At 38.7% G+C, this 72,089-nt stretch overlaps 1 protein-coding gene, 2 long non-coding RNA genes and 2 other non-coding genes across 9 annotated transcripts; 2 read left to right on the top strand and 3 right to left on the bottom strand.

Moving 5' to 3' along the window:
- Positions 1-3,517: 3,517 nt before the first annotated feature.
- Positions 3,518-6,577, bottom strand: LOC128629775 (uncharacterized). Its single transcript, XR_008394160.1, has 3 exons — positions 6,463-6,577; positions 6,302-6,385; positions 3,518-5,212 (listed from the first exon to the last, which is right to left on the bottom strand). It is a non-coding gene; the product is annotated as an uncharacterized LOC128629775 (long non-coding RNA).
- Positions 6,578-34,951: 28,374 nt separating this feature from the next.
- LOC128629773 (uncharacterized) lies at positions 34,952-41,881 on the bottom strand. Of its 2 annotated transcripts, XR_008394159.1 has the most exons (4): positions 40,846-41,881; positions 37,295-37,413; positions 37,044-37,192; positions 34,952-36,901 (listed from the first exon to the last, which is right to left on the bottom strand). It is a non-coding gene; the product is annotated as an uncharacterized LOC128629773 (long non-coding RNA). The 2 variants fall into 2 exon arrangements; XR_008394158.1 differs by lacking the exon at positions 40,846-41,881 and having other exon boundaries at positions 37,295-39,392.
- trnas-gcu (transfer RNA serine (anticodon GCU)) lies at positions 41,846-41,927 on the bottom strand. The gene has a single exon. It is a non-coding gene; the product is annotated as a tRNA-Ser (tRNA).
- A 7,950-nt stretch (positions 41,928-49,877) lies between these two features.
- LOC128629772 (uncharacterized) lies at positions 49,878-56,345 on the top strand. Of its 4 annotated transcripts, none has more exons than XR_008394157.1 (10): positions 49,878-50,565; positions 51,012-51,100; positions 51,537-51,629; positions 52,027-52,184; positions 52,352-52,488; positions 52,646-52,739; positions 53,011-53,341; positions 53,611-53,773; positions 53,866-53,994; positions 54,193-56,345. XR_008394157.1 is itself a non-coding variant. In XM_053678503.1 (10 exons), the coding sequence occupies exons 4-9, from the start codon at positions 52,161-52,163 to the stop codon at positions 53,991-53,993; spliced, it is 855 nt and encodes a 284-aa protein (XP_053534478.1). In that variant the 5' UTR covers positions 49,895-50,565; positions 51,012-51,100; positions 51,537-51,608; positions 52,027-52,160; the 3' UTR covers position 53,994; positions 54,193-56,345. The 4 variants fall into 4 exon arrangements, 3 of the variants coding, with proteins under 3 accessions (XP_053534478.1, XP_053534477.1, XP_053534479.1); XM_053678503.1 differs by having other exon boundaries at positions 49,895-50,565; positions 51,537-51,608; positions 53,033-53,341; XM_053678502.1 differs by having other exon boundaries at positions 49,895-50,565; positions 53,033-53,341.
- Positions 56,346-57,744: 1,399 nt separating this feature from the next.
- On the top strand, positions 57,745-57,826 carry trnas-gcu (transfer RNA serine (anticodon GCU)). The gene has a single exon. It is a non-coding gene; the product is annotated as a tRNA-Ser (tRNA).
- Positions 57,827-72,089: the final 14,263 nt, after the last annotated feature.

The following is a 72,089-nucleotide window of genomic DNA, read 5'->3' as shown; positions in this document are numbered from 1 at the left end:
GAGGTTACTTTTGGAGTTACACAGGGTTCTGTTTTAGGCCCACTGCTCTTTACTTTATATATGCTACCCCTAGGTCAAATTATTCGTAAACATGGAATTAGCTTCCACTGTTATGCTGATGATACACAGCTGTATGTTTCAGCGAAGCCAGAGGACAGACAGAAGCTTAGTAAAGTTGAGGATTGTGTAAAGGACATTAGACATTGGATGTTAATTAACTTCCTTCTACTTAATTCTGATAAAACAGAAATACTTTTATTAGGCCCACGTGTAGCTAGAAGTATTCTTTCTGATCACATGGTTACTCTGGATGGTCTTTCTGTTTCATCATGTGCAGCAGTTAAAGACCTTGGAGTGATTATTGACTCCAGCCTATCATTTGATGCTCATGTAGATAATATTACTAGGATAGCCTTCTTTCATCTCAGAAATATTTCTAAGATAAGAAACATATTGTCACTACATGATTCGGAAATACCAGTTCATGCATTCGTCACCTCTAGATTAGATTACTGTAATGCCATACTGTCTGGATGTTCCAGTAGGAATATAAATAAGCTCCAATTAGTCCAGAATGCAGCTGCTAGAGTCCTAACTAGAACTAGAAGATACGACCATATCACACCGATATTATCAATACTGCATTGGTTCCCAGTAAAATCTCGCATTAATTATAAAATACTATTATTAACCTATAAAGCACTGAACGGTCTCGCGCCACAATATCTAATCGACCTTTTGGTTTTATATGATCCGCCACGCCTACTTAGATCAAAAGATGCAGGCTATCTGACGGTACCTCGAATAGTGAAGGCTACAGCAGGGGGAAGAGCTTTCTCTTATAGAGCCCCACAGTTATGGAACAGTCTCCCTATTAGTGTTCGGGACTCAGACACAGTCTCAGTGTTTAAGTCTAAGCTTAAAACGTATTTGTTTACTAAAGCCTACCCTGACTAGATTCTGTTCTACTACTCCACAGTCATAATTATCTTTTTTCTCCCTCTCTCCTTTCGCCGAGCCCCACACGAATTTATGGAGATACTAGAGATCCTGATCCTTTCTGATCTCCGGATGGAGCTCAAATCTTCTTTAATTCCAGACTGCTGGGACTACGGCTGCTCTTAACGCCATACAGACTTCATATAAATCCATAATGAACTCTTTCACAATATCTGTTGTTACCCAGATGAGGATGGGTTCCCTTCTGAGTCGGGTTCCTCTCAAGGTTTCTTCCTCTTAAAACATCTTAGGGAGTTTTTCCTTGCCACCGTCGCCACTCAGTGGCTTGCTCAGTTGGGATAAATTCGCACCTTTAATATCTGTATACCATGTTGATATTTCTGTAAAGCTGCTTTGAGACAATGTCTATTGTAAAAAGCGCTATACAAATAAAATTGAATTGAATTGAATTGAAAAGTTTACATTAATACTACATGAATTGATCATGCTCACTTTATATAATTCAATCTTGTAATTAGAAACTTGTGTAAATTAAGCTTAGCATAAGCAGTGAAATCGTGTTTTGATGAGAAATTTAATATTTCTTTGTAAACTATAAATCATATTTTTTCTCAAATCTAGTCTACTGCATGTTCCATTTTTTGTTGAAACATTGTAATTGTAAAGCGACACTGGTTATGAGTAAGGAGCTATATAAATTACACATATTATTATTATTATTATTATTATTATTATTATTATTATTAATAATAATAATAATAATAATAATAATAATAATGTATTTATTTATTTATGATATATTTTAACTGTTGAAGCATATGTAATTAAACAGTGATTTCAGTGGTGGTAACACTGTATACAGTGCCTTGAATCCACTTTCAGGTGTTTTGGAGTTCTTAATGATCTGTTTTAGGAAAAATAGTATTTTGAATACATTTTGCATTAGGCTACTCAGAGCAGCTGGAGTGCTGATCTTATTTGCTTCTGCAGGATGTGTTTGAAAAAGAACTTAACTAATTCGTGTGGCAGCTGCGCAATGCATAAAATCATGCAGATACAGGTAAGTATTTCAGTAAGCTTCAGTTAATGTTCACAGCAAACATCAGAATCTCAGTGATCTCAGTGATGATGGTATGAATGTTGGTGCCAGACGAGCTGGTTTGAGAATTTTAGAGGCTGATCTGGGAGTTTCACAGACAGCAATCTCTTGAGTTTACACAGAATGGTGGAGAAAAACAAACACCTTGTTGATGACAGAGGACAGAGGAGAATGGACAGATTGGTTCGAGCTGACAGAAAGGCTATGGTAATGATAATTCTTTACCAGTGTGGAGAGCAGAAAACCCTCTTGCAACATACAATACGTCTAACCAAATGAGGTGGATAAGCTACAACCATATTAGGTTCCACTCCTGTCTGTGAGCCAAGAACAGGAACCTGAGGCTAGAGTGGGTGTGGACTCACTGGAACTGGACAGTTGAAGCATGGAAAAACATTGCCTGATTTGATGAATCTTGATTTCTGTTGTGACATGTAGATAATAGGGTCAGACATTGGCATCAGCAGCATGAACCTGCCTTGTGTCAACAGTCCAGACTGCTGCTGGTGGTATAACAGTGTGTAGAATGTTTTCTTTCTATTATGTGATCCTATGTGAACCTTTGCTTTCAGCATATGGTGTGAACCCCTTGGTCAGAAATAACCGAAACTAAACATTTTCCCTGTTTTTACTGTTGATCAGTCCTGCACATCGGCTTGTAAGAATTTTAGCTCGTTTCTCAGAACAGAACAGCTTCAACTCTGGAATGCTGGTGATTTTCCTGACATGAACTGCTTGCTTGAGGTCCTTCCACAACATTTCTATTGGATTAAGTTCAGGACATTGACTTGGCAAATTCTGAAACATGAATTTTATTCTCTTTTAACCATACTTTGGTGGACCCATATGTGCTTTTTGTGCCTAGGGTTGTTGGCCTGCTGCATGACCCCTGTCCAAGGACATGCATGGTAGGCTGATTGGCATGTCCAAAGTGTCTGTAGTGTATGAATGGGTGTGTGAATGTGTATGTGAGTGTGCCTTGCGATGGATTGGTACCCTGTCCAGTGTGTACCCTGTCCTGTGCCCTATGATCTCTGGGATAGGCTCAAGGTTCCGTGCGACCCTGTATGATAGGAGATATAGAAATCGAAAGGGTGGGTGGATGGAAACCAGAGCGAAATTTCATTATCCTGAGTATCCAGTTACACAAATGGAAAGGTGAGTTTAGAATTGGCTAAATAAATCATACAATCTAGAAACAAACAAGTGGGATATAATCAGTGGTTGATTTTAGACACAATCATTCCTGATATTATTAATAATTCTGCTGTTGGTTTGAGTTGAGCACTGACAATCAAATTAAAAGAAGAAGAATCCAGTATTTAGTGGTTTGTTGTTGTTTTTTTAAACAGTGGAGTGATAAGAAGAAATCCTCAGAGACTGCTACAGTGTCCTCTCAGGAATCCGTGGCTAATCATAGGCAGAAGTGTTTCAGAGACATTCTGGACACTGTGTAATCAGAATTTCTTTATTGAGTCTTAGTTACAGATTATTGAATATGTTGCATGTTAAATAAGATTCTGATACTAACAATGGGAAATGTTGATTTAAGAGAATGGAATGCTCTGAACCTTGATGAGCCATAATAATAAAAAAGTTCACATATTAAACAAATTAGAAAATCCCATAATTGTCACAAATAAATAAATAAATTTAAAGCCCATTAATATTTGGTAATGTGCTGTACTGAGAATCATCATTCTACAAACATTGGAAATTCTCAAGCAGGTAAGTGTTTAAGGGAAGGAACAAAGTTTAAAGTGAACACATTTATGCCAGTGAGTAAAACCTCATTCTTACATGATCTCGGCACTTTCTGTGTTTTAAACATGCTTCCAACCATACAAAAATTCATCATGACTGATTGGCTGGGAGGTGACAAGGATTCTGAGTATTGTTCAATAAAGCTGATGATATATCTGCAGTGAAAACTGTAAAGGTGTACAGATGAATGAGCAGTTCTTACAACCAGGATAATCTGAGTGTTTTGTTTTCTACTATATTAACCTAAATTCTCACTATCCCAGAAAAGCTACTGAATATACTTTATCTACTCAGTAATATTTGCGAGAGAAACTTAACTAGCATTATTCTACCAGAAAATATAGCTATTGTTTTAAACTCAAACCGAGGTATAACTATGCTAAACCCAGAAATCAAGAGGCATGTTTAATACATCAATCACATTGTACATATAACAGGGTCTGTACAGATGCTTCATAATGAAATTCCAGGATTTTCAAGGACTTTTCAAGCACTGTTTTGTTTTGTTTTGTTTTCAAGGACTATACAAGAGATGTCATTGAAACATATCCTTCATTTCCAAAAAAAATCTTAATAATAATATTTTTTTTTAAAACAACCATTTTTATATAGCTCCTTTTCCCAGCCATGATGGACAAATTTTGTATTTCCCAGTCATTGCTTCATTTTCACCATAATTTCACCATTGCATCGTATGTTCACTCTGCCTAGTGTCAGCCCTTTATTACATCCTACTCTCTGTGCTCACATGCTGAATTTTAATACAGCCGAATTCCCAATAAAGCTGTTCTCATTTACATATTTTTTCTGTTTCTGAAAGCAGGACCTCGCACTCGCCGGGCAGTACTGGCCATTATCTTCTACAGAAAGTAGCTAAGGTTTGTCCTAAGTCGATAGATATATTGCTAGATGCTTTAAAAAAAAAAAAAAAAAGTTGCTAAAGGGGTCTGAGAAGTGGACCGAAGCTGTCCCTGTTAAAATGAATGAGTGAACAGCAGGAGGAGGAGGGGCTGCAGCGGGGAGTCATATTTTGAGTGAAAGGATTGTATTCGTGTTCTTTTGAAAATTGTTATTTTTTATTTATTGACTTTTTATCATTCAAGCACTTTTTAACCACTGATACATAAAAAATGGCTATTTTCAAGGTTTTCCAGTACTTAAATTTCCAAATGCCAAATTCAAGCACCTTGTACAAACCCTGTGCTAATAATTTTTCATAGCTACATTTCTCTAGTACTTCTAATTAATAAACCTATAACATCAGTTAGCTAGTATTTTCAAGTGCTACACCCAAACCTCACACATTTGATGTTTTTTTTCTTTTTGTTCTTTGAACATTTCTTCTTCTTCCGCTTCTTCTTCTTCTTGTTTCAGATATATTTCTGCCACCTGTAAGTCAGAATGACAAAATTCTTGACTGTAATATCACTCAGGTAAAAGAAATAAATCAATGAATTAATAAATAAGTAACAGTAAACTGATTTTCTGCAAATTTCATGGAACTATCAATAAATTGATAGTTATATAAAGCCCATAAATTCAAAGTTACCTATTTTTTTCCTTTAAATGCTACATTTCCTCAGTTTACACATTTGATTTGTTTTTTTATGTTCTATCGTGAATAACATATGGGTTTATGAGACTGCAAATCATTGCATTCTGTTTTTATTTACATTTTTCACAACGTCCCAACTTTTTTGGAATTGGGGTTGTAGTACTCCCTTTCATTATCCAGGAAAGTGAGATGTTGCTGTTTACAAATGTCAACATGTTTTTGATAATTATTGAGCATCACACCAAAAATTAATTATTGAGGATTGTCACCAAATTTCTGAAATCTAGGCCAAACATCCTAGGACTAGTTGGCAAATGTTAAAAGCATTTTTTGCTATGTGCCAAATTTGGTCATACAAAGGGAGCAGAGCTAAGATCAGATAGCTGTTTATGAGGAACTATAAGTCTGATCAGAAAATCAGATAACTGAAAAGTTTCCCATTAAGCTATTGCCACAAAACTTGAATAGAAAGTTCAGGGATGGACCTCCTAGTATCCGATGCAATCTTGCTCAAATTGGCTACCTGGGGCTGCTGTTCATGTTCATAACGGTCAGCGTTAAGTTCAAATAGCTGTTTCTCAGGAACCAAAATTCTAATTGAGCAGAATTTGCAGTGAGCTTTCTGCTAATCTGTAACTGAATTACTTAAAAAAATGTCTGCCTTCTGCCAGTCGGCTTTCAGCAGGTAGGTTACACAACTAGCATTGAGTTATCATCACAAAATGTGATATGCATAAGAAAGTTCACATATGGTCTCTTTATTGTTCTATGAATCTTGACAAGAACTGGCCACTGGGGGTGCTATACGCAGGGAGTGTTTGGACCCCACAGATTGCCTCTTATGGCTATATTACTATTATTATTAGCAGTAGAAGTAGTTGTATTATTATTATTGCAGTAGTAGTAGTAGTGATATTTCCTACCGTTTTTTAAGTTTAATTTTCCACCTCTGGTTCCTTAGTCCAACAGATCTGACGCACTGAAGGCTGGACATTGGCAGATATCATCTATGATGAAAAAGTACTATTATTTATTTATTTATTTGTGTATGTATGTATCTACCATACATGTCATAAACACAAACCTTTTGAAGAATTTTGTCCCTCACAGAAGGGTTCATAAGATCCTCACTGCTGTTAAACTTCAATCTCAGAAATGCCCTCTTAGTAACAGGCACTAAAAAAAATTAACAGTATTGATATTTAGCGGCTGTTGTAAAACTTAATTTGACTTCAAATGTATATGAAATTGTGAACTGGATATAAAAGTGTAACTTGGAACCCCATAGACTTCCACTTCACAGAGCGTGAGAGCCTGGATAACATTGGGAATGATGATGTTCACATGACGACCCCTCATGTTGCAGGTGTAATTTGTAGAGGCACCAGCAGGGATGCTAGAGATAACGACACATCTGTGGGGAGAGAGAGAAGAAAGAGAGAGACTTTGACTTTTAAAATATAATTTATTGTACAATTTAAAAAACCTTAACATACAGAACACATTGTTTTAACGACCATTACCAATTGAAAAAGAGATTCTCGCCTCTTATAAGTCACCCCTTTGTTTACACACCATTTCTTCTCAAACATCGGAAGATCACCATTCATTTGGTAAAATTCATACTTTAATCTAATCCTAGACTCAACCAAGGCCTTAAATAATTTAACCATGTTTACTTCTTTCCCTTCCAATCCCATTTTGTAAGCCTTCCAAATGGCTAATTTTGCTTGACCGACCAAAAAATTTGAATAGGTACAGATTTCCTGCCTGTGGCGAGAATATCTACCCCCATAAATAAACCCTGTTTTCGAGAAAATGATCCCCAAACTATGAAACATTGTATCCAATAGATTTAAGAGCGGAGATAATTTACAACATTCACAAAAGACATGAATCACAGTATCGAGTTCATCACACAAAGTGCACAGTGGAGACGATGCATATTTACATTTAAACAAAAACACTTTTGTTGGTAATGCACAATGTAAAATCCGCCACTGTAAGTCACCAGACCTTTTTGGTAGAGGGTTTTTATACAATAACTGCCATGAAGGTTCATTATCTCCTGACGTCAAGAAATGAGTCCTCCATTCTGTATGCCTCCTCCCCCTTAGATGTCCGACAAAGTAGGACTTTACACAGGAAATATATGCATTTTGTTTGTTCACCATGGAAAACGGAAGACTTTGCAAGCCTTTAAAAGATAACAAAATGTTTACATTGTCTCCATTGTTAATTTGAGCTACCTCTGGAGTTAAGTACACTTCTGGAAAAAAGACCTTTGTGTTACCGCCGGACTTAAACTTGGTTATATAATCCCACAAAGATGTAGGAAAAGATGTTTTCAAATCCTTTAATATGTTCCCGACTATTCTCTCTGATCTACCAGTAATCTTTCTAGTTAGATTCTGTACTGAAAAACACTCTCTATTCGACAAGTCAAATAGGTTTCCAACTTTAGTTATCCCAGCTAAAACAAAGTTAGAAATTTCAGATTTCACCTTAGAGGCTAAATGAATTAATCCCTGACCGCCATCGATTGTAGGCAGACACAGTACCCCCGGGGGAAGCCAATGATGACCACCCCAAACGAAGTCTACAAAGGCTTTTTGAAGTTGTGACAAAAGCTCTTTCGGAGGGTCCAACACGGCTGGGACGATGCCACAGCATTGAGGTGGCTAGATTATTCAACACCAGCACCCTGCCTCTGTAGGAAAGCTGGGCTTGAATTCACTTCCATCTCTGGAGCTTGCCTGTCACTTTTTCTAAAAGTCCTTCCCAATTCTTGTTCATGTGTTGTTCAGTCCCAAAGAACAACCCCAGTATCTTAACCCCCTCTTTACTGCAAGGGCGCTGATGTGGAAGCTGAGGTGGATTTTGGTGTGACCAAGGCCTAACAATAAAGTGTCAGTTTTTCCCCAATTGATCCGTGCGGAAGAAGCACTCTGAAAGATGTTGAGGCATGAGGTAAGATGTTTAACATCATCTCCAGATCTAATGATCACTGGGATGTCATCTGTATACGAGGTGAGTTTCACCACTGGTGTGTTTGAAAGGTGAGATGTTGGAACAGTAAATCCTTGCAGCTTCTCTCTCAGCATCCTCAACATTGACTCAATGGAAATCGTGTACAAGAGACCAGACAAACTACACCCTTGTGTCACACCTCTACCTACAGAAAAAGGTCTGGTCAAAATTTCATTTATTTTCAGCATACTATAGACATCTTTATAAAGAAGCCTTATCCATGAAATAAACTGATTCCCAAAGCCAAAGCTTTCAAGTATTTTGAACAGGTATTCATGGTCAACTTTATCAAAGGCTTTTTCTTGGTCCAAACACACAAGACCAAGATTTAATTTATGCAGTTCCGTTAAGTACACCAAGTCCCGCACAAAAAAAAAAGATTGTCAAACATAGATCGCTAGGGTACACAGTAGGACTGATCTTCATGGATGATGGATGCTATAGATTTTTTAAGAGGATTTGTCAGAGTTTTAGACAATATGTTATAATCAGTTCCTAAAAGAGAGACCGGTCGCCAGTTCTTCAATAAACCAAGATCTCCTTTCTTGGGTAAAAGAGTCACTACAGCTCTTCTACAACGGAGGGGTAGGATATTTGACTCAAAGCTTTCGAGAAACACCTCATACAAATCCTGACCAATGAGGGACCAGAAGGCTTTATAAATTTCAGAAGTCAATCCTGGTGATTTTCCTGAAGATTGCTGCTGGACAGCTTCCGTTAACTCCTGAAAGGACAAAGGTTTCTCCAGCTCAGCTTTATCTTCATGTCCAAGATGCGGCAGTCGATCTGAAAGCTGATTAATTGCTCCAAGGTCACAGGGTTGTGCAATATATAATTCTTCATAAAACGATAGAGTTTGCGAAAACAGAGTGAAACAGAGCGAGAGAGGAAGAAAGAGAGAGAGCGATAGAGACAGAGAGAGCGAGAGAGAGACAGAGAGTGAAAGAGAGACTTTTTTGACTTTTTACAATCCTTTATTTTTCAAACGTCACACTATACACATTAAGGTCAAAGGTGACTCAATAAATAAATGTTTAAAGGAGCATTAAAAAGAAAAACCATAAATAAATAAAATAAATAAGTCAGCGCAACACCGGATAGTTGTTAAGAACATTATCAGCTAATGCTGGTGTAAAACAAAGTTCTCATAACACCATACTGCCTTGAACATCTCCAAGTCTCCCATACTTCTGTAAAAGTTCAAATCAATCAGAATTCTTCATTTATGTAATATTCTCGGGCTCTCGCGTGGCTTCATCCAAATCTTATGAGATTGCGATCCGATCCTTGAGATGAAATCTGAATTTAGAGCTGTCCGAGCTGCTGCTGCAGTAAATGATTCAACATCACACCGTGATCTTAACTTCCTGTTAGCTTCAGCTGGAATAAACACAGATACGCCATGTGCGTGCGGTCTGCAGCGAGTCTTGGCTTGTCTAGGCTCAGTACTTCTCATCGCGGTGCTCCTCCATCTCCATACCGGAGTGTATTTCTTTAAGTGGATGCCGTGGCCCCGTGGAACTCGTCCGGGCAGAGAGCAGGGCTAATTGCTCTCACATGCTTCCTGCTTTCTGCTTCCAGTGCCTCTGACTTTTGAGGTGAGACAATGTGGTCCATCCGGCACTGGAAAATCCTTCTTTTTTCACAAACTGAGTGAATTAGGAGTTTGAGAAACTCCTAATTCACTCAGTTTGTTTATAGCACCAGGTTTTCCACCATCTGGTGGCTTTCAGCCAATCAGAACATCTTATTCAGCAGGTGTACCAACCTGGCCAGTTGAGTAAAATGGTCAATTCTTGCTGCTGGACTCAGACATCATGACCCCCACTGTATCAACAAACACTAAGGCTACATTTTACTGCAGCTCATGGATGGTTTTCCTGCCCAAGTGAAGAGAAGAGAAGATTGCACACAAGACGTGTTCATTGACCATGTCGACAAACCGCTTTAATTAGCACGGCATCTATCACACATCAACCATCAGACCAAACAACTTAGTCAGGCTGAGTAATGAATGCACAGTGGCTCCTGCAAGACAGAAGATCAGAAAGTAGAAGAGACTGCTGACGGTACAGATGCTAGAGAGGAGGAAAAGCTGTGAAAGTGTGTTTGAGAGCCAGACTGAGACTCCACTGACATCAGCTCCCAGATTTCTACCTCTTTGGCTTTCTCTTGGTTCTCGGATATTGATTGAAATTCCTTGATTTCGAAAGCTTTTACTGAAGTTCCTCAGGCATCAGACATTCCTGCTTCATGTTGATGCTCCTCATTCATTTTATTTTTACTTATTTTTGCCATTCATTTCTGGATTTTTATTTTTTCTGCTTTTGTTTCCCCTTCAGACTTTCCCCAGGATATTCCTCAGGCTTGAAAAGATCTTCATCAACTTTCTACTCTTGAGAGGCTCTTCCTCAACTTCTTCAGACTTGTAGCAATCTTCCTCACCTTCCTTGGTCTTGAGAGACTCTTCCTTTTCTTCCCCAGGCTTGAAAGGTTCTTCTTGAACTTCCTCAGTTTTGAGAACCAGTTCCTCCAGTTCCTTATTTTTTAAACCTCTCCTTCAACTTCCTCAGACCTGAGACACTTCCTTTCAGTTCAACTTCTTAAGTCTTGAGAAACTCTTCCTCACCTTCTTTGTGTCACGTATTGTGACGGAGCAGAGATAGGACGGATGCAAGTGCAGGATGAACAGTTGTTTATTTGAAAGAGTGACAGGCAGACAAATCCAAAACGTGATCCAAAACGTAATCCGCAAACATGCAAGAGGTCAGGCAATTGGCAAACAGGCATACACTGGGCAAGGCTGGAATCTAGGTCATGGTCAAGGAAAACAGGGTCGATAAACAAAACGAGAAATGAACTATGACGAGGAACTGGAAGTGGATAATCCAGCGCGAACTAACTTTAAACATGGAACGTGACTATGCCTACGATACGAACTAAACTAACTCTATGATACTCTCTCGCGTTGTGTGCTGGGAGGCGCGCGGTATATATGTGGACATGATCAGCGTCTAAACCGCTAGCAACTGAGAGAAATACAGACCCATGTGAAATCCCAGCCAATGACAGAACAGGGAGGAGACATGACAGAAACATAAACAAAACACACGTGTCCAGATGTCACTACGGTCAACAACGGAAAAGCAGGTGCTCGCGCATTCGCGCTTAGAGCACGCTGCTTCAAGGGGGAATCATGACACTTTGGTCTTGAGAGACTCTTCTTAAACTTCTTCAGGCTTGAAAGGCTCTTCCTAAACTTCCTCAACTTCTTTATTTTTGAGAACCTCGTCCTCAACTTCAACAAGCGCTATCTTTTTATGAGGAACTGTACAATAGTCAACCATGTGATCCTGAAGCAACTGAAGAACTTCTGAATGGACTACCACAGCTGAGCGAGTGTGAGAGAAACGAACTTGAAAAATCACTGTTGTTAGAAGAGCTCAGTACAGCTGCTCAACAACTGTCAAACAGAAAGTCACCGGGGCTGGATGGATTGACCTCCGAATTTTATAAAACATTCTGGTCCTTGATTGGCCCAGACCTGCACTTTGTCATACTCAGATGTATGGAAACAAAAGTCTTACCCCTCAGCTGTAGGAGAGCTGTAATTACCCTGTTACCCAAAAAAGGAGACCTTGGTAGCTTAAAGAACTGGCGTCCTGTCTCCCTCCTTGGGACAGATTATAAAATCTTTTCAAAGGCATTAACAAACCACCTTAAAAGATTTTTAGCCACAATACTACATGATGACCAGTCATACTGCATCCCAGAACGCTCAATCTTCAGCAACCTTTTTCTGGTGCGAGACCTGTTGCACCTCACAGAGCTATATAAGGTAGAGATGGGACTAGTGTCACTAGGTCAAGAGAAGGCTTTTGACAGAGTGGATCATGGTTATCTTTTTAAGACCCTAACAGCTTCGGGCATTGGTGGACACTTCATCTCATGGATTAGGCTGCTGCACACTGATGTGTACAGTATGCTGAAAATAAACGGAACACTAACAAGAACTTTTCCGTGCACAGAGGTGTTCCACAAGGCTGTAGCCTGTCCAGTCTGCTGTACACTCATCCCATTGAGCCCCTGCTAAGACACCTGTGAGAAAATCTGCAAGGGTTTTCAGTGTTAAGCCCTGACTTATCTGATGTGACCACAGTCAAGCTCACAGCATATGCTGATGATCTGACGGTGATAATCAGGTCCGAGGATGACATCAGTCACGTGTTTTCTGGCCTGGATGTCTTTCAGAGTGCATCATCTGCACGTGTAAACTGGAACAAAACTGATGCCTTACTTCTAGGTCAATGACAGGAGGAAAATATACCTCACCTCCCATAGGAGTGTTCATGGAGGGACTGAGAATACTTGGGATCTTCTTTGGCACAGATCGATATATGCAGAAGAACTGGGATGGATTGACCAATAAGGTTCTAGAAAAGCTAAATAGATGGAGATGGATTCAATCACAGCTGTCCTATAGGAGCAGGGTCCTAGTGATAAACAACTTGGCTGCCTCGATGCTGTGGCACCGTCTGATAGTATTGGATCCACCTCAAGAACTCTTGCTAAATGCTGAACATTTGGATACGAAAATTGTCTTGAAAACACAACATGAAAATGGCCCAATTCCACCAGATTTTAATAAAGTTGAGCAGTTCCAGGAGGTTGTTCTAGGTAGCACTAGAGTTAATTCAATTCAATTTCAATTCAATTTTATTTGTATAGCGCTTTTTACAATAGACATTGTCTCAAAGCAGCTTTACAGAAATATCAACACGCTATACAGATATTAAAGGTGTGAATTTATCCCAACTGAGCAAGCCACTGAGTGGCGACGGTGGCAAGGAAAAACTCCCTAAGATGTTTTAAGAGGAAGAAACCTTGAGAGGAACCCGACTCAGAAGGGAACCCATCCTCATCTGGGTAACAACAGATATTGTGAAAAAGTTCATTATGGATCATAATCTCTCAACTATGGGAGATAACTGTGTCAGAATTGGAGGCTGCATTGGTGTAGTAATGAATATTCTTCAATGTCAGGAGAAGGTGTATGTAATCTACAGAGAATGTGAGCAAATGGAACCTTTCTTTCACTATCCCATAAACTCAATTCAGATGGGGGTCTATTTAGTAGATAATCTCTCATCTAGCCTGAAATGATTGAGTTGAATGGAAATGTGATGAAGTATGTGAGGCTACCATATCAAGGCCGATTTGTTGCAGTGCCTTTACTGCACATAAAGTGGTAATGTAATTGAGAATAACATACAGCACTGCCTCATCAAAATAATTCATTTTTCAGTTATTTAATTCATGCATTTTTAAAGTCATTTAGACATGAAATTAGACTAAGTGTCTTGGGACATTAGAGAGGTGTTCACCACTGGAATGTTGGATGTCTCTGATCCATGTATTCTTAGGAATGTTTATAGCAATTTAAGTTTTATTAATCTTTGTTTTTTTTTATTGAACAGGCAGCTATGAGTCAGATGCAGAAGAGCCAGCCCAAAAAATTTCCAGGCGCAAAATGTAGGTGTAAAATTTTTTGTAATATGTTTTCTGCTTTCTTGTAGTAAAGTGGCTTCAACATTGTATAATTTGCTAAGTGCATTGAAGTGTCACAAATGACTTCATTTAAAAAAGACTTTTAAAGGCCAAGCACTCGACATTTGAGCTCCTCTTTGATGGACTCTGAGGAAGATGATGCTTTACAGCAAGATTCCACAGGTCTTCCTGCTCCTCCACCAGTCTATCATTTTGATCAACCCACAGAGGGGACTTCAATATCCTTTACAGAAATGCTGACCAGTAACCACGCCATTTACAGAGTTGGGCCATGTTCAGCTGCAGTGTGATACAGAACAACACATTGAGAAACAGATAGTCTTTGAAGACCTTAAGTAGCTGGGTCGTGTGTGTGTTGTTCTGTATCACACTGCAGCTGAACATGGCCCAACTCTGTAAATGACTTCAGTGGCCTCCATGTTTACATGTGACAGCGTGCTGTGGTGACGTGTTTTTTTGTTTGTTTGTTTGTTTTTTGTGCGCATACGGGTCAGTTTAAGACCATGATCAGTTCATGCTGAAATCTGACATTGGCCACATTTTAAAAATTAGAATTGAGCAATGAGGCTTGCAGTGTGAATGTAGCCTTTGTGTCCTTGTGGACTCCTTTAACGTCATCATCCACTGCCGAAGTTCAAGTCCACTGCTCAAGAACGCAAATACAGAGGACATAAAAATTCCCAGATGTATTATTCTTGATATTGAGGATGCATTGGATAGTGAGCTGTGCACAAGTTTGAAAATCCCAGAAGTCTTTGTGGCACTATGACACTGGGCAATAGAAGCTGTCGATCAATGTTAGGATTGATTCAAAAGATTTGAAAAATTCATATTGTCAAAATTAGTGTGATATTTAATGTATTTGATGTGATATTTTAACGTCCAAACCCACAACAGCCTCAATAGAGTCTATTACACGGATACCAAAGGACTCCTCAGACCCCTACTCCTGAAGTTATTGTCAGTAAGTATGTCTCAGTTTGTCAGCAGTATCTGTGGTGCTTGAAAATTTGTGAACTCTTTTGGATTTTCTATAGTTTATGATTGTTGACAGGGAAAAACGTATAGAATAGTTGTAAAGGAAGGTAGTTGCATTTTGGGGCCGCTGGGCTACGGATTTCACAAATGCGGCTGAACGAGACTTTGGTGCATGCTGGTGTATAGTTGTGTTTAAAAGCTACAAGGCAAACTGATCGGTCGTACATCTAAGACATGTGACACGGACATGGATTTGGAACAAATGACACATATCATGTCCTAAAAACCTTAACTAGCTGGCTCGGGTGCCCTAACCTGAAAAACAATTTTAAAAAATTGCAATACACATTTATTTTAAAAACTATTTTATCACAAATAAATCAACATTCATTTTTTTTTTTTTTTAACCTCACCAGCTCCACAAGAGCCTTCAAGATCTGGGTTCCAAGAAACACCTTTCTGTGGAAAGACCTCTACAGCCACCTGTAGTCAGTGCCAGTAATTTGGTGTAGGCCAAAACTAGCAAGTATTTGGACGGTGACACTATTTGGATAATTTTGGCGCTGTATGCCACCACAATGGATTTGAAATGAAACAACTGAGATGCAATTGAACTGCAGACTTTGTTGTGGATAAAAATGACATGAAATAAACACGAGGGAGACCTAGTATGAGTAATATGTAATTTTATTGAAAATTCACAGGACTGGTTGGATTCACACTTTAAGATCTTTAAGAGTAACACACTATGGTTTATTAGTCACAGAGAAATATAAGAGATGAGGAGGGCAGGCTGAGAAACACACACACTCTCGTACAGTCAAGGGCGGGCGTGCAGACATAACACACACAAAGGCCCCAACGCACACACACATAACAACATGAGACTAAGGTCTCTCTAAAATTGTTTTCTCTCTCTCCCACTTTCAATCCTAATGGTAGTCAGAAAGTCCTCTTTCAAAACATCATGTTAAATTTGATAAACCTTTTTTTAAACATCATGGTAATGTAGCTCTTTTTAAAGCTCTTTTTAAACCTATTGGTATTGAAATCATAGTCTTTTTAAAATATATCGGTTATCTACTGTGTAAATACAGTATAAATACTGGAGCTTGAGCTCCAGGTGTCAGATCACTTCTGAGAATTCTCATCATTGTGGATCTCGTGAGGTGGAAATAAAATCTGGACCCTTGCTTCTTCTCACTTACGGCTGGTGTCTTTTTTTTTTCTATCTCCAACTGGGTTTAGAGGTGTGAGTATTTGCTTCTATGTTGAATTTTAAGTGTCTTTGGGTAATAGGCTAAATTTGGGCCAGCAACTTTCAGCTTTAATTCAAGGGGTTGAACAAAAATATCATATGAAACGTTTAGGAATTGCAACCATTTTTATACACAGTTCCCTTATTTAAGGGGCTCAAATGTAATTGGACAGATGAACATAATCATAAATAAAATGTTCATTTTTAATACTTTGTCAAGAATACTTTGCAGGCAATGACTGCTTGAAGTCTGGAACCCACAGACATCACCAAATGCTGGGTTTCCTCCTTTGTGATGCTCTGCTAGGCCTTTACTGCAGCTGACTTCAGGTGTTGTATGTTCGTGGTTCTTTCTGCCTTGAATTTTGTCTTCAGCGTGTGAAATGCATGCTCGATCGGGTTGAGATCAGGTGACTGACTTGTCAATTGCAGAATGTTCCACTTCTTTGTTTTAAAAAACTCCTGGGTTGCTTTTGCAGTATGTTTTGGGTCACTGTCCAACTGTAAAGTGAAGAGCCGTCCAATTAATTTCACTGAATTTGGCTGAATCTGAGCAGACAATATATTCACATACACTTGCTTTGATCTTCTGTCACATCACCAATAAATACTAGTGACCCAGTGCCATTGGAAGCCATGCATGCCCATGCCATCACACTACCTCCACCGTGTTTTACAGATGATGAGGTATGCTTTGGATCACGAGCTGTTCCAATCATTCTGGTACAGTTTGATCTTAGTTTCATCTGCCCAAAGAATGCTTGGTCTGGCTTGTTTAGATGTTTTTTTTGGCAAAATCTAATCTGGCCATTCTGTTCTTGAGGCTTATGAATGGTTTGCACCTTGTGGTGAACTCTGTATTTGTTCTTGTGAAGTCATCTCTTCATTGGAGACTTGGATAATGATACGCCTGCCTCCTGGAGAGTGTTCTTCACTTGGCTGGTGTTGTGGAGTTTTTCTTTACCATGGAAAGGATCCTACGATCATCCACCACTTTTGTCTTCCGTGGACATCCAGGCCTTTCTGTTGCAGAGCTCACCAGTGTGTTCTTTTTTTCTCAGACTGTACCAAACTGTTGATTTGGTCACTCCTAATGTTCCTGCTATCTCTCTGATGGATCTTTTTTTTTTTTTTTTAACAGCCTAAGGATGGCCTGTTTCACTTGCACTGAGAGCTCCTTTGACCGCATGCTGTGTGTTCACAACAACAGCTTCCAAATGTGAATGCCACACCTGGAATCAACTCCAGACCTTTTATCTACTTACAGGCTGCCTGCAGGTCCTTAAAGTCTTATCTCTCTAGATTTCTCCTTTCCTGGAAAGTCATGGAAAGGAAATACTGGATTTTTCTTTCACTGTTGGAGCAAATGGTAATGCAAACAGGATATTTGCTCTGGTCTCCCATCTACCTCTATAGAAGTTTACCCTGCTGTAGTTTACTTAAACCCAGGAATGGATGTATATGCATGAACACAATCCATTATAGCTGATGTATCGTGTAGCAAGACTGAAGTGATGTGCAGGTCTTCAAATCTAATACTTTTTAATATCATAGTCAAGAAATTTCCAAAAATGTAAGTGCTGATACCTGCAGCTACCCTGTGCTTAACTGATGAAACAGTGAAGGAACAGCCCACACCTGTCCATGAAACAGCTTTTGAGTAAAATGGCCAATTACTTTTGGTCCCTTGAAAAAGAGGGGGCTACATATTAAAGAGCTGTAATTCCTAAACCATTCCTCCAATGTGGATGTGAATACATTTAAATTAAAGATGAGGGACTGCACTTTAAGCCCATATTCATTATTTAACTGTAACTTGAATAAGTGTGTAATAAGCCTCAGCATTTTTATTATAAGCTACAAGCAATCTGCGTCATTACATTTATTCTCAGTGAATATGAAATTACTGCAGATATATTTATCATCCTGGGGAGGGTCTCTGTTTGCACAAAGGACCAATCACAACTGTTGTCTGCATACACAGACGTTATTACAGTTTTTTAGAGGTGCACATCAGGCAACGCAAAGGTCTGACGTAGAAGTATAAATAGCCTTTTTAGCGTGTCTCGAATTGCAGAAGTTGTCAACTGTTTTGCCTCATGTTCATTAGATGCTGTCCGAAAGAACCCGTTAACATCAAGGGCAACAAGTGCTGAGATTGTGACGCTGATGAAAAGGTGGCTGCAGCTGGCTTCAGACCGTGGAGGAGGATGGAAGAGGTGCAACAAACAGTAGCTTGCCCTGACTAGGAACGCATAAACCATTGAAATCAACGAGGAAAAAATTCAGCAGTGATCAGCCTGGAGCTCACGAGTCTGGACGCTCTCTTCGCCCTCTGCCCGGAGCTCCGTCCATGTACTTAAAAAAAAAAGAAAAAAAAAAAAGAGGAAATTTCGGCTGTGCGACATGCGCAGAAATCCTGGCCTGTGTGCCAGAAAAGAAAAGCCACCCCACAGAAGTCTCATATCCCGCCATATGCTTCCTCAGGCGGCAGAAAGCTTTCAGCCACTTCAGCTCCAGCTTGGTGACGGCCAGCTTAGCGAGTCCGAAAGCGGAGGCAGGTTTGTGCTGCTTCACCTGGGAGAAAGGGACAATGAAGGTGTAGAAACGCCGACAAACTGGACACGCTCTCCTCCGTGACATCTTGCTGTTCTGCAAGCAGCGCCGCTAGAGCGGGTGCCTTTATATTCAGCCAATCAGGAGGGCGGTCCCATTAGCAGACCTAGTAGGAACCAACTCTGCAGCAAAAAAACGGCATGCACTGCCTATTAGGGACGTTTAAACGCTTATAAATGTGCCCTTAATAGCTACTATGGTGGAATAAATTACATACTTAAATTACAATGTTTCAGCTGTGTTCTCTTGCTATTTAAGGACGTTCCGATACTTTCGCATGCTTACAAATGTGCTCTGAACAACTGCCACGGTGGAATAAATAACATGTTAAAATAGTACAGAATGTTTCAGCTATATGCACTTGCTATTAGGGACGTGCCGATGTTTCCGCACACTACCAAGTGTGCTCCGAAAAATTGCCACGTTGTCATAAACAGGGTTCCATTCTTTCCTCACACAGTTCTTTGGCTATCTGCACAGGCAAGTTACCAGACATCGCAGGCTTCGAACAGCCAGTGTGCAGGGAGTCAGAGTTTTTAATTAAGCACTTGAGCACCATTAGGCGGTTCATTTCAGGCTCTCCGTCACATTTTATGTGAATGTGGCCATGACATTCCTCACAGTTGCCTCTGATTTCTATGAATTTCTCTGTGGCTGATGGATAGACCTTGGCTCTTTTAAAGACAAATGTGCAGGGGCTTTTCACTTCTTCCCAAATGTGATGATTTATCACATGTGTCCAGATGCTACACTTCAGAATTGTGTATTCCCTTTTTTGTGTTTTCAGAGAACTTGTTTTTGTACTGAATTGTTTCGGGCATGAATTCAATCCATTTCTGAAATGAAACTTCAAGATAAAAAGTCCGGCAATCTTTTGGTCTTGGGGAAAGGGACCTGGCTCAAAATGAGTGTCATCACTACTGCCACTTGTTTCATGATCACTTTCATAAATAAACCCTAAAGCAGTCCAGATGTTGTGTCTAATAATAATGCACCTGTAGTAAATCTACACTAATCAGAATTGTGATAAGTGTTTTATTCATACAACCAACAGAAGTAGCTCAATTTACCTGAAAGGAGCTGTCTCGCGCTGTCTGATTCTCAACAGTCATCTCGCTCGGTTTGAATGACGCACCTGCGCACTCAGCCACGCCCACCAGATGACTAAACAGTAGAAATGAATGGAATAGGGATATAAATAAATAGATCAATAAAAAAGATTGCACTTTGCATTCCATATTTTCTCCATCACAGTGATTGCAAATTTTATATTATATTTAGAGCTGCAACAACTAATCGATAATAATCGATTATGAAAATCGTTGGAAACGAATCTCATTTTCGATTAGTTGCTCTGCACGGTGCGTTTACTCATTACATTACTTCTGTACTGAAAACACGCTTCGGAGAGTAAATATTAAAGTAGTGTCCTAAATGAAGTACTGTACACTTACACTATGTACTTACACTACGCACTACTCTCCCGTCTAGTGCAATAGGGGTCCCCTAGTGGTCAGTGGTGTAATTGCAGGGGGTCCTTGGGAAAGTTTGATATATATATATATATATATATATATATATATATATATATATATATATATATATATATATATATATATATATATATATATATATAAAAGGATCAAAACATTCAAATGAGATGTTTTACAATTAACCAATTTGTTTATTTGCGAGCAGTCACAAATATCACAATCGTTCATTGATGGAATTTACTTTAAATTTATTTACAAATGAAATGATAATTTGCAAAAACCTGAGTGGTAGAGAAGGTCAAGTGTTGCATTGATGGATAAACAAATAAATAAACAAAATATAATTCTAAGAGTCAAATTATATGTCACACCAACAATAAAATGTAAAAAATAAAACATCGAAATGTTTTGATTCAATTTTAAATGTCCAATGTTAACATTATTAATGTTGAATATTAATAAAATAAAGCAACATATATATAAATGACTATAATTGTTGTGGAGCGAGGGGGTCCTTGTGGATTGTTCAAAATAGGCTAGGGTTCCAGAGCGCACAAAATGTTGAGAATCACTGGTCAAGTGTATGAATTTTAGAAAGGTAATATCATCTCAAATGGAACGCAGTAGTGGAGCATGACATCATACACATGTAATGTAATGCCGCTAGCTTTAGCAGATACCCAGGGTCACCGACAATGACTTTCTTCAGTTTACTGTTTACGTCAACGTTACCTTTTATTCCCAAAAGGACTTCAGTCACCATCAGACATCAGACGGAGGAGTAATCATCAAGTGACAGAGGAAGAAAGTGTGCAACCTCCAAGTCCTCTAAGGCAGGGGCACATTTTATATTAAACCACGGAGAAGATTAAACTTTACAAACTGGGGTTTGTGGAGCAGGGAAGCACGACAGTGATGCACGAGCACAAAGTTATGTTTGTATCCAAAATTCTCCACAAAATGTAAGGGGTTGTAGAAACTGGTGCAAGTTGCTTAAAAGTAAAACTCTTCCCACACTTCATTTATCAAAGATAAATGAGATACAGGCTGATTCTGGGTGTGGCCCATTATGACTAATTGGGCTTCTAAACACAATATTCAAACGTCACAAAATGTGGTATACATGGACAACAAGACATAGAATAAGCATGTCATGTTTCATGGATTTCTGGTGCTCTGAGTGCCAACAACAATTTTTTAAAATATCAGCCATTTATATCAATGAGAATGAGAAAAGAAGGCCATAACACTAATGTTGTCCACCAGAGGGAGCCACATGATAACAAATCCTTTCAGGTAAACCTTTCATAGTTTAAAATCTCTGTATAAATAGTTCAATTGGTCCACTATGCATAAAATTCATTATAGTTTCATAACTTTAATAAAGTCTTAAACCATCTAAGCCTAATCCGTTTGCAAAAGAAATCATGATCTTCAAAATACCTTCATTTTTATATATCCTAAATACTGAAAACATTTGTTAAGTTTCTAGACATGACTGAATGCATTGTTGTCCAATTAAAATGAAGACAATATTATTTGTGCCTTTCCCATGTTGACTCCTGTCTCCTGTCACACTGCTGGTACTGGCAGTGTCCGGCTCTTTAAGAACTCACTTACACATGATGTGTCACTCATTACCATTCTGTTTCTTTCCAACAAAAAGAGCTTTTTAATGCATTAAAACTCGTGTTGTGTTTCGCTAAAAGGGAATGCTGTATCCATGGAATTGTCATTGCCATATCATGGCACATATGGAGAAATGAAGCATTTGTTTTAATTCTATGTTGCTTGTAGCATTTTAAGACGTATTAAGGCACAAGTGAGGTGTAAGACGCTGTGCTACACCTCGCACAGTCAGCAGAAGACAGCAGCAGTGCACAGCAAGAGTTGCCATGTGGGGGAACTCAGTTACCCAGAATACTCCAGGCTGATTAACTGGGATTGCCTGCACTTGCCAGGTCGGATGCTTAAAGCCAGACTTTGAGGCCACTCTTTGTCATACCTTTGTAGTGGGGAGAAAATTTGCCTCATGTGGGAACTACTGGGGAAGGGAAGTTGGGTCAGAGCCACTCAAATGCCAGGTGCCCCCTCAGGAAATTCTTTGAGGACGGGGCTCACAACCTAGGTAAAATCATCTCCCACCCTCCCTGCTCCACTTTGGTTGCTCTGCTTCCTTACTCAGCTGAGGTCATTACTCCACTGCGTGGTTCCACTGAGGATATCCCCTACCCCTCTGCTCTGCAAAAGATATCATTACAGCTCATGGCCTCACCACTCTGTCTCTCTGTTCTGCCTCCAATGCCACTACATCACCGTGTAAGGCCTGACATTCAGTGTATTCTACGTTACACCCATACTGTTCCTCATTATCTCAATATCATTCAAAAATGGACTGTTCTGTCTCAGATGAGTGATGAACTTGATTTTGAAGCTGCGTTTCCTGATGTTGGTGTTGCACTTCCACCAAAAAAGTGTTAGTGAACCTAGTAATCATTTCTACATTTGAATATGATCATGAGGCACATGGCACTCACTTCACTTATTCTACAGGGTTCGGCAGGGATTTGGTTCAACCTACTAAAGAGTGGAGAAGCGGATACCAGAACTTTGCATGCTGAATGCCCAGTTTTTGTGGGCAGTACGTGGGGTAAATTTCCAGTAAGCACCTCTGCAGAAAATGCTTGGCGTATTTGGTTATTTTTATTAATGTACTCAATTTTACTGAAAATTGGAAACAAAATCAGTGCTCACTGATATCCAAGCAACTTCATAAATCTTTTGTAAATATTTCTTTTAATCTTTGATTTAGTTGCCAATAAGTGGCTCTGCTGTCGGGGACAAGAGTTCAGGAGAAGGTGCACTCTGTACAGGTCCGACTGAGACTGAAAATTGAAACTCTACCTAAAGCAAGCTGAAAAGATTTTCAGAACTAAGATATTTGGCATTGATCAAAGGGGCTGATTAGATTTGTACTAATTTTTTGTAATGTGTATATGAAGAATAAAATACAGAATTGATATGAAAGATAAATATATTAGTTTACTATTTTACAATATTGTGTAATCTCTAGATAAAGGTGATTACTGCACTTCCCTGTTTACTGTTTTATCAAAGGCTTGACACAGTCGATCATGAAATATTGCTGCATAGATAAAATAGATTAAATTGGTCTATTAAATCATTTAAAAATTATTGAAGTAATCTCAGAGAGGCTATTCGGGTTAAATAAAGGCTAAATAAATAAATAAAGAAATAAAATGGCTCTTTCCACAGGTGATGGCTAATTCCCTGCTTTTCTTGTAATACTTGATTTAATCTCCCATCCCTTCAGTTCTCTCATCTTCGTGTAATCTCTAATCAAATATCATTTGTTGGAATACCCCCTCTCATAAAGGGGTCTTCTACTCTCATGTTTAGTTAATCTGTCAAAGAGTTCTAGTCTGTTGTCTGCAAAAATACAACAAAATACAACAAAGATTCATTCTTCTCCCTTCCTGAATTCCTTTCTTAATATCCTTCTGGTGAATGAAAAAACTAAATCCTTTAGTCTAAGACTATTTGTGATGTACACTAATCTAACCTGTTAATATCCCATCTGTGCTAACGAGTGATAATCCCAATAATACAGAACTAAAATAGAGTAAATGAGGTTGAGATCTAGACATGTATTTACAGTTCTCTAGTCTCTTTTATCCCACTCATTTTTATTCAAAACATCCTATTGAATTTGTTTTTACTGTCTACAACAATAGTGTTTAGTTTAAAGGGTAGACGTGCACGCACCCCTTTGTCCCTTATTAACTTACAACTGCACCACACTCAAAATATCACTCAGACCCTTCATACATGACATTTAAACTTCCTTCACTTTCTGTAAATATCTCTAATCATGAGTAATGCGTATGTGTATTTAACTAGTCTAACAAAATTGATCATCTATGAGCTTGGTTTCAATTTAATACAAATTTGTTTCCTTCGCTGAGCGCCATTTGTGAAAGGCGTAAAAAAGTTCCATTATAAATGTATCCATTTCATTTAAACTGTATTTGATCCTATAAAGTTGGTGTTAAGTCTACTCATGTCACGAACTACATTTCCCATCCTGCACTGCGGCCCACAAACATCTCTGCCATGCACTGCAAATCCCAGATCACACACCTGCATTAAATTCACAGCACAATCACAGCTACAGTATAAAGACTTTCAATTCACTCACAGATTGTGCAGTATACGCTCCATTCCTCGTGTTTGTGACCATTGCACTGTCTTATTTAAATATTGAGACTTGTGTTTCGTATACATTGTATTACATGTCCATAGCACACCGTATATAATATATATTTGTATATTCACACATTACTTTATTCTATTCAACAGTCTACGGTTCAGTAAAGAAACAAGTCACTCAAACTACACTGCTGCAAAGAGACTGTAACTGAACTAAACTAACAAACATGTCACTGCAGTGAGACCCACATCAGTACAACAACAGGTCACATCAGCAGCAAAAGAAACCACCACGTAACATGCAACACTGTTTGATCCAGACACATGTAATCAATGCAAATCCTAATTCAACATCAACTATTCATCTTATTCTAATGTGAAGGACTCCACACATCTGGAATAGACAGAAAATATGTTACAAAAAGTTTGAAAATAAGTGTAGACTAATATTACCATCAAATCTTACTAATTATTCATCACTGGACATAGGCACTGTTTAAAGAGAAATATACAGCAAATTATTCATCACTGTGCAACACAAATACCTCACGCCAAAAGAGCTTACACTTACACTGCTCAACTTAGAAAAACAGCAGTTACATTATTATTATTATTATTATTATTATGTATTTATTTATTTTTTTGCTTTGAGTTCCTTGCAATCGTGACGTGAGTGACCAGTTGGCATGGCAACATCAGGGCACGTAAAGATTTATAGACACATACAGGAATCAAAGATACACAAATTTAGTGATGGTTATTCCAGCTCTTTTCAGTGAGTCAGTTCATTTGGCTCAGCAATAAACTCCCAAACGACTCTTCATTCAGTACGACTAATGGCTTTTATAATTCAGCTAAATTTAGCAATATTTGGACCCATGATTAGTATGTGTGCACATATATCACTTAACTTGTTCAGTGTAGGCTAATTATACTAACCTTTAATTGTACATCATTTTGGATTATGTTTCGCGTAAAAACTTAAATAATATAAAAACAGACATTATTACCCATGTGTATTAAATGTTTTATTTAGCTTGATCTATCCAAAACTCAAACCATTCCAAACAAACCACACTCACTACACTGCTGGAGTACAGGTAACAGCAGCGCACCCCTCACTCACGTACTCCAGTTTTAATTGAAGGTTCACATTTCAAATTCCTGTTGGAATCTTTCTGACCATGTTCATGTACAGTTTGTATAAGATTTAGTTCCACTTATTCCTACTGATTATTGTGAAATGTTTAACAGAGGTACAGTATATTTTCAATTCAATTAAATTTTATTTGTATAGCACTTTTTACAATAGACATCGTCTCAAAGCAGCTTTACAGAAATATCAACATGGTATACAGATATTAAAGGTGTGAATTTATCCCAACTGAGCAAGCCACTGAGTGGCGACGGTGGCAAGGAAAAACTCCCTAAGATGTTTTAAGAGGAAGAAACCTTGAGAGGAACCCGACTCAGAAGGGAACCCATCCTCATCTGGGTAACAACAGATATTGTGAAAAAGTTCATTATGGATTTATATGAAGTCTGTATGGCGTTAGGAGCAGCCGTAGTCCCAGCAGTCTGGAATTAGAGAAGATTTGAGCTCCATCCAGAGGCAGAAAGGATCTGGATCTCTAGTATCTCCATAAATTCGTGTGGGGCTCGGCGAAAGGAGAGAGGGAGAAAAAAGATAATTATGACTGCCAAGTAGTAGAACAGAATCTAGTCAGGGTAGGCTTGAGTAAACAAATACGTTTTAAGCCTAGACTTAAACACTGAGACTGAGATTTTGAGATGTTTACATAACCTTTGAAAAGAAATTGTTGGTTTTAACTTTGCTTTCTGTTTCCATTGTAGAGTTTTAGCTTATTTATTAAATGATCTGGCAGACAGAAAATGGGAGTGAGAAACTTTTGGTAGGTTTAGTATTGAGCCATAAGTTTAAAAAAAATAATAATGTTGCAGTGGCACGAAGCTCAGTAGAATTTTCTGCCATAAGTTTAATTTCCCCAAAGTTCTATGATTTTGCTGTAGCAGTGACATTGATTTGGGACATCCATCCATCCATCCATCCATTTTCTGTACCGCGTATCCTACACAGGGTCATGGTGGAGCGTGGAGCCTATCCCAGGGGACTTGGGGCACAAGACAGGGGACAGCCCTGGATAGGGTGCCAACCTGTTGCAGGGCACAATTGCACACACACTCACACACATTCACACACTACGGATCATTTGGAAATGCCAATCATCCTACAACACGTCTTTGAATTGGGGAGGAAACCAGATCACCTGAAGGAAACCCCCGAAGCATGGGGAGAGCATGCAAACTCCATGCATATGATAGTTGTTGTTATTGTTGTTATTATTATTATTATTATTATTATTATTATTATTATTATTAGGATCCCGTTGTGTGCTGGAGAGGCTTTTCCAGCCTGTCTCTCTACCACACCTTAAAGCATCTTAACATCACAGGACAACAAATGAAAAGAACTATCAGGAACACCACAGAGGCTGCTGAGAGAGCTTCAAGAAGGCTCTGGAGGGTGATCAGCAATTTGGACACAGTCCAGGTCCAGGGAGTCTTAGGATTAAAGACCCGAAACACCCAGTGGCTCCAGGTTCCATCAATAATGTGTCCAAAAGCACATTGCAAGATGTATGAAAAAAAACATGAAAATATTAATAATAAAAATTCATTCATTAATTCCATAAAAATCAGAAAAGTTGGCTGGACTAGAAAAAACATGCACAATGACCATCCAAGCTGTTTTTTATTTTATTTTTATTTTATTAATTACATTATTTTTGCAGACCCAGCAGATACAGTCAGGTTCATAAATATTTGGAAATTGGCAAAGTTATTGTTTTTAAAAATATATATTTTTACCACAGTATATTGGATTGGAAATAAAATAATATCCATATTCATTCTTTCATTCCAACTCCAATATACTGTGTTCGACAGCTAAAATAATAACTTTGTCAAGTAACGAAGAGGAAACATTAGCATTGTCTGTACACCAAAAAAAAAAGAGCACCTCTATGTTATGTTAGTATCAGGGTACTGGTATTGCACCTCCCCATCGTCCACATCCTCTGTATTAAAGGTCATTTTAGATAGCAACTATAGAAAATATAGTAGTTTAAAAAAACAACACCCTACTACACACTCGTCTCCTCATGCTGCAAGTGCACACTGGTTTTGGCCTAGTAGGGCGAGTAAGGGAAATTGAACACAGGTTATTGGGGAAAAATAAAATGTAAAGCTAGGCAATGCTCCTAAGCATACCTCCAAAGTTGTAACAAAATGGCTTAAAGACAACAAAGTAAATCTACTCGAGTGGCCATCAGAAACACCCTGACCTGACTCCCAAAGAAAATTTGTGGACTGAAGTGAAAAAGCATGTCTGAGCAATGAGGCCCTCAAAACAGTTCTGTCCAGAGGAATGAGCACAAATTACAGCAAATCATGAGAAGCTTGTGGAAGGCTACCCCAAGTTCAATCAATGCACAGGCAATACCACTAAACACTAACAAAGTGTATGTAATTACTGTAAACATTAAGCATAAGGGTTAATAATCTGTCATGTACATATGTTTATAGTTGTATCATTTTCAGACATGGTTTGGTAATTCTAGACAACATGGTTCAGGTTAATTGGGAAAGACTGGAAATACAGTAAGTGAAGAAAGGAAAAGTGAAGGGATTTACAGGAAGAGATGCATGAAACACCTCACACCTATGGTTAAATGATGGGTTGGTGGTTAAATGATGGACTGATGGATTTTATCTGTATTAAATGGTGTTTTTATGAAATATCATAATAAGCAGGGAAGTGAGGTAGACTGGGAAATATAGAAGTTGCCTACTACTTATTTGTGGAGGCGGGGTTTGGTTGAACACCAGTTTGTGAATGGAGGGCAGAGCCGGGGAAAGGTGAGTGGTAAGGATCTACACCTGTGCAGGATTTTGTAACAGATGTTCTATGTTTCAATGAGCAGGATAAAAGGGGGAGAGAGAACAGACACAGGAGACCCATGTGTCTAGATATGTGCATAGTGAAATAAAATTCCTGAAAAGGGACAGAAATAGTGAAGGAAAATAAAGAAGTGATTTTGAGCCTGCTTCCCATCTCCTCATTTTCAGTCCACCCGTATGCAGAGATTTTTACTTAGTGTACTGTGTTCATGTAACCATAGAGATTAAAGCTGTTTATTTTTAAATCCACATTCATACCCAATCTTTTATAGAATTCACTGTAAACAGATTATGTTAAAACACACACACACACACACACACACACACACACACACACACACACAGAGAGAGAGAGAGAGAGAGTTAGAAAACATCATTAAAAGGTAAGTGGCATTTATAATTTATTTCTTGCCATACCTGCATACCATAGAATAAAAAAAGTAAAAAATGAGAAAACAAAACCAGCATGAAATCTTAAAATGTATGTACACTAAATAAAACTCTCTGCATATTCAGTATTAGGCCTATTAAGTAATGTTCTATATTTCTCAGTCCACCTTATTCCACTGCTTCTTACAATGCTTCATAAAAACACACACTGTAATGCACAGAAAATCCATCAATGCATCATTTAACCATGCAGCCATTATATCCTTTTACTTTTCCTCTCCACTTATTGTATTTTATGACTGACAATTAACCTGAGCCATGCTGTCTAGAATGATCAAACCCTCTGGTAATTTCCAAACCAAACTAATGTTCTGCCTCTTTTGTTACAGTAGCACACCTTATACAGTGGCTTGTACTGATATTATAACTAGAACACCACCATGAGAGAATTACTATTAACTTTATGACTTTAGCAACACTACAGTTCAAAAGTATGGAGTCACTCAGAAATTGAATGAATTTTGAATGAAAATCACAATTTTTAAAATAGCATTGATCAGAAATACAGTCATTATTATAGCTGGATTTTAAAGGGAATATCTACGTAGGCATTTTCACCAACCAGCAACTCCTGTGTTCCTGTGGCACATTGTGTTGCTAATCTGACATTATCATGGTAAAAAGTTCATTCATCATTAGAAAACCCTTGTGCAATGATGTTAGCACAGCTGAAAACCGTTGTGCTGTTTAAGAAAGCCTTACAAACTGGCCTTCTTTGGGCTACTTGAGAACCTGGAGCATCAGCATTTGTGGGTTTGATTACAGTCACAAAATGGCCAGAAAGAAACAGCTTTCTTCAGAAACTCATCAGTCTATTGTTGTTTTGAGAAATTAAGGCTGTTCCATGTCAGAAATAGACAAGAAACTGAATATATCTTACAAAGGTGTGTAGTAATCCCTTCACAGAACATGACATGAATGAAGTTGTTACTTCATTCATGCAGTTCCACTGCAGTGGCTTAGTAGGTGGCTTTGTACTCAACCTATTTGCATTAAAGGAATTAGATATCATTTTATGTTAACAATATTTTCCCCTTCACATATTGAAGCCATGGATTTCTAATAATCTGACAATTATATGAGTGTACGATATTGACCCATAGAGTAGATACAAGTAAAAAGCAGATGCAATTTTCAACTTTGCTCATTTATTTATCATCAGTAACCACTTCATCCTGCTCAGGGTCGAGGAGGATCCAGAGTTTATCCAGGATTAATGGGCAAGAGGCAAGAATATATCTTACATCAGTCCATCACAGGAGACCACGGACACACACACACACACACAGAATCACAGACTCATTCACACCCTGGGGCAAGATAGCATAGGAGATGCACCAACCAGTAGGTCTGTGTGGTGGGAGAAAACCTGGAGGAATCCTGCACAGACGCAGGGAGAAACTGCAGTTCCACATAAACAGTATCCTGAGCTCAGGATCGAATCAGGGAACATGGAGCTGTGAGGTAAACTGGTCTACATGAACCATACTCATACACAATATATGGTAAATCCACTTGGAGGAAGGAGTGGGGATGATTCATTCATTAATAATTATTAGGGCTGCAACTAACCATTATTTTCATAATCGATTAGTTGGCCGATAATTTTTTTCGATTAATAGGATGGGGCGGGGCAAACTTTCAGTACCATTTCTTCTTATTTGAAATAAAATCCACAAACTGAGTGTTACTTCAGACTAAAACTTTACAAAAGTGTTTGCCCAAAACAGAAAAGAACCCAATTCAAACACACACACACACAGACACACACACACACACACACACACACACACACACACACACACACGCACCAGAATATATATTATTAATTAGGACTGTAGTTTAATTCAGTGCTTTTTGTGCAGCCATGAAAATAATGCATAAATACTATAAAATAAATAATATAAAATTTTGTGTTTGAATTAGACATTACAGATCTTACTCACGCTACACTCTGTATCAGCGCGTCTACACCGCGCATGACCGCAACGCGGCCTCGTTACTAACACATCACTTCCATTATAATGAACAACAGAATTTACACTGCAAGTGCGCAGATACAGCATATAATGACAATAAACTTAAATTAAACTAAACCTTTTAAGCAGTGTGCACCAGTTTCCCTTGCCCCTTACACACAGTGGATATAAACATAACTTTGTGCTTCGCGGTGTTTAATATAAAATGCTCCCTGCATTTCTCATTTTCTTTCTCAGTCACGTGATGATTTCTCCTCCATCTGATGGAGACTGACGTCATGCTGGGAATAATAGGTAACGCTGACAGAGAGTAAACTGGAGAAAATCAGTGTCGGTGACTCTGAGTGTCTGCTAATGCTAGCGTGCGTATGACGTCATGCGTCATCGTGACTTATACTACCGGTTAGTAAAAAAATCGCTAGTGATACATTTCAGATGATATTACCTTTCTAAAATCCACACAGTAGAGTATACAGACAGTAGAGTATATAGTGCATAGTGTAAGTGTACAGTACTTCATTTGGGACAGAACTTTAGTATTTACTCTCCGAAGCATATTTTCTGAACAGAAGTAACGTAATGCAGACCATCTAATCCATAATGAGATTCATTACAACAATTTTCATCATCGATTGTTATCCATTTTATTGATTAGTTGTTGCAGCTCTAGTGCAAATATATAAGTATAAATGATTTGACTTTTTTTTTGACCCAGTGTAAAATGTTAAAGAGCTATCTCTATATCTCTAGATATAACCATGCGTTATGTTAGATGGTGGTATGCTGTGTTCAATAGGACTATGTGAGCACAAACAAACACTGAAATCTAAGAATGTTTTTTTTTTAACAGATAATTAATAAAAATGTGTCCGCACAGGTCTGTTAGATCTTTAACATAAAACAGGTAGTGCAATAATGGAAAAATGGTATAAATGTAAACATAACATGCTATGACTGAGTATTCAGCAAATTAGCTTATACCAAATATGATCATAGCAGTTATAGTGATAGCAGCCAGGTAAAGTGTATATAAAGTGTATATAGTGACAGTAAATTAGATCCTATGTTTTTTTAATAATACAGTACAGTATAATTCAGTTGTTCTATTAGTGCAATTTCAACCAAAATACAGTTGAGTGTAAAAGTTTGTACCCCCTTTTGGTTTCTTTTGGACAGAAGGGTGTTAAATGTCCTAAACACTACAAAATTTGACTGTAAGTAGAAGTTAATTTTATTATCAGACTCAGATATCCATGTTAATATTTTTAATACTGCTCATTACTGTTAAATGACTTGAAAGAATCAACACATCGGATGGTCATGGCAGGACCTTGATTTTGTGGTCAGTAAACCAATTGTGTGTTGATTTTGATGTATGTTTTGGATCACTGCCCTGCTGGAAGATCCAACCACGGCACATTTTAATCTTTCTGGCAGAGGCAGTCAGGTTTTTATTTAATATCTGTTGATATTTGATAGTCCATGATGCCATGTATCCTAACAATATGTCCAGGTCCTCTGGCAGAAAAACAGCCCCAAAACATTAAAGATCCACCACCATAGTTAACTGTGTACATGAGGTACTTTTCCATATGGCTAGGGTGAAGTCAGCTAACATGGGCCACTTTTTGGAAAATGATTTATAATGCCATCAAATAAGCTATCATGTCTCATCATCTCATCAAATCATGATCTCTAATGATATTTTTATAAATTAGCATGGGCCTCTTCAATATAAATTTATTTTAAAAATATGAAAAAGTATAATTGTTTTAAAATTATGAGGGTTAGAGTATCGGCAGGAACACTCCTGAGCCACAACACAATGTTCAGGCAAATTGGGCCGGCTGTTCAGTTAACATGGACCAATATAAAAAGATAACAGGTAATTTCGACTGAAACCATTTTAATTTTAACAGTAAATTGATAATATTGTGTTCAGTGTGCCATAGCAGCAACACCGTAAATATATTTAATAGAAAGCACATCTTCTCCACAGCTCTCGTGGTACAATGAGTTGCACTGACAGCAGCACACCCTAAATGTTCCCGCTGCATTGAATGCTGAAGGACTGTCGTGGTCTCTCCTTTCTCCCCAGCAGTAACCTCTACACAGGGTTTACCCATCTCCCCAACCACACGGGTAGAGTAAAACTGGTCTTGTAGGCCAAATACATCACAATTCCACAGATGTGATTGCATCTGATTGCATCTCTGATTGCAAGTTCCTCCAGCAGGACTTCATACCATTGAAACCACTTTCCTAACACACTACATTGCTGTATGGTTCAAGCTGCTTGGTTTGTTTCCTGCTCTCCAGGTCCTCCCTCAGTAGAGTAGAGGTTGATGGTAAACTAACTGGTTTCTCTTCCATTATTATTTGTAGTTCCTTAGTTAAATCTGTGACCATAGGCACTTCTACTGTTTGTTCTGCATGTTGTTTTAAGTTCCTTTCTCCCCTTTTTCCTTTAGGGCCAGCCTGTGTTGGGGTTAATGAAAGTCTGGCTTTCCCCTCTCTACCGAACCCCCTATTTTCCCTTACGGTCCCCACATAGGAACCTATAACAGGTTACGTACTCGGTTTAAGAGGTGGAAACGATTCAGGGTCATTGAAGGACTAAGCCAATGGGGCGAGTGACTTTTTTGGCATTTCTGTTTACATTGATTTCAGGGTCTGTGCTGAACTCGCTGTGAATTTCTTTCTATATCTTGTTTTGCTCCAGGTTACTGCTCTGTTGAAAGCCTGGATGTCCAATTCTCTTACTTCAGACAAAATGGTTGCTATTACTTCATCGTAGTGTTCTTTTAAGATCTCTATATTATTGTCCATCCACTGTGCTGTGTTTTGTTTGACCTTTTCCAGTGTTGACTGGTTTGGAGATGGTTTAATGAAAGATTTTGTGACCTGTCTGAACACACTTGGTGGATAAGGATTAGCCGGTGTTGTGGCCGCCAGAATTTCTGAAGGATGTAGAGCCTGTAAAAATTTGAAATATTTTGTCAAGGTTAAATCTACAGCAGTTTTTGATTTGAGACACCTTGAATTTGGTTTTCACTTACATTTGCAGGTTCCCTTATTGGTCCAGAGTCAGCGAAGACTTCAAATCTGTTGTGCAATACTACAGACATATTGTAAAAGTAAGTTCACTTTAAAAAGGAAGAAAGATGGAACAGCCTGTGCAAAGGGGAAGAATGAATAGGGGCAGAAAATCCTTTAAGATGAAATAGAATTCAGAAAGGAGAAACAGTCAAGGAAATTATTCAATCAACACAACACCAAATCAGAAACAAAACACATACCTGTGTACGTATAGGGAAAAATGTAGAAGTGATGCCATCTGGTGGATGAATTAAGGAATCATTCCTTTGATGGACATCTTGGAACATGTGCATAAAATACGCCTTGTCTTTCTTCACAGGACTGCAATTTTGAGGTCTGGGTGAGCTACTGGCATAAAATGGAGGAAGAACATCCCAACAGGAGAACAGGAAAACTTTCTTTGCAAAGTTGTATATATCCTTTTCTCTTCTTTGTTTTCAGTGTGCACACTCTTTGTAGACTTTACGTAGAAAAGGATTGTACTTACTCCTTTCAGCGTTTGGTCATCGTTGTTGTTTGAGGTTTAGTAGAGCTCCTTTCCTCTCTGGATCTCATTAAAAAAATTCATTTATTTATTTTATTAAACATATTCCAGGGCTCCAGGCAAAAAACAAAATCTTGGAGCCATTGGTTCCTAAACCGCAAATATTTATGTGCCAAATCAAATTTTCAGGAGCCAAAATAGTGATGTCATATGACATATGATGATATCATTGTTAAATGGCTACCTCACACTGCCTTTTCTTTCCCTTCTGTACTGTCTGCCTTTGTTTACTCTGCCTCCCATAGTTTACACAATGTATTCTTTACATACACAATATGTGCAATGTTCAGTACGTCATATAATAATAATAATAATAATAATAATAATAATAATAATAATAATAATAATAATAATAATGAGTCTTTATTGATCACATATGCATTACAACACAGTGAAATTCTTTTCTTTGCATATCCCAGGTTGTTAGGAAGTTGGGGTCAGAGCACAGGGTCAGCCATGATACAGCGCCCCTGGAGTAGAGAGGGTTAAGGGCCTTGCTCAAGGGCCCAACAGTGGCAGTGATGCCCCCATCTTGAATCATATTACCGTAAATACTTAAATGTGCAGTCATTTGTTTCTTTTTTTCACTTTTTTATTCATTTCCTGCTTATTCAGGCTCAGAGTCATGTAGGCTGCATTGAATTTTATTTTCAATTACCTCATCTCTTTTTCAGTGACTTTATCACTAGCACGTTGCACTGCTTTCACGATTGGGGTGGCACGAGGGGCAGAGCTAGCAATGACACAATCCCTGGCGGTCTCATGTTTTGTACTGTCTCCATGCTTCTTTACGGTTTCTTTTTTAAAATGACTCGAACTGGTAATGAACTCTGTTTTACCAGCAATATCTTGTCCTGCTTTAGCGCAAAATGTGCAGTACATTTTCCCTTTGTCATAACGTAACCAGGCGAACTCTTGTAGCCAAGCTGATTTAAACTGTCTTGTCGGGATGAGAGCCGCAGGGACGGGAGAAGACTCAACTCGCTGCGCTTGGCTGTCATCATCTATAAAAGATTGCACACCGATTGAAACGGGCTGGGATGACTCAAATGTCACTTGGGAACTTTCACTGGTCGAGTTGGTCTCAACATCGTCGGTATCTGATGTAGAGGAGGCAGGGTTTGGACAGGCAGGGAATGAGGAAAAAGTCTGATATTTTTCTTGTCAGCTGACTAACGTTAGTTAACTACGCAGTTAGCTAGCCTACATATAACGGATAAATTCACATTCTAACAAACTAAACCACATCAAACTAAATTAAATACCTTTAATAAAAAGGCTCAGGCAGGGTTAGGTTAGGGGATGACTCAACCCAACACTCATTGGTGTGGGAGGTGGCACAGGCACAAAACCTTGTCCTTCATTCTGCATATATTCCTCTATATGTATTTAACATTCTATGAGAAAATATCAGTTGTATAAAAAAAATGGAAAATAAATTATATAATTTTTTTAATCTACATATTGTGTTAAAAACGAATTCTGCCACTTTAAAAAAAAAATGAATTTTCATGAATCTCATGAAAATGAATCACATGTAAATGAATCAACGTAAATGAATCACATGTAAATGAACCATATGAAAATGAATAAATAAATTAAAGACTTTAAAAGAAAATCTGTCTAAATGTAAGACGTTTTAGGTGAGGTTAACTATTGGGGGTTGGAGGATCAGTTTAGAGAACATATTTGTTTCTGATGGTTAAGTTCAGGGTTAGGGTTGGCCCCTAAGTTTCAATATTGGAAAAAGGAGTTTTTATTGGTTAAAAATTAGGTGATTAGAGTTTATTGTTTGGGTAAGCCCCTAGATTTCAAGATAAAAAATGGTTTTAATGGTTGGAATAGAAGTTCTAATTGGATTTAAGGGTACTGGATCTATGTTCCCCATCCCTATTGTCCAACTTGTACAGATGAAATTTAATCTGGCCCAAATTTAGGGCCGAACCAGGAAAAAGTTCCATAAATTTTGTCCATGTTCCCTCTCAGATCCTTCTTCCTATTGATTACTCCCCTCCCCCTGTATAATTACAGCTTTTTAGGTGCAAAGAATTTGCAAATGTCAGTTAATTGTATTTCCTAATTTGTCCTGGAATTTCCTCCTAGTGCCTGATTCCAGTGATCCTGTGATAATGACCTTTGATACTCCATATGTAAGCTTTGGCGTTCTTTACTATTTATCAATTTATTTTATTTTAAGTTCTGCATCATCCTTGAGTAACTTGGGCAGGTTGGAGTATCGTAGCGCTCTAATCAACACCACGTTCTCACTCAGGTGTGGGTTCTCTCGCATCAGAGACCTGGAACACACACACACACGCTCGATTTATTCCAGCAAGACATCTGTTACATTTATAGATAGTTTTAATTAACAATTTAGAAAAAACAACGGATGAATCTAATCTAATCTAATATGTTCACCCTGTTTGTAGACGGACATACCCGGCCATGACGATAACAGAGGTGATGGCTCTCATGCTGAAGTCGTAGTGGTCCTGCCGGGAAAGCTGCTTGCTGCACAGCTTATACAGCTGAATCATCTTCTTCGCCAGAGTCTCACTGGACTTGAAGCCCTCAGCTCACAAGTCCACCTACAGCAAAAAAGACAACGTGAAACGGTTCTGTAACACGCCAGAATACATCCGTTATTGCGTTCATTACATAATGTAATGAATGACGGCACCCGAGCACACCTCTGCTATGACGGCGTGGTCGGGAACAATCATGGAGACGGATCTGAAGCGGCCTCCAGGTTGTCCTGGAGCTCGGTCCTGCCTGCGTAGCCTGGGTTCATCGTGATTAAGGCAGCTTCCTACAAATGGAAGCAGGGGAAATGATAACGATTCAAACCCTTGCTAATATTCTGAAATCGATTGCAACACTGAGTGAGTCTGTTCCAAGAATCGATTCAGCAAAAATCTCGAATTAAAGGTTAGGGGAACAACCCACAGTATTAAGTACATAGGATCATTATCATGATTAACAGGGCGATTCCTAATACCTGGTGTCAATTCGTAGATACCAGGTAATGGGAATAGAGTCGATTCAAAGGAATCAAGCTTTGGAGTCGACTCTATAGTTGTTGTGAATATGGAGTCAACTCCAAAGTTTGATTGTGGGGGAAGCATGACTGAAGAACCTTGATTTCTCAGTTTGGGAACAATCCCAAAGAAATAGTCGGGAGAGCGTTTGGCATCGTTGTGACAAACGCTGAATCTCACAGCTTTTTTTTTAGTTTTTAATTACTCAACTTTTAAGACACAACTTTTAAGACACAAACCCCCCGTTTATTCCTTCACTTTCATCTTTCACTACTTTTTTTATTTTACATTTTGTTCTGATTCTTTCCCCCTGAATGTCTGGCTAGAACTTTCTGAAACTGGGAGCTAATGCTAAATTTAATGTTCTGTTAGAAAAGACAGCTTGATGTGTGGTTTCATTAAATTCATTCGATTTAAATATCTTGTCTTTCTAAGAAAAACTGCTGATTAAGCAATGCACTATACCATATTCATGAGAAAGTAGAATTTTGTATTTGTTATTTGACGTTTGTGTAAATTCAATACGTCGTTTTCAGCTAGTGATTAAAGAATCGGTTCATGAGTCATCTTTGTCAGATATGCTGGTGGCGCTTTCTGATTTTAGTAATTTAACCATTCAAAAGAGTTATTTGTGTGTGGAACGGTGTTGCATTGCACCCGCGAATACCTGCAACCTGGAATGGAAAATAAGATTTATTTTGTTCCAACACTTTTTTGTTGTTATTGTTGTTGCTGTTGTTGCTGTTGTTGTTGCTCCAAAACTGAAAAGTGTTACAATGGAAGCAGAAGTAAGTGTAGCTTCTTAAATTGTGTAGTGTAACGCAGTGTTTTTCAATCTTTTTTGAGCCATGGCACATTTTTTACATTGGAAAAATCTTGTGGCACACCACCGACCAAAAATGTTACAGAATGACACTCTGTAGCCTAATACAGTATATGTAATTGCAATATAGTTTTACTCAGTGTGAAACCTGGGCATGTTTAGATGAACACAAAGCCGATATCCTGGCAGGAATTGAAGAAAGGCATACACGAAGCTCTTCAACAGCTTTCAGTCTCTCTCTGTTTTTAGTTTTTATAGCAGATAGGCTTGAAAAGCTCAGCTCACACACATATGTTGTGGAAAATGGGAGCAATGTCAAAACTTTGTTGGCCGCAATGGGGAATTCCTTGGTAGCAGTCAACCAAAAACTGTCCAAAGGAAGTTCAGCAAATCTTAGCTTTAAACCACGATCTTGTTTCAGTTCAGTTAGTTCCTCCTGCTCCTGTAAAGTTATGTCCTTTCCAACAGCAGGCAAGGCATTCAATGGAGGCTGAAGAGAAATAAAATGACAACTTCTCCTCAAGAGTTTTCAGATGTTTACCTATTACCTCGCACAGTGCAGCAGGGTGATCTTGCCGTTCCTCTGTGAGTGGGAACATCTCAAGGTTGGCACTTTGCACATGTTGTTGCCAGAGGTGCACCTTTAAATGGAATCCATTTATTTTATCCATGCTTGTAAGCAGGTTCTCATTTCGGCCTTGCATCCGTGTGTTTGGTTCATTCAGATGATGAAATATATCTGCCAGGTATGCCAGCTTTGCACACCACTCATCACTTGCAAACAGATTTGAGTAATCAGACCTCTCGTTTGTCAGAAACACTTTAAGTTCCTCCCGCAGCTCATACACACGGGCCAGCAACTTGTCACGCTACAACCATCGGACCTCCGTATGGAGCAATAAGGCTTTATGCTCCGCTCACATTTCCTCACGCAAAGATGCAAATATACCTTTTCAAAGGTCGTGTCTTTACAAAGTTCCCTATGTGCACAACATCATCCAACACAGGAACTAGTTCTGCTGGTAAAGTCTTTGCAACGAAGGCCTCACGGTGCAGAAAACAGTGTGTAACAATAAGATCTGGGTTTCTTTCCTTCACTCTGCTTAGGTGTGCCCGACCATGGCTGCAGCTCCATCAGTGCAAACACTTGTGCAATTTTCCCACGTAAGTCCTCCCTGGTCAAGATATTCCAATTTGACCCAAAAAATTTCCTCTCCTGTTGTTTTTTTCTGGCAGTGCCTTACAAAATAGGAAGTTTTCTCTAATGGCATCTCCATCCACAAAACGCACATTGGCCAAGAGCTGAGAATATCCGTAGACTCATCAAGTTGCAACACAAATTTCCTACTGATGCATATCTTTTCCAAAACATGGCTTTCGATGTCTGTAGACATGTCATCAGTATGTCTGGCGATTGTGTTATCTGAGAGCGGGAGTTTAGATATGTCTTTAACCGCGTCAGGGCCGAGCATCTCGTTGACAGTGTCTTTGCAGGCAGGTAGTATTAACGTCTCTGCCACAGTGTGGGACTTTTTTCATTTAGCTACAAGTTCAGCAACTAGTTTTGAGGGCTTTCTAATTTACCTTTGTGGTTTTTCTCATTAATGTTGCCTGTTTCGGTGTTTTCACGCAGGCAAACAAAATAGTCCATCGGCTTGTTTTGAAGCGACGGGTGTTTCACTTGGAGATAGCGTTTAAGCTTGCTTGGCACCATGGCGCTATTGGACAGCTTCTCGCCACACACCAAGCATAATGGACTCGGGGTCCTCTCATCACTGGTGAAAGTAAATCCTAACGAAAGATAACTTTCGCTGTATTGCCTCGAGCTCACTGTCTTTGCTTTCTTTTTACCACCACTCATACTAGGCCCTTCACCTGGGTCACAGTCTTGTCCAGGGCCCAGTTCGGAGTTTGCATGTTTCCTTTTTAAAAACTTCTCCATCAGTGCCACCACCACCTGTCGCATGCGTCACTAATTCTCTTGTCTCTAAGAAGGTAGGAGGCAATTACCTACTGCCACCTAGATGAATATTACATTACTCTGCCAGTCACTATATTACAGCACAGACACTCAACCATGGCTTATTATTTGCAGATAATAATGAATAAATAAGAATTTTAAGACTAAGTGAAATTGGACAATTTCTCAAGGCACGCCTGACGATCTCTCACGACACACTAGTGTGCCACGGCACAGTGGTTGAAAAACACTGCTCTATGGTATGTAGACTGTATTACATGCGTGTTGAGCAGAGAGGAGATATTATAATATTATACAGTATCTGGAAATATAGTGTGTGACTGCTGCTGAAATAAGGAAGAGACTTAGGATTCTCCTTTTCAAATCTGAAACCAAATTGCTGAACAGCACAATACTTACCTGAACAGCACACTCTGCGAAGTCTTTAGTTATTTAAACTAAGCATTGGTGGCTCAGTGGTAGAATTCTCGCTTGCCACGCGGGAGGCCCGGGTTCAATTCCTGGCCAACACAGAGGTGAGTTTTGAAAGTTAAGCCTTCACCAAAAGAACATTACAAGCCTTATCATTTCTGCCCAAACTAGACCAACTCCATAGGGAGGGTAACCATGCTCGTGAATTTCCTTCATTTGAACACAATCTGTCTGACTGTGGATTGGTGGAGTCCAAACACTTTAGAGATGTTTTTTTTTTTTTTTTTAACTTTTCCAGCCTGATGAGCATCAACAACTCTTTTTCTGAGATCCTCACAAATTTCCTTTTTTCATACCATGATACACTTCCACAAACATGTGTTGAGAAGATCAGACTTTGATATATCCCTGTTCTTCAAATAAGACAGGGTGCTCACTCACACCTGATTGTCATCCCGTTGATTGAAAACACCTGACCCTAATTTCCCCTTCAGACTAACTGCTCATGCAGACGCCAACAATGTCTGCACCATGCACACTTCCTTTACAGAATGCGCTTAAGCAAGGTCTTTACGAGAAAAATGGGGTCCAAACCCACATGGGCTGTGCACAGCGGATTGGCAGTTCATCACCTTAACCTCTTGCTGACATAGCTCACGCATTTGAAATTACATCCCGGTGTGTGGAGCAAAAAAGAGGTTTCGGTGCAGGTTCTTTGCCCCTGTCGTCTGCACTGTGGAATGCGTTCTGCGTTGACAAACCTCCAGAGACGCCAGAGCCTTACAGCAGCTGTGGCCAAAAAAGCATTGAAATACAGTTCACAGTTGCGAAACACGTAGCCAGAGTGCTAGCTTTTCACATTTCTCCACCCTCTCTAGTGCTAGCTCAGGGACCTGTACAAAGCTTCCCATTTGTAGGCCTTGTAGGTGTGAGACAGACTGCACAAAGCCAGATGTTGCTGGAAAGAGGAGGCAAAGTAACAAATTTGCGACGAGGATGGGATTCGAACCCACGCGTGCAGAGCACAACGGATTAGCAGTCCATCGCCTTAACCTCTCGGCCACCTCGTCCAAGGCCCGCTGCTTCTAGACTAGAACTTCTAGACTGTGCCGTCATATAAACTGAAGGGGGACGATGCGGCGAGACGGCCCAAAGGTCTCACAGAACGGGACAATTCCATAGTTGAGCCGTCGCAATGCAATCCAATCCTTGGTCGGCTAGGTACCGACTACCTATGGACTGCCCATCTCAGCGAGTTAAATTTCTTTGGAAAATTTAACTTTTACCCATGACCCTGAGAAGGATTATGTGGTATAGACGATGGATGGATGGAAATGTAACTTTTATCCTTACCTGGATATACACAACGACTGTGGAAAAGGGGGGCATGAATTGGGACGTTTGTGAGGCAGCATGCTGTGGCCAAAAAGCGTTGAAATACAGCTCATGGTTGCGAAACACGTAGCCACAGTGCTGGCTTTTCACATTTCTCCATCTCTCTCAAGGATATTCAGCTGGCCTGCCGTATTCGCGGAGAATGCACTTAAACGACAACTCCGTCTAATATACACAAAGGCTCTTTTAAGAGTCACTTCATCGTCTCAGAAAACAGCTAATTTTATTTCTTGGGCTGTTTGAATATTTAGATAAGAGAAGGGGACACACACACACACACACACACACATTATATATATATATATATATATATAAATGCTTTATATTTCTATCAACATATAGAAATGTTTATTATTCGTTATTAATGAGTGAACTTTATTATGATAAATATACTGCTATGTATATTACATAATGTTATTTGTTTTTTATAGATGATGATGAACAGTGCAGAAGAGCCGTGTATTGTCCTTAGGTGAAAACTAGACAATGCACAGTAATAACGCCGATGAGCTGTGTCTGTGTACAGTAGCCCAAATCTGCCTTCTGTTCCAGGCGGCGTTGTGTCTTGTGCTGGATGGAGCTTGACTGCCCTCGTGTGTCCAGTTTAAATATTAGAACGTGGTATGGAGAGAAAAGGATGTATATATATATATATATATATATATATATATATATATATATATATATATATATATATATATATATATATATATATATATATATATATCTGTGTGTGTAAATGATGTAAAAGGCTTTCTATCAACATTATAAAAAGGTTAGTTATTAATTTTGTATTTTTAGTATAAATATAGTGCTATGAATATTACATAGTTTGTTTTTAACATAAAGGCATTTAATCATGTTTATGAAATTTTCAGGGAATTGATACAGTTTTAAAATCTCCCACAAATAGTCTCTTGAGATATAGTCAAATGCTTTTCTTTGGTCCAAAGCCACAATGTAAAAACTGTCACCATTTTTATCAAAAACTAGTTCTCTTAATGTGTTCAAGTTGTCCCACATAAATCTTCCCTTTATTGCACATGTTTGTTGTTTAGCTATTATTACATCCAAATAGTCACTCATCCTGTTCATAATGGTCTTTGCAAAAATCTTATAATCGACATTCATTAGGGTGAGATGTCTCCAGTTGTTGATATCACACATTTCACCCTTTTTATACAACAAGGATAAAATGCCTTCATAGAACGAGTCATGCATGTAACCTCTAGCGATCCCATCATTGAAGGCTTGCGTTAATAATTTAGCCAAATCTATGGCGCATGCATGATAAAAATCAGACGGGAGACCATCTTTCCCTGGAGACTTTTTTAAATTTAATTGTTTAATGGCATCAACAACCTCGGCCTCTTTTATTTCCTCACCTAAGCTCTTGGAAGGCGGGTCAACACTATTTTTTACATTCAAAAAGGTTTTTAGAAGTTTATTATCTATTTCAATTGAGTTGTACATGTTTGAACAAAGGATCCGAACAGCATCTCTGACGTCTTTAGGATTTTTCACTATAGTTCCATTATCTGTTTTAATGGCTTCGATATATTGGGCTTCTTTCCTTTTATTAAATAGTGAAATTGCTTTTGTTTGATTTAGAAGTTCATCGGAAATTATTCCTGCTCGGACTTGAATGTTCAGTAAAAACTCACTATTTAAAGTTTCTATCTCTTTTTTCAAATCCTTTAAGTTGTTTTCCTCACTTTCATCTCTTGTATTTTTCAGTTTTAGGTTTATATATTGTGTCATAATTGTATTGTACTTCTCATTTTTTTCTTTATTAAAACATAGACATTTGTATTTAAGAAATTTTTTAATCTGGATCTTAAAAACTTCCCACAAATCACAATAATTGGTAGTGAGGATATCTAAAGTTTCAATCCTATTAATTTCTTCTTTTAATTCTATAATCAATAAAGAACTTTTCAAGATTTGTGGGTTTAATTTCCAATAGTTTCTTCTTTCTTCATTTTTAAATCTAATGCCACATATAACTGTCAAGTGGTCCGACTCAACCAAGAGTTTTGTTGTATAAAATTTTGCCTCAAAATTATTATTAATATATATCCTGTCAATTCTAGTTTTACATGTTTTATCAAACCTTGTAAAGTCCACTTTCTCTGGATATAATGTCCTAAATATGTCGGTGAAATGCTGTTCATTCATTATGGATTTAAGGACATCACCTTCTCTCCTAATTTTACATATTTTGGAAGAAATTTTGTCATTATAATCTGTGATTGTATTAAAATCACCGCATACAATGGTATAGAAACCGACACACAGGAGCATTTTAAGCTTTTTAAAAAGCCGGATTTTACCAACAGTATCCTGTGCTGTGTATACATTTATTACTCTAATTTTTTTTGTGCAATAAAACACATCTATAAACATTAATCGACCAGGAATTATTTCACGGCTCTTAATTATTTTAAATTTATTGTTATAAAATAAGGTCGCAATACCATCAGGTTTACTTTCGCCTATTGAAAAGATTGAAGGACCTTTGATCCATAAACTTTGAGCGTCCTGTACGTCTGCAAAACTGCTTAATCTGGTCTCTTGTATACATAAAATATCAACATGTTCTCCACTCAATATATTTAACTTTTTCACTTGATTCATTTTTGCCTGAATCCCTCTAACATTACATGTGGCAACAGTTAAATTTGAAAAAACCATAAAAATTAAGATAAGGATCTTCTCCGATAGATATTATTGCATGTCCATTAGTCCACATTTTCTCAACATTATCCACATCATTTAACCTTAATTCCTGCAGACATATATCACATTTCTTTTTAAGTAATATAGGAATTGAAGTTAAAATCAAAGACATTGTGTCAAAAAAAAGGGAAGAAAAGTAGGCGATATACATCATTCCTTAACCTTTTTTGCATTGTCAATATTTCCAGGAGAATTCCTCTTTCGCCTTTGGCGTTTATATGGATAGTCTAAAGTGTTTTTACCTTTCGCCAGCGTGGGAGTGTCCGCAGTGTCACCTGTGTTGTCGGCGATTGTCCGAGTTGTTCCACTTTCACCAGCTGGATGCGATGACTCCTCTCGGCCCTGTAGGCTTCCTGCAGGTGTAGAAATGATCTGGGTCGCTCCGGTCTCTCCCTCTGAGCACGTAGGCTCCTCTGGGGCTTGTAGACCTCCTTCAGGGGTTGAGCCGATCCGAGTCTCGCCGACTTCTACAGCTGATAGCGCAGGAAACTCCGATGCTTGCCGTCTCTCCACAGACGAAAGACTGGGCGGAGATGCTCCGCTGCTTCCAGCAGGTACTTCCGGTGTCTTCCGTCTCTCTTCCCGGGTCAGAGATTCGGCGCTGCTCTCAGAGTCGGTGAGTAGAATGTTTTCTTTCTATTATGTGATCCTATGTGAACCTTTGCTTTCAGCATATCGTGTGAACCCCTTGGTCAGAAATAACCGAAACTAAACATTTTCCCTGTTTTTACTGTTGATCAGTCCTGCACATCGGCTTGTAAGAATTTTAGCTCGTTTCTCAGTACAGAACAGCTTCAGCTCTGGAATGCTGGTGATTTTCCTCACATGAACTGCTTGCTTGAGGTCCTTCCACAACATTTCTATTGGATTAAGGTCAGGACATTGACTTGGCAAATTCTGAAACATGAATTTTATTCTCTTTTAACCATACTTTGGTAGACCCTTATGTGCTTTTTGTGCTTAGGGTTGTTGGCCTGCTGCATGACCCACTTTCTCTTGAGATTCAGTTCACAGACAGATGTCCTGAAACTTTCCTTTAGAATTCACTGTTATAATTCAGAATTCATTGTTCCATCCATTACTGAAAGGTTCTTATAAGTAAGGTTCTTATGCTGGAATGTAGTGTTTGCTTTCTCCAAACATAACACTTCTTATTTAAACCAAAAGGTTATATTTTTCCACACAAAACATTTTTCCAAAAGACTTTTCCACGTAATCATTAGCAAACTGCAGATGGACCGCGATGTTCTTTTTGGAGAGCAGTGGCTTTCTCCTTGTAACACTGTAATTCACTCCATTGTTGTTCAGTGTTCTCCTGATGGTGAACTCATGAACATTAACATTAGCCAATGTGAGAGAGGCCTTTGTTTGCTTAGAAGTTACCCTGGGTTCCTTTGTAACTTCAGGGACTTTTACATGTCTCACTATTGGAGTAATTTTGGTTGGTTTCTAATAAACATACTAGGTTCTCTTTTTTGATTAAATTATAGCTAATAGTAACTAGTGACCTAGACGTATTAGGTGTAATTTATGCACTAGTCAAATATTAACCCCACCCCATCCAGTTAATAGTTATAGTTGAAATGAAGCTATCTGGCAGCCCGATATTCAGGTCTCCCCCTCAGCACTTACTGTAGAACAGCGGTGCTACAGAGGCGCAGACCACATGCCGATTCTCTCTCTCTCTCTCTCTCTCTCTCTCTCTCTCTCTCTCTCTCTCTCTCTCTCTCTCTCTCTCTCTCTCTCTCTCTCTCTCTCTCTCTCTCTCTCTCTCTCTCTCTCTCTCTCTCTCTCTCTCTCTCTCTCTCTCTCTCTCTCTCTCTCTCTCTCTCTCTCTCTCTCTCTCTCTCTCAATGTTCCCTAGTTCATAACTTATAACCTTGGTACCCAAAGGTTCCCTCTTTTTAATGTAATTTAGTTCCTTTTAATTTTGTGCCAGATCAACAAAAAATCCTCCAGTATGTTTATCCCTGAAAAGAAAATGAAACAGAACACACACACGCTGCTTGTATAATAGAAAACAGTTGACCTGTGTTAAATGACTCAATGTTTTTAAGTCTGATTTTACATCTGTTACGCTTCCGCCGGTGGATGGCGCTGTGGCGTCGAAGCGCAAAGACTGCTGCAGAGCGCGCGTGCACGAGACTCTGACATATGGACACGCGCGGCTCGTTTGTTTTGATTTACTTCCTGTCCAGGTATTGGCTTATGTTCGAGGGTGTGTCTTTATTTCTCCAGGTGTCTATGCTTTAGTTTAATTATGTTGGTTATTTAAACCCCTCGTGTGGCTGCGCACTTGGCGCAGTATTATAGTTTGTAACGTTAGTAGTGTTTAGAGTAATGCCTAGACTGTAGTTCCATGGTTGATCCAGCTAGTCCTGTTCAGCATAGACCGCGTTTCTTGTGTTCTGTTTGTTTATCAATAAAGACGGCGCTCCTGCGCTTACTTCCTGCTAAATGTCCTGTGTCGTTACATCACATTCCTGTCCAGTGAAGTGATTATTTGATGATGATGATGATGATGATTACTATTGTTGCAACATAGTACATGCGGTCATACACATTAGGGTTAGTGTGCTACATGGGCTACACAGTGGTCATTACTAAAGCCATTAATGTACTTTTTGAGTTCTAAATGAATAGTTCAATTCATATCTTGCAGAAACTTTATTTATCTAATTCTAAAGCATCATTGTTATATTTTTTTCTGTCACAGTGAGATGGCAATATTTTGACGGGTGTGGAAGGCCTCACTGGGACATTTTGTATTAGTAGTGTAAAACTTATGCATTGGCTTACATATTGGTAGACATGCCAATTTAAAATATATACATGTAGGAAACACTTAAGAGACATCTATATGTAACAAGAAAATGAAGGAATGGGATAGGCTGACTTAAACATCTAATTATCTAGTTGGTGGCTGTGGCTCAGGTGGTAGAGCAGGTTGTCTAATTGTAGGGTTGGCGGTTTGAATCCTGGCCCACGTGACTCGAAATGTCCTTGGGCAAGACACTGAACCCCGAGTTGCTCCTGATGTCAAGTTAGCACCTTGCATGGTAGCTCTGCTACCATTGGTGTGAGAATGGGTGAATAGTTACGTCAATATTTGTGTAGGAAAGTTCCTCATATTCAGAGTTGGGCTAGGCAGGTGCTCAAGTTGCTATGATTTAATAAAGCAGCATGTCAGTTACATTTATGTTTTTAAATAAGAAGTCATTCACAGTGCATATACACTATAAAGAAAACAGTCACCCACTATTTATTTGATAGCACATTGTGCTATTCCGTGTGTCACATTTTTTATTAAATTAAAGAGACCAGAGTGGGGCGCACGGTGGCTTAGTGCTAAGCACGTTCACCTCCCACCTCCAGGGTTGGGGGTTTGATTCCCACCACAACCCTGTGTGTGCGTAGTTTGTGTGTTCTCCCTGTGCTGCTCCCCTGTCCAAGGATATGCATGGTAGGCTGATTGGCATGTCCAAAGTATCTGTAGTGTATGAATGGGTGTGTGAATGTGTATGTGAGTGTGCCTTGCAATGGACTGGTACCCTGTCCAGTGTGTACCCTGTCCTGTGCCCTATGATCTCTGGGATAGGTTCAAGGTTCCGTGCGACCCTGTATGATAGGAGATATAGAAAATGAAAGGGTGGGTGGATGGAAACCAGAGCGAAATTTCATTATCCTGAGTATCCAGTTACACAAATGGAGAGGTGAGTTTAGAATTGGCTAAATAAATCATACAATCTAGAAACAAACAAGTGGGATATAGTCAGTGGTTGATTTTAGACACAATCATTCCTGATATTATTAATAATACTGCTGTTGGTTTGAGTTGAGCACTGACAATCAAATTAAAAGAAGAAGAATCCAGTATTTAGTGGTTTGTTGTTTTTTTAAACAGTGGAGTGATAAGAAGAAATCCTCAGAGACTGCTACATTGTCCTCCCAGGAATCCATGGCTAATCATAGGCTGAAGTGTTTCAGAGACATTCTGGACACTGTGTAATGAGAATTGCTTTATTGAGTCTTAGTTACAGATTATTGAATATGTTGCATGTTAAATAAGATTCTGATACTAACAATGGGAAATGTTGATTTAAGAGAATGGAATGCTCTGAACCTTGATGAGCCATAATAAAAAAAAAGTTCACATATTAAACAAATTAGAAAATCCCATAATTGTCACAAATAAATAAATAAATTTAAAGCCCATTAATATTTGGTAATGTGCTGTACTGAGAATCATCATTCTACAAACATTGGAAATTCTCAAGCAGGTAAGTGTTTAAGGGAAGGAACAAAGTTTAAAGTGAACACATTTATGCCAGTGAGTAAAACCTCATTCTTACATGATCTCAGCACTTTCTGTGTTTTAAACATGCTTCCAACCATACAAAAATTCATCATGACTGATGACTGATTGGCTGGGAGGTGACAAGGATTCTGAGTATTGTTCAATAAAGCTGATGATATATCTGTAGTGAAAACTGTAAAGGTGTACAGATGAATGAGCAGTTCTTACAACCAGGATAATCTGAGTGTTTTGTTTTCTACTATATTAACCTAAATTCTCACTATCCCAGAAAAGCTACTGAATATACTTTATCTACTCAATAATATTTGTGAGAGAAACTTAACTAGCATTATTCTACCAGTAAATCTAGCTATTGTTTTAAACTCAAACCGAGGTATAACTATGCTAAACCCAGAAATCAAGAGGCATGTTTAATACATCAATCACATAGTACATATAACAGGGTCTGTACAGATGCTTCATAATGAAATTCCAGGACTTTCAAGCACTTTTCAAATACTGTGTATGCTTTTGTTTTCACGGACTATACAAGAGATGTCATTCAAACGTATTCTTTATTTCTTATTTTTAAATTCCAAAAAATATTATTATTAATAATAATAATAATAAAAACACAGCCAATTTTAATATAGCTCCTTTTCCCAGCCGTGATGGACTAAATTTGTATTTCCCAGGCACTGAATCATCTTCACTATAATGTTAAAATACTCCAAGTGAGTGACAGGAGCACTGTGTCCACACGTTTCTAGATGATGTCATGCACTAATTAGCATATTCATTACATCATTACATCGTATTTTCATTCTGCCTAAAGTCAGCCCTTTACAGCCAAATTCCCAATAAAGCTGTTTTCATTTACGTATTTTTTCTGTTTCTGTTGTCAGACAACAGGACGAGTATGAAATAGTGACTGAACCACGGCCCAATAAGAGACTACATGTTCACCAGCAGTCACTTTCAAACCTTTTCCAAGCTGCTGATCTACACTGCTAAAATTCTGATTTTATAACCGTGACGTCATCTGTCTAAACCACCACACACATAAGTTAAAGACAACGAGTGCACTGTGATTTCGTGCTATATTTCCATGTAAAATAATCTCTCAGAGAGAAAGTTAGAAGTGAATGAATGTGCTGCTCCTCTCTGCCCCTCACTGAACAGAGTAGCCGCAGAGAGAGGCGTGTCTCTGGGGGGAAAGCAGGACCTCACACTCACCGGGCAGTACTGGCCATTCTCTTCTACAGAAAGTAGCTAAGGTTTGTGTAAAAAGTCGCTAGATATGACGCTAGGAGCTTTTTTGAAAACGTTGGAGGAGGGTCTGCAGCGGGGAGTCCTATTTTGAGTGAAAGGATTGTATTCATGTTCTGTAGAAAATAAACCCTTTAAAGTTATTTAGTGATTTCGTATTTATTGACTTTTTATCATTCAAGCAATTTTAAGCCTTTATCTCTGTAATGTTCTTCCCTATTTGTGGATATTCTCGAGTGAAATAGACGAGGCCACCTAGGGAACACATGAAGTTATGTAGGAGCAGTGATGAGAATGAAATGACTAATAAGATTAGAAAGACATTAATAATGTTACTATTAGCAGTAAATTTGTGTACTTTATTACGATAACTATACTGCTATGTACATGATATAATGTTAATGTGTTAATATGTTTTAAATGTGTTTGTGTGCTGTCCTTATACCGTGTCTAGGTCAGTCTCCCCGGCGCGTGCACAGACATATATAGTCAAATCGGAGCAGCGAGCCATAAGATCCGTTATGACGTCACGTTCAGAGTTCTGTAAGTTTCCTGATGGTATGCTTGACGGTTGTTCCGTTTATGACGCCGCAAATGTCGAGGTTTTTAAACGTTGTGGTATCTGAGCTGGCCTCTGTATTCATTGAACGGAGTAGTATTTAATCATTGGTCTATCTAACCTTTTCATGTGCTTAGTTTCTTTGTTTGTTCATCTGTCGTGTTTAAGAATGGACACTGAAATACTATATCCAGATATCTGTACAGCTGCTGTGTGACAATGTAAACTTAAAAAACCCCAACATTTCCATGTCTAGAGAAGAGGGTGCGTTCTTTAAAAATTAAATCATAATGATGATGCTGTGAAACAGTTCAGAAGCTCCGTGTATTGTCCTTGATACGTGAAAACTAGACAATGCACAGTAATAACACTGATGAGCCGCGTCAGTGTAAAATAGCCCAAACCTACCTTCTGTTTCAGGCGGCGTTGTGCTGGATGGAGCTTGACTGCCCTCGTGTGTCCAAACTCAGGAACGGCAGTTTCCCTGAAGGGGTATTCTGTTCCAAGTTTGTGGTAGTTAGCCAAGAAATATTACATGATTACTATTACTCTCTCTCCCCTTTTTAAAACCTGTTCACGATAATTATTGTATACATTACCTTTATTTTTGTAATCTTCTCCCATATTTGTGGATATTCTTGAGTGAAATAGATGAGGCCACGTAGGGAACACATGAAGTTACCTAGGAGCAGAGTCTAAAATATCTTTTTGAGGGACCTCAAACTATTATCATTTGCTATACTATTGATCATTACGTTAAGTACATCTTATTCGTATATGGAAAGTACTTAATGAAGATAATATACTTTATATTTTTTTATGTAACCATTCAAGTATTTGTTGTAATGCTTTTGTTACTGATAAATACATGTACATTTAAATTGATTTTGTTCTGTCTGTGATTTTGTAGATCTGGATGTTCAGCTGGTCTCAGATCAAGCATCCTCCTCTGTACTGACTCCACTATCCCCAGCTTCATCCCATTCATCAGATTCCACAATTGTCCTGGAGTCCACAAGAAAGAAGAGGAACCCAACAGGGTTAATGGAGCAGAATGAAGCAAGACAGGTAAGCTTTGAATAAATGCATTTAAAATCCTCAATTACATAATTGTTTATTATTGATACTTATCTGTAGAAGTGTTTTGTAAATGTATTCTCGACATAAAGGAAAGGCATTAAAAATCCTCTTAAATTTCCATGAGCATGTCATAACAATGTAAGATGTTTTGGCAGAAAGTTGATTGTGTTCTGAGGGTCAATCCAAAGGGTGAGGAAATCTCCAAGGAGTATGAAAAGACCAAAACACTAGCAGATGTCACACATAAACAGATGGTGAACGCCCTGGTTGCAGACATGTTAGAGCTACATGGGTAAGAATTGGAGGTCACTTCCCTCCCTTTATCATCACAACAGATTCATGTGGCACAGATAAAGAATGCTATTCTGTGTTGCTATAAAAGGGGAATTTATCCTTTAACTTCTTGCAAAACATGCACACTTGCAAAGTAAACTGATTTATTTTGAAAGGAGGATTCCATCCTCAAGTGTGAGGACCAGTTATGCACTGGGAATTGTGACACTTTTTCCATACCTCCAAGATCCTTTCTCCAAACATGGATATGTAAGTTCTTGTATTCTGTCTGAAAACCCAAACCAGTGTGTGTTTATATTTTCTTCCCTTTTATAGTTTTAAAGTTAAAATGATCTTGTTTTAGATGAGTGTTTATAGGTTGCTCAGCTTTGTATTTTCCACTTGTTTTTGTAATGTTATATAGTCATTGTGTGAACTTATTGTGTTGAGTAATTCATTCTTGAAGCCAAGCATCTCGTGCTTGGCTTCAAGAATGAATTACTCAACACAATAAGAAAAGAAATAATAATTTCTTAAACAGGAACACTACTATGATCCTTTAGGGTAATACTGGCTTCATTGCATGGAGGATCAAGACAGTTCAACATAACACCTGTGCTGGCTCCCGGTGTCATTCCAAGACTGTTCTTCAGGATGGTCCAAAAACCAGACGAGAATCTCTGTTATTCTGTCAACAGCGATTTGGTGAGGAGTGCAGGGAGGCGATATCTACAATACGATATTCCACTGATGAATCTGTGGTCAAACAGAAGATGAGAGCGACTTTCCAGTATCGGCAGAAGATGGTCGGTGAGGATGCATCATCTTCAGTCCTGGATTTGTTCACTCGTTTCCTTGCTGTATCTGGATTGGTAAGAAAGTATTTAGCTTTGGAAGTAGTTTTGAAAAGGAAATGACCTTCTCTGTAGTTATTAAATGAGTTCACTGGTACAGCAGAGAAAGGAGCTGTTCAATGATCACCATAACAACAACAGGCCGGTCCAAACTGAGAAATTCAACGTTCTAATCTTTTATATCCCAAATGTATGCATAAATAACACAGCAGATCTTAATTTTTAGTATTTGACCTTTTATCCATTTATGTCCGTTATGTTTAAACCTGTATAAACCTTATTTAAAGATCGACCACGATTTCTCCATGATGTTTGGTGACGAAGTGTCCAAGAAGTTCCTGGCAAAGTGGACAATATTCTTCAAGCCAAAAATCATTGCAGACTGCAAGACTCTTAAGAATATGGGCGAGCTGCTGTCAGGAACTGAACCTGAATCTGAGGACTACAATGGTCAGTATAAATTGTTATGTATTTTAAAAATGTTCCGTTCTTTAAAAAAATAATTAAAGAGAGATCATTTAATTATTCTGTGATGTCTTTAGGATGGGACAGCGATATGTCCTCAATCCTTTTGCAGCTGCATCTGCTCCCTCTAACCTCAAGAGGCCAGAAAAAAAATATCCAAGATCAGTTCAGCTCAAGCAACCAGCCATCTTGTGAGCTATCTTAAGGTATGCAAAAGTTAATATTTAAACATCAGATCTTAATTTTACGAACTCTTGAGGTGTAGATTATTTTAGGATTCTGAGACCTGCATCTCATTTTGCATACTCCACCTACAAACAAGATGTGATGGTGCTAGTGATAATGTAAAAAAAACATGCAGTTTTATTTTCATATTTATTTTATGTCCCTTTGCTGACCTTCAGGAAGGAGCCAGTGTGACTACCTTCATTGAGAGTGCTGACACAAGACAACCATTCCTCCTCTGTATCAGTGAGTGAAAGAAGGATATCCCAAAGTTCTACATTATTATCGACCCAAAACTGATCCCATGTAAGGCGCACACGTCAGTGGCAGCTTTTGATGAACTGTTCAAAGTTCACTATGTCTTCAGTTTCTCATATGATGAAGCTCTTTGAGATTTCTACACATTTATCCAAACCAACATCTACAACATCGATGTCGGAAGAGCAAAGCAGAGCCCGCGTGTTAAAGAACTTCGAGCACGATTGCTGCAGCGAAATTAACAGCCTTGAAGATGTTCACGTGTTTTGTATGTAAAGCAGACCTCAGAACTTGTTTGGCTCTTCGTCAACATTTAAAATTTCAACATGGTTTATATCCTAGCAAAAAGTTACATTTAAAATGTGGAGAGCCAAGTCACCTGTTATCATTTCCAAAACCATGCACTGTTCTCGCAGCAAAAGCACACTTTACAGATTCTACTCTATTACAACGATTTTGAAATTGCTAACCCTCTAGGTTCCAAGAGGGGGATCCACAAACTTGGTTGTATCTATTTTACTCTAAAAAAAAAAAAAAAAAAAAATCTTCCATCCAAGTGTAACTCTGTACTGATTAATGTACATCTTGCAGCTCTATTCTACATGGAAGATCTTAAGACATACGGTTTTGATGTGATACTAAAGCCCCTTATTGATGACCTGAAAATCTTAGAAGCCAAAGGCATACAGCTTCCTTGTTTTGAACCACCATGGTTTGGCTCAGTAATTCAAGTAACAGGAGATAATTTGGCTTTAAATGTCTTACTGGGATTTGTGTAATATTTCAGTGCAACTAATTTCTGTAGGCTTTGTTTAATTAGTAAGGAAGAAGTTCAATCTATATTTTCTGAAGATCATTCTGGCTTAATTTTCCGTTCCAAAGAGGTTCATACTGAACATTGTAAGGCACTAAATGAAAATCCTGAACTGCGGTCAATATATGGTGTGAAAAAGTCATGTGTGCTCAATTCATTACAGTATTTCCATTATACTGATAACTATGCTGTTGACATCATGCATGATCTGCTAGAGGGTGTGGTACAGTATGAACTTAAACTGGTTTTTGAGTACCTTGTTAAACAGGATGCAGAGCTTTAATTATGGTTACACAAACCGTAAAAACAAACCAAGTGGGTTAAAAATGGATGATAAGGGCAAACACCTGGGTTTGAATGCCATACAGTCATGGTGTCTTCTGCACAACACTCCACTGATATTTGGTGGTCATTGAAAGGAATAACAATCACTGGAACTTTCTCCTACTTTTGATGCAGATTGTCAATATAGTGTTTTCCTACACCATAACTGATGGGATGATATGTTACTTAAAACATCTGATCTGTGATCACCATACTCTATTCAAAGAATTGTTTCCTGACAAGACGTCGATTCCCAAGCACCACTTGATCTGAGATGCATAAAAAAATTGGCCCCCTTATCCATATGTGGTGAATGCGATTTGAAGCTAAGCACCATATTTTCAAAAGATGTGGCAAAAAATTTCAAGAATCTCATTAAATCATTAGTAAAGCAACATCAACGTCAATTGACATTTAACTATTAAAATTATTGTTTTAGAAGGTTTGAATTTGGTCCTACATCAAAAACCATCTGTAACTTGCAAGGTGGGGAAGAACTCAGTCAGACATTATATTTAGAAGCCTGTTTGAGTGTTACAAGTACAAAGTGGGTCAGACATTATGGTACTGAGTATCAGGTTGGTGTGTTCATATGCACTGCATGTACCTATGATCTCCCTGTGTTCAAAAAGATCTGTGAGATAATAATATATGAAGAGAGTGCTTTCATTATTTCCTGCAATGTAAAAATGATGTACTATGATGACCACTTCAATGCATACTGTATAGAAGATAACCAAATGGATGAGTTTCTGTCATCTCTGTGAATGAACTGACACACTTTAGGCTATTTGACCAGCAGTGCTCTAATGAGAATAATCAAAGAGAGTACATAGTGCCCAATTGTTATATTTAGAAAGACTTGACCTGAGGGGTCAGTAATGTTAACGCCCTTGAAAAAAGAAAACTATTAAAGCAACCAACTTGTTTTTTTTCTTTGTTTGCCTTTTAGATTTGTAATCATTTAAATGTTACTTTAATTGTGCAGTAGCATATTAACACTTTATAGTGTTAGAGGCAACTCATTTAATAGTATGCAATTAACACTATGAGATTTAATGAATTACTCCTATGAGAATTAATTTCTAACACTACACACTGGTGTTGAGAAACTAACACTTGAGTAGTGTTCAATTTCAACTATACAAAGAGTTGATGTGAACTCTATTAAAGTGTTAAAATGACACTGTGGAGTGTGGACCCCTCCGGACACTTTAAAAGTGTTGAAACTCCAATAGAGTGGATTTGTTTCTGTGGATTTTGCTGTGTATGTATATTTTATAATGTTAAAGTGCACACCTTGATTTCTATTATAATAACATTATTAATGTATTTCTAATGTTATTAGACATGTCATTCTCATCACTGCTCCTAGATAACTTAGTGTTCCCTAGGTGGCCTCATCTATTTCACTTCGAGAATATCCACAAATAGGGAAGAACATTACCGTTATCTTTGTAATGTATACAATAATGATCATGAACGGGTTAAAAAGGGGACACAGTAATATAAACCATGTAATATTTCTTACCCAACTCGGGCCTAACTACAAATGTACTCTTATGACAGAATACCGCTGCTGGGAAATTGCCGTTCCCGAGGTTGGGCACAGGAGGGCAGTCAAGCTCCATCCAGCACAACACACAACGCCACCTGAAGCAGAAGGTAGGTTTGGGCTATTTTACAGACACAGCTCATTACTGTGCATTGTATTGTTCGGACATAACCACAATTAACGGGTCTTCTATAAAAACAAACATTATGTAATACTCATAGCACTTATTTATCATAAAAATACAAAATTAATAACTAACCTTTTTCTAATGTTGATAGAAAGCCTTTTACATCATTTACACACACAGATATATATATATATATATATATATATATATATATATATATATATATATATATATATATATATATATATATATATATATATATATATATATATATCCTTTTCTCTCCATACCACGTTCTAATATTTAAACTAGACACACGAGGGCAGTCAAGCTCCATCTAGCACAAGACACAACGCCGCCTGGAACAGAAGGCAGATTTGGGCTACTGTACACAGACACAGCTCATCGGTGTTATTACTGTGCATTGTCTAGTTTTCACATAAGGACAATACACGGCTCTTCTGCACTGTTCATCATCATCTATAAAAAAAAAAAAAAAAAAAATATGTAATATACATAGCAGTATATTTATCATAATAAACGGCACAGCTCATACCTCAAGACTTGAATAAAATCTATTTGAGACGCAGTCATCTAGTCAGCGAACATTAAACACTCATTTGCATAGTTTTCGTTAAAAGCGGCAGGCTTTGGACGAGGTGGCCGAGAGGTTAAGGCGAGGGACTGCTAATCCGTTGTGCTCTGCACGCGTGGGTTCGAGTCCCATCCTCGTTGCAAACTTGTTACTTTGCCTCTTCTTTCCAGCAATATCTGGCTTTGTTGCAGTCTGTCTCACGCCTACAAATAGGAAGCTTTGTACAGGTCCCTGAGCTAGCACTAGATACGGTGGAGAAATGTGAAAAGCTAGCACTGTGGCTACGTGTTTCACAACCGTGAACTGTATTTCAATGCTTTTTGGCCACAGCTGCTGTAAGGCTCTTGCGTCTCTGGAGGTCCGTCAACGCAGAACGCATTCCGCAGACGACAGGGGCAAAGAACCTGCACCGAAACCTCTTTATTGCTCCACACACCGGGATGTAATTTCACATGCGTGAGCTATGTCAGCAAGAGGTTAAGGTGATGAACTGCCAATCCGCTGTGCACAGCCCATGTGGGTTTGGACCCTATTTTTCTTGTAAAGACCTTGCTTAAGCGCATTCTGTAAAGGAAGCGTGCATGGTGCAGACATTGTTGGCGTCTGCATGAGCATTTAGTCTGAAGGGGAAATTAGGGTCAGGTGTTTTCAATCAACGGGATGACAATCAGGTGTGAGTGAGCACCCTGTCTTATTTGAAGAACAGGGATCTATCAAAGTCTGATCTTCACAACACGTGTTTGTGGAAGTGTATCATGGTATGAAAAAAGGAAATTTGTGAGGATCTCAGAAAAAGAGTTGTTGATGCTCATCAGGCTGGAAAAGTTCAAAAAAAAAAAAAAAACTCTCTAAAGTGTTTGGACTCCACCAATCCACAGTCAGACAGATTGTGTTCAAATGAAGGAAATTCACGAGCATGGTTACCCTCCCTATGGAGTTCGTCTAGTTTGGGCAGAAATGATAAGGCTTGTAATGTTCTTTTGGTGAAGGCTTAACTTTCAAAACTCACTACTGCATTGGCCGGGAACTGAATCCGGGCCTCCCGCATGGCAGGCGAGAATTGTACCACTGAACCACCAATGCTTAGTTTAAATAACTAAAGATTTCGCAGAGTAAGCTGTTCAGGTAAGTATTGTGCTGTTCAGCAATTTGGTTTCAGATTTGAAAAGGAGAATCCCAAGTCTCTTCCTTATTTCAGCAACAGTCACACACTATATTTCCAGATACTGTATAATATTATAATATCTCCTCTCTGCTCAACACGCATGTAATACAGTCTACATACCGTAGAGCAGTGTTTTTCAACCACTGTGCCGTGGCACACTAGTGTGTCGTGAGAGATCGTCAGGCGTGCCGTGAGAAATTGTCCAATTTCACTTAGTCATGAATTCTTATTTATTAAAATTTATTCATTATTATCTGCAAATAATAAGCCATGGTTGAGTGTCTGTGCTGTAATATAGTGACTGGCAGAGTAATGTAATATTCGTCCGGGTGGCAGCAGGTAATTGCCTCCTACCTTCTTAGAGACAAGAGAATTAGTGACGCATGCGACAGGTCGTGGTGGCAGTGATGGAGAAGTTTTTAAAAAGGAAACATGCAAACTCCGAACTGGGCCCTGGACAAGACTGTGACCCAGGTGAAGGGCCTAGTATGAGTGGTGGTAAAAAGAAAGCAAAGACGGTGAGCTCGAGGCAATACAGCGAAAGTTATCTTTCGTTAGGATTTACTTTCACCAGTGATGAGATGACCCCGACTCCATTATGCTTGGTGTGTGGCGAGAAGCTGTCCAATAGCGCCATGGTGCCAAGCAAGCTTAAACGCTATCTCCAAGTGAAACACCCGTCGCTTCAAAACAAGCCGATGGACTATTTTGTTTGCCTGCGTGAAAACACCGAAACAGGCAACATTAATGAGAAAAACCAAAAAGGTAAATTAAAAAGCCCTCAAAGCTAGTTGCTGAACTTGTAGCTAAATGAAAAAAGTCCCACACTGGGGCAGAGACGTTAATACTACCTGCCTGCAAAGACACTGTCAACGAGATACTCGGCCCTGACGCGGTTAAAGACATATCTAAACTCCCGCTCTCAGATAACACAATCGCCAGACGTACTGATGATATGTCTACAGACATCGAAAGCCATGTTTTGGAAAAGATACGCATCAGTAGTAAATTTGCGTTGCAACCTGATGAGTCTAGAGATATTCTCAGCTCTTGGCCAATGTGCATTTTGTGGATGGAGATGCCATTAGAGAAAACTTCCTATTTTGTAAGGCACTGCCAGAAAAAACAACAGGAGAGGAATTTTTTTGGGTCAAATTGACCAGGGAGGACTTGCGTGGGAAAATTGCACAAGTGTTTGCACTGATGGAGCTGCAGCCATGGTCGGGCACACCTAAGGCTTCGTTAGCAGAGTGAAGGAAAGAAACCCAGATCTTATTGTTACACACTGTTTTCTGCACCGTGACACCTTCGTTGCAAAGACTTTACCAGCAGAACTAGTTCCTGTGGTGGATGATGTTGTGCACATAGGGAACTTTGTAAAGACACAACCTTTGAAAAGTTGTATATTTGCATCTTTGTGTGAGGAAATGTGAGCGGAGCATAAAGCCTTATTGCTCCATACGGAGGTCCGATGGTCGTAGCGTGACAAGTTGCTGGCCCATGTGTATGAGCTGCCGGAGGAACTTAAAGTGTTTCTGACAAATGAGAGGTCTGATTACTCAAATCTGTTTGCAAGTGATGAGTGGTGTGCAAAGCTGGCATACCTGGCAGATATATTTCATCATCTGAATGAACCGATCACACGGATGCAAGGCCGAAATGAGATAAAATAAATGGATTCCATTTAAAGGTGCACCTCTGGCAACAACATGTGCAAAGCGCCAACCTTGAGATGTTCCCACTCACAGAGGAACGGCAAGATCACCCTGCTGCACTGTGCAAGGTAATAGGTAAAGATCTGAAAACTCTTGAGGAGAAGTTGTCATTTTATTTCTCTTCAGCCTCCACTGAATGCCTTGACTGCTGTTGGAAAGGACATAACTTTACAGGAGCAGGAGGAACTAACTGAACTGAAACAAGATCGTGGTGTAAAGCTAAGATTTGCTGAACTTCCTTTGGACAGTTTTTGGTTGACTGCTGCCAAGGAATTCCCCATTCCGGCCAACAAAGTTTTGACATTGCTCCCATTTTCCACAACATATGTGTGTGAGCTGAGCTTTTCAAGCTTAACTGCTATAAAAACTAAAAACAGAGAGAGACTGAAAGCTGTTGAAGAGCTTTGTGTATGCCTTTCTTAAATTCCTGCCAGGATATCGGCTTTGTGTTCATCTAAACAGGCCCAGGTTTCACACTGAATGAGTATAAATAAATTGAGAAACTATATTGTAATTATATACACTGTATTAGGCTACAGAGTGCCATTCTGTAACATTTTTGGTTGGTGGTGTGCTGCAAGATTTTTCCAATGTAAAAAATGTGCCATGGCTCAAAAAAGATTGAAAAACACTGCGTTACACTACACAATTTAAGAAGCTACACTTACTTCTGCTTCCATTTGAACAATTTTCAGTTTTGGAGCAACAACAACAGCAACAACAGCAACAACAACAACAACAAAAAAGTGTTGGAACAAAATAAATCTTATTTTCCATTCCAGGTTGCAGGTATTCGTGGGTGCAATGCAACACCGTTCCACACACAAATAACTCTTTTGAATGGTTAAGTGACTAAAATCAGAAAGCGCTACCAGCATATCTGACAAAGATGACTCATGAACCAATTCTTTAATCACTAGCTGAAAACGACGTTTTGAATTTACACAAACGTCAAATAACAAATACAACATTCTACTTTCTCATGAATATGGTATAGTGCATTGCTTAATCAGCAGTTTTTCTTAGAAAGACAAGATATTTAAATTGAATGAATTTAATGAAACCACACATCAAGCTGTCTTTTCTAACAGAACATTAAATTTAGCATTAGCTCCCAGTTCCAGAAAGTTCTAGCCAGACATTTAGGGGGAAAGAATCAGAACAAAATGCAAAATAAAAAAAAGTAGTGAAAGATGAAAGTGAAGGAATAAATGAGGGGGTTGTGTCTTAGTTGTTGAGTAATTAAAACTAAAAAAAAAGCTGTGAGATTCAGCGTTTGTCACAACGATGCCAAACGCTCTGCGTCTCCCGACTATTTCTTTGGGATTGTTCCCAAACTGAGAAATCAAGGTTCTTCAGTCATGCTTCCCCCACAATCAAGCTTTGGAGTTGACTCCATATTCACAATGACTATAGAGTCGACTCCAAAGCTTGATTCCTTTGAATCGACTCTATTCCCATTACCTGGTATCTACGAATTGACACCAGGTATTAGGAATCGCCCTGTTAATCATGATAATGATCCTATGTACTTAATATTGTGGGTTGTTCCCCTAACCTTTAATTCGAGATTTGTGCTGAATCGATTCTTGGAACAGACTCACTCAGTGTTGCAATCGATTTCAGAATATTAGCAAGGGTTTGAATCATTATCATTTCCCTTGCTTCCATTTGTAGGAAGCTGCATTAATCACGATGAACCCAGGCTACGCAGGCAGGACTGAGCTCTGGGACAACCTGGAGGCCGCTTCAATCCAAGTTACTCAAGGATGACGCAGAACTTAAAATAAAATAAACTGATAAATAGTAAAGAACACCAAAGTTTACATTTGGAGTATCAAAGGTCATTATCACAGGATCACTGGAATCAGGCACTAGGAGGAAATTCCAGGACAAATTAGGAAATAGAATTAACTGACATTTGCAAATTCTTTGCAACTAAAAAGCTGTAATCATATACTATATAACTTTTTTTTAAAAACATTTAAAGTATATAACATTAGCACCTTGTAATGTTATACTAGATGAAAAGTAAAGAATCCTGGAACATCTGAACATCCATAATCTGAAAATCTTGAACCTAGTGTCAATCGAGTCAATCCAATCTTTCTTGTGTGCGTTTAACGGTATTCTGTCGGACCTCTTTCCTGGTGTGGGCGTCCCCGAGCACGACTACGGCGCGCTTCAGTCGAACATCGAGGCAGCTCTATGCACCCGCTCCCTGCAGCCCTTCTCCAGCATGACCGCCAAGGTGATCCAGCTGTACGAGACCATGCTGGTGCACCAGGGCGTCTTGCTGGTGGGCCCTACAAGAGGCGGTTAGACCACGGCGTACCGTGCCCTTGCTGACGCACTGCGCACCCTCCACGAGACAGAGGGCTGCGAGGTGAATCCCTTCTACAAGCCCATCGAGACCGACGTGCTCAACCCGCAGTCAGTGAGCATGGACGAGCTGTATGGTGAAGGCAACCCTCTCACACTGGAGCGGAGTGCCATCAAACGTCCCTCGGCAGTGACACCGCCAACACGCACAAGTGGGTGGTGAGTGACGTACCTGTGGACGTGCCTGTGGATTGAGAAAATTACCGCCGTGTTGGACAACAACAAGACACTCTGTCTGGATAACGGTGAAAGGATCAAGCTCACACCTTCTACACACATGTTATTCGAGGTGTTACCCATCAGACACAGATAGCACCGGTCCTAAAAACCATCACAAACAAGCACAAGCATGTCATTTCCAAGAAGATTTTTTTTACATTAAACATTTTCCTGATGGAAAGGTCACACACGAACGTATCTTTAAGACTTCACTCTTTCACACGCCTATAACGAGCGATAAACGCATTCGAAGCATGTTATAAAGCCTCCTTAATGCATTACGCATAGTATTTAAATAAATATTATTATAATAACATGCACTACACTACATTATGCATTATGAATTCTTAACGTATTGTTAACACGTCTTTACTGTGAGCGGGATGATGACCAGACGCAGGCAGGCTCCCAGGTACTCATATCCGTAGACATACTAATACAGAGTCATTCTGGCCACACACTTATCCAGATCCACGTCCCAGTATTAGCACAGCTGCTTCTGCCACTCAAAGTTACTGCTCGAGTCCACCTACGTGAACACATACACAAAGACGTGATGTATATACGATCTCATTGTATACGAATTGGGCATTCTCGCTGACGATATAGCGTGGATAGTTTATAATGAGTGTGTTCATACTGTATAAACCTTGGAACTGATTTGCATATGCACTGCTGTCAGAGCTGCAGTTATTTTTAAAAGATTTATTAACAGCTTCTGACCAATCAGATCTGACCACACCCATGATTCCCTTCACTCTGAAGAGAAGGTGTGTAGCCATCTGTACCCTTTCATTGATGAGCTCGGTGACGATGTCTCTGGCTGGCCATCTACAGTAATGAGAGCTGTGATGATGCTCTGATGTATTTTGGGTAAGTTACCCAAGAGTGGCCAACACATTCAGCCTCTGTATAAACACACACACACGCACAGAGTAATACCCGTACATTACCACATATTACACCATACACCATTATGTCATGTAATCAGAGAAGGAAATCTGAACTACAGTTCCCAGCAGCCACTGCATCACAATCACATGACCACCTGCACCTGGATCACATTCCTGGTAAGCACTTGTGTATTTAGCCACAGTTTTCACTGCACTCTTTGTCTCACGTTTGTCTTTCTTTACCTTTGTCCCTGGTGCTGTGTTTTTCTCTTTGGTTTATGTTTAGTCTTTGCCACAGTGATTTGCCCCAATGTCAGTGTCTTTTGTATTTTGTTTAGTTCTTTATTAAACTTGAAAAATCTGCACTTGTATCCATCTCAATCTCCATATCGTGACACAAAAATATAAATATAATATAATATTATATATAAATGTGTGTGGGGGTATATATTAATAGAGAGAAAGGCATTTCTTCTCAGGGGAGAGGGGAGTAATCAATAGGAAGAAGGATCTGAGAGGGAACATGGACAAAATTAATGGAACTTTTTCCTGGTTCGGCCCTAAATTTGGGCCAGATTAAATTTCATCTGTACAAGTTGGACAATAGGGGAACATAGATCCAGTACCCTTAAACCCAATTAGAACTTCTATTCCAACCATTAAAACCATTTTTTATCTTGAAATCTAGGGGCTTACCCAAACAATAAACTCTAATCACCTAATTTTTAACCAATAAAAACTCCTTTTTCCAATGTTGAAACTTAGGGGCCAACCCTAACCCTGAACTTAACCATCAGAAACAAATAATATGCTCTCTAAACTGATCCTCCAACCCCCAATAGTTAACCTCACCTAAAACGTCTTACATTTAGACAGATTTTCTTTTAAAGTCTTTAATTTATTTATTCATTTTCATATGGTTCATTTACATGTGATTCATTTACGTATGATTCATTTTCATGAGATTCATATTCAAGTGATATATTTTCATGTGATTCATTTTCATGAGATTCATGAAAATTCATTATTTTTAAAGTGGCAGAATTCATTTTTAACACAATATATAGATTAAAAAATATACATAATTTCTTTTCCATTTTTTTATACAACTGATATTTTCTCATAGAATGTTAAATACATATAGAGAAATATATACAGAATGAAGGACAAGGTTTTGTGCCTGTGCCACCTCCCACACCAAGTGGGAGGTGTTGGGTTGGGTTGGGTTGAGTGTTAGGTTGAGTCATCCCCTAACCTAACCCTGCCTGAGCCTTTTTATTAAAGGTGTTTAATTTAGTTTGATGTGGTTTAGTTTGTTAGAATGTGAATTTATCCGTTATATGTAGGCTAGCTAACTGCGTAGTTAACTAACGTTAGTCAGCTGAGAAGAAATATATCAGACTTTTTCCTCATCCCCTGCCTGTTCAAACCCTGCCTCCTCTACATCAGATACCGACGATGTTGAGACCAACTCGACCAGTGAAAGTTCCCAAGTGACATTTGAGTCATCCCAGCCCGTTTCAATCGGTGTGCAATCTTTTATAGATGATGACAGCCAAGCGCAGCGAGTTGAGTCTTCTCCCGTCCCTGCGGCTCTCATCCCGACAAGACAGTTTAAATCAGCTTGGCTACAAGAGTTCGCCTGGTTATGTTATGACAAAGGGAAAATGTACTGCACCTTTTGTGCTAAAGCAGGACAAGATATCGCTGGTAAAACAGAGTTCATTACCAGTTCGAGTCATTTTAAAAAAGAAACCGTAAAGAAGCATGCTGACAGTAAAAAACATGAGAACGCCAGGGATTGTGTCATTGCTAGGTCTGCCCCTCGTGCCACCCCAATCGTGAAAGCAGTGCAACGTGCTAGTGATAAAGTCGCTGAGAAAGAGATGAGGGAATTGAAAATAAAATTCAATGCAGCCTACATGACTCTGAGCCTGAATAAGCAGGAATTGAATAAAAAAGTGAAAAAAAGAAACAAATGACTGCACATTTAAGTATTTACGGTTATATGATTCAAGATGGGGGCAGCACTGCCACTGTTGGGCCTTGAGCAAGCCCCTTAACCCTCTCTACTCCAGGGGCGCTGTATCATGGCTGACCCTGTGCTCTGACCCCAACTTCCTAACAACCTGGGATATGCAAAGAAAATAATTTCACTGTGCTGTAATGTATATGTGATCAATAAAGACTCATTATTATTATTATATGACGTACTGAACATTGCACATATTGCACACTGTGTCTACTACTTTTATCTATTATCCACAGTCCAAAGGCCGTGGAGCTAGAAGGCTACGTGTGCGAATGACAAAAGATTTTAAAAATAAAATAAAAAATGTATCAATACATGAAATTAGATTACACAGTGTAGTTGAGGTTTACATGAATAAGCAGAAATGTAATCATGCTTATCTTTCCTATAGCACAAATGAAAAGCCCTCTCTAGATGAGCAGATTTGTCAAATGAAATTTTTTCCTTCTTATCCACTGCTACAGTAAACTAAAGAGTAGATATTCAAATGACACTGCTAAATATGACTAGCGTTAGCTACGTGTAGTAGCGCAAAATAGTCCATCAAATGTATTAGCAGGTGTAGCCTATACACTATTGGTCATATCACTATTGAGAACATGCCCCAAATTCATTGCTTTAGTAGAACTTAATTGTAAGTGAAATGATAAATTGTAATGTCCTTAGTATTTGTGCAGTCTACAGGTCCTCTAACACTCTGTTAAATGAATAAATGTAAATGTACTATGAGAGAGATAAAAGTAGTAGACACAGAGTGTTTATTTTTTGTCTATATTGCTCATTTCATTCAGTGCTTTAACGTCTATAAATCCTGCAGAGATGTTATGTATGAGATTTGTAATGTAAATCACTGGAGTTTACTTACTATTGTTATAAAACTTAAAGGCAGTCATTTTTCCTGGTTTAAAAGACTGCATTCTACTGCAGACAATCTAAATGGAGAAACGTAATTTTAAAAATGATTGTCAACTTAACAACTTGTGTTCATAATTATGGTAATTTAGTAAATAACACTTAAATTCCTTTTAAATAATGTGAAAATAAAGTGTGTTTGTGTGTGTCATATTTTTGTTTGGATGTCTGTGTGTAATACACATGGCCATTCCATATATAGTAACATTTGTGCCAGGAATGGATGGGATCCCGATTTAACATAACTATATATATTTTTATGACCTACCACAGAGTGTTAGAAAGATCATGTGTGCAACGTGTGTGGGGTGGAAAACACATGGCCGTACCATGTATGGTAACGTTTCTGTCACCAATGGATGTGATCCAGATTTAACATAACTATAAATATTTTTATGATCATGACCTTTGATCTAGATATAGAGAGTTAGAATGTGTATCTTTTTGACCTTTGACCTATACCTGTCAAAACTAAGGGTACATTATATACAAACTATTTCTCTGTCAGGAGGACTCGGGCCCAGAGAGCAGCACAGGAGCTGGTAGAGAAGAACAGTTTACAGATGATGAGGAGGAGGAGGAAGAGGTCACCCTAGATCAGCCGACTACCTTTATGTTTTCCAAACAGCCACAACATAGTGTTGTGATGCAGGAGAACCAGACCGCAGCGCAGGAGCTACAGGAGGAGAACCCCTCACAGACATGGAGGAGGATGTGGTCGAACAGCCAGGATAATTTTACACCATAGAACAGTTAACCTGGTTCTTGGAGCAGATTTTAGTACAAGATGATGTCGTACTAACAAACTACTTTCCAGATAGAAAAAAATTCATAAAATCTGTGGAGCACACAACAACAGGTGAGAATCTGGGCGTGCTGTCACCAACGAGACGCTTCAGATTGGGGATATGGGCATCAGAGGCAGGGTTTAAGGAGGTGAATGAAGCAGGATCAGGTAACCCACCTACTTCAAACTTTTCAGAACAACCTGAAGAACTGTACACCACAGAACAGTTAAACTGTTTTCTAGACTTAACAAAAGGAAATCGTAACGTCTTGCTAACTAACTACTTCTCGGGCAGGGAAAAAAAATAATTCAATCTGCACAACAAGCAATAAAAACTGAAAACCTGGGCGTGCTGTCACCACGGAGACGGTTCAGACTGAGAAAATGGACATCAGCCGCAAGAAAAGCTATAATATGAATAGCACTGTGGACATTTGCACACTATATGACTACAATGGACTTGTAGTAGAACTGAAAGGGTTGGGGTTTTCTGGGTTGAGGGTGGGGGTGGGGGGTCTGAGGGGGTTCTTCTCTCTTCTTCTTTTTAAAAAAATGAAAATAATTATTTTAAAAATGTAGATATGTAAATATACCAAAATTGAATACATTAAAGGTGTCTTAAAGTAAAAAAAAGTCTCTCTCTCTCTCTCTCTATCGCTCTCTCTCTTTCTCTCGCTCTGTTTCTCTCTCTCGCTCTCTCCCTCTCGCTCTGTTTCTCTCTCTCTCTCTCTCTCTCTCTCTCTCTCTCTCTCTCTCTCTCTCTCTCAGGATTGTGGGTAGTGGTAGGAGTCGAGAGTTTTGCGGCACACTTTTGAGAGTTTGTTACTTTTAATCAATTTCTTAGTTCTTTTTTAAGATTCATGTAAAAAAAAACAAAAAGATTAATCTTAGACATAAAACTTCTTTGAGCGCCGACTTCGGTCGGAAAACTTTGACAAATGGGGTGAAGGGGAGATTTCTCACGCTTGACTCTGAGACATGGATTTAAATGTACACCTGATGACTCCGTATCTGTGGAAGATGTGCTGGTTGCAGTCAGTGAACAGGTCGGTGGTCAAATATCCAGTCAGCTTGTAGGATGAATAAAGCTGTTGTTGTTTTTCTCGCTGAGGTTCAGATGGTAGATGACCTGGTTAAATGCGGACTCGCGATTAATGACACGACCTGATTCCACTCGGTCTGAAAAATCCGGATATCAAGCACGTTGTGTCGTTTCGGCGATTTACGAACATAATTCTGAATCAACAACAGGATCCGCTCAATCTGGATGTAAAGCTGACTAATGAAGGCAAAGATTACACAATCTTTATTAGTTCGGATCATATGCTGTGTTTTTTGTGCGGAGAACTAGGACATGTCAGACCGTCTAATCTTCAAACAACTGAGCGACATGCCAGACAAAATAACCATAATAATAATAATAATAATAATAATAATAATAATAATAAACTTCATTTTATAAAGCGCCTTTAAAGCAGCTTCTCAAAGCGCTGTACATAAAATCACAGTCCACAGAAAAATAAAACAAATAAAGGTTAATAAGAATAAAAATAACAACATTAATACTAATAAAAATAATTATTAAACAATCGAAAAAGACATCAGCAGTCGAATGCAAGTTTAAAAAAGTGTGTCTTGAGAAGAGCTTTAAAAATGCCAAAAGTCTGGGCTTCCCTGAGTTCAGGAGGAAGAGAGTTCCAAAGTGAAGGAGCATAGAGAGAACCATCTCGTTCCAGATGTTAAAACAGCACCTAAAGGGAATCCTGATGCAGGAGCTGTAGAAAATCATGATTACAACGAGGAGCGGGTAAGTTAGGCAAATAGTGGAGAAACATTGACTCAGACAGTAAATGAACATGATAAACCATCAGAAAAAGATCAGACAGGAATACAAAGTAATAAAGGAGATGGTGAAAGTGAAGCAGCTGTAGATATCTGTACTCAGATGTCCACCATGAGTTCAGAGTATGCTCACTCTGAGAATGACTCAGATGTTGATCTAGAGAGCATAGAGAGTTTTTCTGATATGGACGATGCTGAAGGAACAGAGTCTCTCAGCGCTAGACTGTACACATTAAAGCAAATTAATGACTTTCTAGATGAGACTAAAGGAGCTCGGAAACCACAAATTGAGACTTTTTTCCCTGATTTAAAGCGCTTTTTGGTGTCGTGTAAAATGGCGATGAATAAAGCAACTGACGAAGAGCTTAGCATTCAGAAGCTTTATCGCCTCAGGAAAATAATAACAAAGGTAAAAGACATGATTAACCGTAAGGCAGAGAATGTTTGAATATGTTGTAATGAAGAGAGGAGATAATGAGACCTGTGTTGCGATGTCATTCGTCATTTATTCAATAGTCAGCATCATGGCATCCTTAAACTTAGGATCTTTGAACGTTAATGGATGTCGTGGTGCTAAAAAATGATTCGCTTTGTTCGATTTTTTTAGTTGGAAAAAAGCAAGTGTAGTTTTTCTGCAAGAAACACACACACATATATGGACAATCAGGTGCAATGGCTCAGTGAGTGGAAGGGTAAAGCCTTTCTTAGCCATGGTTCAAACGTGAGTGCCGGAGTAGAAGTTCTTATTTCATCGGATTTACAAATTCAAGACAGTAGAGCTGAAGAAATTATACCTGGCAGAATGCAAATTATAGAATTTACGCTTTGAGTTACCGCCCTCTCTTATTAATATTTATGCTCCGAATGATGGGGCAGAAAGAGCTTCTTTTTTAAAAAAAGTAAAAGACGTTATTTCAAAAGTTTCGCAGAACAGAATAATAATTTTAGCTGGTGATTTTAATTGTACATTCGATTACACTATGGATCGGAATCATGTTGAACCTCATCCAAATTCGTCTGAGACTCTCAAAACCGTTGTTCAGTTTCATAGTCTTGTAGATGTATGGAGAGAAGCTTTCCCTGGCAGTAAACAATACAAATGGGTGAAAATGAATTCTAATACAGTTTCCGGTGCACGACTCGATAGATTTTATGTTCAGATGAACGACAGAGGAAGATTTTCCAATAGTGATATTTCGCCAACACCATTTTCGGATCACCACTATATTGCAGTAACTATGACTATAACGCAGAGTAACACATATTATAAGATTTGGCTTTTAATAATAGATTATTGCAAGATAAAGTTTTCGTACAATTAGTTGCTCAGTTTTGGGGAGAGTGGAGAGAGAGAAAATCACAGTATAATACTTTAAGCCAGTGGTGGGATATTGGAAAAGTACAGATCCGGCTCTTGTGCCAACAATACACAAGGAGTCACCTGACTGAACTAAAGGAAAAGGTTAAGTTTTGGAACAGCAGATTCTGAAGCTAAGCAGCTCCATTAGTGATGGTGAAGAGACGGAAACTGCAAAAATGCTTGACGAGTAAAACATGATTTTGAAAAATTTGTATGAAGAGATAAGTCGTAGTACATCCATACTGGGAAGATATCTTCAGTTAAACAGCATGGATTCTTCAACAACTTTCTTTTTTTCATTGGAAAAGAACATCAGAGAAAAAAAGAATATAAATCATCTTAAATTGTTAAATGGGAAAGAAATAACAGAAAAGAAAGAAATTTTTTCGCAAACTCTATCTTTTTATGAAGAATTATATACTGCACAACCCTGTGACCTTGGAGCAATTAATCAGCTTTCAGATGGACTGCCGCATCTTGGACATGAAGATAAAGCAGAGCTTAAGGAGAAACCTTTGTCCTTTCAGGAGTTAACGGAAGCTGTCCAGCAGCAATCTTCGGGAAAATCACCAGGATTGGATGGCTTGACTTCTGAATTTTATAAAGCCTTCTGGTCCCTCATTGGTCAGGATTTGTATGAGGTGTTTCTCGAAAGCTTTGAGTCAAATATCCTACCCCTCAGTTGTAGAAGAGCTGTGGTGACTCTTTTACCCAAGAAAGGAGATCTTGGTTTATTGAAGAACTGGCGACCGGTCTCTCTTTTAGGAACTGACTATAAAATATTGTCTAAAACTCTGACAAATCGTCTTAAAAAATCTATAGTGTCCATCATCCATGAAGATCAGTCCTACTGTGTACCCTAGCGATCTATATTTGACAATCTTTTTTTGTGCGGGACTTGGTGTACTTAACGGAACTGCATAAATTAGATCTTGGTCTTGTGTGTTTGGACCAAGAAAAAGCCTTTGATAAATTTGACCATGAATACCTGTTCAAAATACTTGAAAGCTTTGGCTTTGGGAATCAGTTTATTTCATGGATAAGGCTTCTTTATAAAGATGTCTATAGTATGCTGAAAATAAATGGAATTTTGACC

Source organism: Ictalurus punctatus, unplaced genomic scaffold, assembly GCF_001660625.3.
Source record: "Ictalurus punctatus breed USDA103 unplaced genomic scaffold, Coco_2.0 Super-Scaffold_100, whole genome shotgun sequence".
Taxonomy (NCBI): Eukaryota; Metazoa; Chordata; class Actinopteri; order Siluriformes; family Ictaluridae; genus Ictalurus; species Ictalurus punctatus.
Note: the sequence above shows the minus strand (reverse complement) of the source record. Positions and strands in the feature narration are given on the sequence as shown.

Bases quoted from the DNA above. Each gene is read 5' to 3' on its own strand.
- LOC128629772 (XM_053678503.1), top strand. From the start codon at position 52,161: ATGGAGCAGAATGAAGCAAGACAG. The intron at 52,740-53,032 runs GTAAGTTCTTGT...ATGATCCTTTAG, and splicing joins CTTTCTCCAAACATGGATAT to GGTAATACTGGCTTCATTGC. The intron at 53,342-53,610 runs GTAAGAAAGTAT...CCTTATTTAAAG, and splicing joins TCCTTGCTGTATCTGGATTG to ATCGACCACGATTTCTCCAT.